We start from the raw sequence: 72,089 nt of genomic DNA on the forward strand, positions 1-72,089 counted from the left end.
GAAGCCACAACTCACTATAATGTAATACCAGGTACTAAAATTTTGAGTTTAGAATCACTGAGGAAGAAGAGGACAACCTAAAATACAGACAGAAGATAGAGACTCCAATAAGAATAGAATATTCTTAATAAACTGTGAACAAACCAAATAGGAAAAATAATGAAAGCTGCTGCCATGATGCCAGATATATCTTGCCCAAAAGAACTTCATTTTCCTAATCATTACTATCATAAAAATAAGATAGTTTAGTCTTATGTAACTCCTGATGTGGCACACTGACAGTATTCTTTCTGTATTACTTTTCTCAAAAAATATGCAATCTAATCCAGGTATTACTGAAATCTAAGGATGAGAGGATAAGATCTGAGATCAGAGTTCAAAGAAACTTGGGAAGGAAAGTCTATGAGACCCTGTCTCTGATTAACGAGCAAAAAAGGTTTAAGTGGATTTATCAATAGGTAGAGCAACAGCCTAGAGCAAAAGAGCTAAGGGAAGCACCTAGTCCTTGACTTCCAGTACTTCCATAAACTCACGAACAAACACACACAAACACACATACAGACAAATGCACACACACACATACACATACATAAACCCCAATCAAGCAATCTGAATTTAACCTATAGAAAAGGATAAGAAGACATTTTAAAATGTAATGTATAACTAAGTCTTCTTTTTAAAAATCCTGGTTTTGTAAGATGGAATATTAAAAAAATACCATTAGATGGTAGAGAAACCACACAATAAACAAAAATGATGTCTAGTAGTCATAAGGAAGCCATAGAATTAGTGTTCTATCATCAATGAAGAGGCTCTGAACTTCGGCATTTGACTATGATAAGGGACACTCGGGAGGAGCTGTCAGCAGCTGAATTGTGGGGAAAAGTCTTCTGTCTTTGGTATTTGGAGACTGGAAGCTGGGCCTGCCTCTATTTCCTGCTTTCTTTCTCAGCAAAGGCCATCTTTTAAGGATTGATTCCTGTTACCTAGAGATATATGTCCTTGGAAAAGAGGCCTTTAAGAAGTGTGTGAGGTCATGTGAAGTCAATGGAGCAGTAGCAAACCCCGTAGTACTAATACCATTAGGAGATGAGGCATTGGGTTGCTCTGCCTCCGTCTCTGTCTCTGTCAAAGGTATCAAGGCCTCAGGATGTTGCAAGAAGTTGAACAGTTAGAAAGACCAAATAAGATGATAGCTCCTGACTTTGCAACCTTCAGAATTTTGGTTCTGAAAATATGTTGATTTATCTGCCCAGACTAAGATATTTATGTTCTTCATGGCAATGCAGGCAGAGTAAGGCACCAAAACAGCTCTCTCTCTGAACAGGATCAGCCTCCCTCAGGAGTTGACTTCTGGACATGGAGTCACAGCCTTGCTTCTCTTCTTCTCTCTGCTCTGACCTTGGGGAGGAAGCAGGACTGAGGCTTCATCCTGAGGATGCTTGCATTCAACGAGAATATTTTCTTGGAAATAAAAGTGTGAGCCTGCTTCATTTTCTGATCAGAATGAGAAAAAATGACTATATGCAGTGTTTCATTGGTTTTGTTTGTAGATGCATATGCATTTTTTTCTCCTGCTCAGATGTCAGTGAACACCTTATAGGGACATGGTCTCAAGACTCCTTCCTGTGTCCTAGCAAGAATATAAAGAGCATCCCAGACAGGAATCAGCAGAAACGAAGCCTAAATCCTGAACTCCTGCACATTCCTTGCCTGGTCAAGTCTACCAGAGTTAAGGTGGAGTCTGGACATAGGTCACTCTAGACATTAGCAGCCCATAGCCTTTGAGGCACATGAACTTCCTCCTGTCACTACTAGAAGGGGAAATCTCACAGTAGCTGCTGCCATGCAGAGGGCAGCTGGGAGCCTGGGAACTTCTTTAAGAACAGGTGTTCGAGTGGAGGCTCTGAAATGACATCAAGACCCCCTCCCACATCCTTCTGTTTCTCATACAGGGACACCTCCAATGATTCTGCTCTGCATTTCTGAATGAGGACTTCTAAGTGTTCTCACTCCTCTTGTCTCTTGCACTATGCTCACAAGCCAATTCTTCCCTCATTCTCACATAGCTGTTCTTGAGTTGAGCTTCAGTTCTGCTTTCCCCAGATATTGGACTCTAGCTTACTAGTGTCTCCACAGTACTCTAACAATCTTCCTTGGTTAATTGTGGTTATTGACAAACTTCCAATGAAATGCTATATAGATAGAGGATTACATATGGAGAAGTTGTAGCCTTTCAGGAAGAGATTTCCAGCAGAGCAGAGAAACCCTCATTGCTGCCATTCATAGAGGAGGCTGACAGAGGTCTGTGCAGTTCTTTGTTCTGTGCCCACAAAGATCCTACCAAGGTATGTGCCCTGAGTGATGGGAAATTCAAGGGAAGTAAATTCATTGTAAATTCCTCACCCATAGTTTCTCTGCACATGGAGCCTTGATATCCTGAGGTTCCAGAGCATCTGGCTTTCTGTGTCTTAGATCCATTTAGATAACCTATCATTCTCAACAATGAAAAACAAATTTCTCCATTAGCAGGAATACAGGAGGAGTTTCTTGTTGGTTGGAGGTCTTGACTATGAAGAAGACCATGAGAATGCTCAGTTAAGCATTGGTTTTATGTCCCCAAGGCAAGTTACCAAAAAATAAAGTCATATATTATATTAGACCGGAAAATATTATCTCAGAGTATCCAAATATTGTAAATATTGAATCATGGTGTATATATAGGATTTCACATCCTGTGCAAGAGTCAGTCTCAATCAGCACACAGCATGGACTTGAGGGCCCCTGCTCAGCTCCTGGGGCTTCTGCTCCTCTGACTCCCAGGTAAGGAAGAAAAATGTTGGGCCAGTGTGGCCAGTACTGGTCACTATCAGGGAACTTAAATAAGAGTAATGATGTTAACTTTTTTTACTGTGAAAATGCTGTACAGAGGAGTTACAATCACATGGGTAAGATAATGAGTACATTTCTTGTCAAGCATTGTTGCCTCTGCCTTTGTTTCCCCTTCCCATCCCTTCCCGCCAAAGTTGTAAAGTTTGTTTTTCAACATAACGATTTGTACATCTCATTGTTGTAATGGGTCCACCCGTAATCCTATTTAAAGAATTTGTTTTTTCACTTCCCCTCCACAAATTTTACCAACATCAAATACAGTGAAAGCAGAGCTTATACCATGGAGGAGGGACATAAATAGCCACAAACAAATCCTCTTATTAATATGTTAGAAACAACTGCATGAAAGCAAAAATATTTGAACACTTTTTTGGGGGTTCATTTCACCTAACATCAACTTATCTGACCTTTTCTGTTTGACTCAGACATATACTTGTTATTGCAAATAAGGGAAAGAATGAGACCTATGTTTCTTTGGGTTTGGCTTACTTCAATTAATATAATTTTTTTCAAGTCTTCCCATTTCCTAACAAATGGGGAGATGTCATTCTTTCTGATGGAAGCATAGAATTCCATTGCGTATATATACCACATATTCTTGATCCATTGATCTACTGAGGGGCATCTGGGTTGGTTCCATATCTTAGCTATGGTAAATAATGCTGCAATAAACATGGTTGTGCTGGTAGCTTTAGTATGGTCTTGTTTGTGATCATTTGGGTAAATGCCCAAAAGTGGGATTGCTGGGTCATAGGGGAGCTCTATGTGGAATCTTTTGAGTTAACTCCATACTGCTTTCCAAAGTGGTGGAACAAGTTTACACTCCCACCAGCAATGAAGTAAGGTTCCCTTCTGTCCACATCCCCTCCAGCATCTGTTTTTATTAGAGTTCTTGATTATAGCCATTCTAACTGGGGTGAGGTGGTATCTCAATGTTGTTTTGATTTGCATTTCTTTTATGTCTAGAGAGGTTGAGAATTTCTTCATGTGTCTATTGACCATCCTTCTTTCCTCTTCAGAGAAGTTTCTCTTTAAGTCTTTAGCCCACTGATTTATTGGGATGATGTTAACTCTGTTTTCATGTTTCCAATGTCAGATACAAGATGTGACATCCAGATGCCCCTGTCTTCATCCTTCCTATCTGCATCTCCAGGAAATAGTCTCCATCACTTGTGGGGACAGTAGGAGCCGTGGTACAATTTAACCTGGTAACAGCAGAAACCAGGGAAAACTCCTATGTTCCTGATCTAATATGCAATGAGTTTACAATTTGGGGTTCCATTCAAGTTCTGTGGCAGTAGGTTTTGGACAGGGTTCATTTCTACCAGTAGCAGCCTGCACCCTGAAGATATCACAAGTTATTACTATCAACATGGTATTGGTTTTCCTCCCACCGTAATACATAACAAAACCCTACCAACCTGTATACTGGCAACAGCAAATTTTGTCCTTTTGTGAAAAACCCTAGGGTCTCATCTCCTTATTAGAGACCATATTCTTCACTCATCAGCCCACCTGGGATCATTGTCAGCAACATTTACAGGTGCTTTTTACCTGGGAGGAAAGGGAATGAATCCAGCATAGTGCCTTGAAGTCAGTCCATGTGCCAGATGGTTTCCCCACTTATGAATCAGTCCATTTGGAGCAAATCTTTCCTCAGACTTGCCCAAGCTGGTACTACAAAAGCGATTGAGGCAAGGAGGCACTTTTCAATTATCACCACTTTGTTAGCAGGGATACAGGCAGTGGCTAGGAAACCAACTAATTTATCTATGGTGAGTGAGACTGTACAGCCCAGTGTGTCCCCTAATGCTTTTCTGGAATGGCTCCTAGAGGCCCCTAGGAGCTATATGGCTATAGATCCTGAGGCCCTGGAGAATTGAAGAGCCCTAAATATGGCCTTTGTTACTGAATCAACCCCAGATATTTGAAGAAAGCTTCAAAAGTTAGAAGGTTTTGAAGGAAAGGAGTTATCTGCATTGGTAATGGTTGCTCAGTGGGTGTTTGATAACAGAGACACCCTGGAAGAAAAATAGCCTAAGAAGGGAGTTTGAGTTTTGGTAGCAGCACCAGGATAGGGATCAAGAAACACTTGGCAAAAACAGTAAAATTCATTTGCAAATGGCAGTAGGGAACCTCTAGGAGGAGATCAGTGTGCTTACTGCAAGCAAAAGGACAATGTGATGTCACTGTGGAGATGATGTCACAAAGGGATAATGATGGTACAATGGCATGACTGAACTCAATTGTCCTTAATTCAAAATGATGATATGGTTATCCAAAGAGATTGTGATGTCCCAAAGACCATGTGTTATTTCAAAGGTGCTAAGAGGTCATAACAGGTTTAGGATGTCAAATGTGATTGTGATGTTACAATGGCAATGTGACTCCCAAAGGGTTGGTGTTGTCACAGTGGTGATGAGGTCTCCATTGGATAGTGATGTCATGACAAAAATGTAATATCACCATCACATATCCAATTTCAATTGTTACTAGATCACAATGAAGATACCAGTTCAAGGAAAGAGCTAGAAGTCAGAAAGGCCATGAATTTTCTAAAATATTATAAGGACATAATAGGTTTGTGAAAACACAATGGGACAGTGATAATACATTGGCAATGTGATGTTACAATATCATGTCATAATAACATTTTGATGTCACAATTAGTTGGTGATTCAATACCGGTGATGAGGTCACAATAGGCTTGTGATGTTGTGATTGGTAATGATGTCATTTCATAATGCCATGATGTCATTGTAGTTTGGTGAAGTCACAATGAGCTGATGGTGTCATAATGACAATGCGATGTCACAGTGGTGATGATATCACAAAGGGTTTATGATGTTACAATGGCATGATTGATCTCAATTGTTATTAGTTTACAATATTAGCACACAAAGGGACTGTAATGTTACAAAAGGCCCATAATAGGTTTTTTCCCAAACCTGTTATGAACTCATAACCTTTTAGAAAATTCCTGGTCTCTGGCACTTCTCGCTCCTACCTTGAACTCATATCCTAATTGTGAACTAGTAACAATTGATATTGGAATGCCATTGTGGTATTACAAACTCATTAATACATCACAAATCCATTATGATCTCAAAAACAGTGTGAAATCACAAACCTATTAGGACCTCAGGAAATTTGAAAAATACCTGGTCTTTGTGACATCACAGTCCCTTTTTGAACCCATCCCCCATTGTGAACTAATGAAAATTGAGATCAGATATGTCATTGTAACATCACAAACCTTTTGTGGCATCATCAGGAGTGTGACATTACAGTGTCATTGTAACATTAACAGCTCATTGTAACATCACAAAATAAAAATGACATAATAGCGTTATGACATCATATTGTCACAGTGATGTCCTATACACATTTGAATGCCTATTCTGATTTCATTCTATTCAAATGTGGCATGTGTGTTGATATCAGAAACCTATTTTGACCTCATGAACATTGTGACATTGCAATCCCTTTTGACATCACATTGCCATTGTGCTATCACTAACCCACTGTGACTTCACCAACCTGTTCTAACCTCGTAACTGTTTGACATGCTAACATTGTGATATCTTAGGCCAATTGTGGGCTCACAGTCAGTTTTCGACCTATTTCAGGTAAGATATGTGATATCAGGAATCCACTGTGAAATCATGACCCTTGTGACATCTCACTGTCAGATATCATCAACATTGTGTTACATTGCAAAATCAAAACCTGTTAGAACTTCATCACATATGTGACACATACCTTTTGAGACATCATAGTCCCATTGTGAACTCATATATTCATTATAAACTTATGACAATTGAGACCTGGCATACAATTTTGACTTCACCCACCCATTGTGACATCACAAACCTATTGTGACCTCATCACTAGTAGGACATAAGCAACACATTGTGATATCAAAACATTATTATGACATGATAGTGTGACATCATATTGCCATTGTGATATACATCCCATTGTGTTTTCACAAACCTATTATGACCTCATAACATTTCAGAAAATTCATATCCTTTAGGAATTCAACTTCCTTCTGTGAACTTGTATGCTCATTGGTAACTAGTAGCAGTGGAAATGGGACATGTCACTGTGATAATAGAAACGTGTTGTGACATCCCAAACCCCTTCTCACCTCATCACAGCTGTGACATCAAATCCATTGTGACATCACATTCCCGTTGTGAAATCACAGTCACATTGTGACAGCCCAAATATATTATGACCTCTTAGCTTCTTTGAGAAAACATGGCTTTTGTGACATCACAGTCTCTTTGTGTACCCATATTTTCGTTGTGAACAAATGACAATTGAGATCAGACATGCCATTGTATCAACACATTGTGACATCACATTGCCATTGTGACATAACGATTATATTGTGACATTCCAAATATTTTATGACAGCACTTTTGAAAAAGTATATGGCCTTTGTGACATCAGAGTCCCTTTGTGTGCCAATTTTGTGTACTAATGACCATTGAGATCAGACATGCCATTGTATCATCACAAACCCTTTGTGACATCATCACCAGTGTGACATCACATTGTTATGATACAATCGGCTCATTGTAACATAATAAAACTACAATATCACACCATTAAGACATCACATTGTTATTGGGATGTCATAGACACAATATGAACACCTAGTCTGTGATTTCATGCTATTTCAAAGGTGGCATGTCGTTGATATCAGAAACCCATTGTGACCTCATAACCATTGTGACATCACTTTGCATGGTGATATCACTAACTTGCTGTGACATCACACCTGTCCTGTCCTCATAACTTTTGTGATATGCTGCCATTGTGATATCTTAGGCCCTTTGTGAGCTGATAATCTGTATTCGACCTCATAATATTTCAGGTATGACATATGATATCAGAAATCCACTGTGACATGATGAAAATTCTGACATCATATTGGCAGATATCATGACCATTGTGTTACACTGAAACATCAAAACTTGTTAGGACATCATCACATTAGTTAAAACATATACCTTTGGAGATATCACAGTCCCCTTGTGAACTCATATACTCATTGTGAATGAATGACAATTGTGATCCAGCAAGACATTGTAACCGTTCCAATCCATTGTGACATCACAAACCTATTGTGACGCCATCACAATATAGCATCACCTAATAATTATGACATCAAAAGATTATTATGTCATAATATTGTGACATCACATTGCCATTGTGGTATTACTGTTCCATTATGTTTTCACAAACCCAGTATGACCTCATAACATTCAAGAAAATTCCTGGCCTTTGGGACTTTAAGCACCTTCTGTGAACTTGCATCCCCATTGTGAAGTAGCAGCTATTAAAATTGGACATGTGGTTGTGATATTACAAACCTATTGTGAACTCATCACCACTTTGACCTCACAAAACCATTGTGAAATTACATTGCCATTGTGACTTCACAATCACATTGTGACATCCTAAATCTATTATGATCTCTTTCAACCTTTAAAAAGCATATGGCCTTTGTGACATTACAGTCACTTTGTGTACCAATATCCTCGTTGTAAACTAAGGACAATTGAGGTCAGACCTGCCATTGTAACATCACAGTGACATCATCATAAATGTGACATTATATAGTCGTTAAGATACCATCAGCTCATTTTGACAATACCAACCTACAATGACATCATAGAATTATTACGTCATACTATCATTGTGATGTCATAAACAATTTTGAATGCCTATTTATTATTTCAAATGTGGCACGTGGGTTAATATCAGAAATGCATTGTGAACACATAACCATTGTGATATCACAATCTCTTCGTGACATCACATTGCCACTATGATACCACTAATCAACTGTGACAACACAAACCTGTCCTTTTCTCATAACTTTTGTGACGTGCTGCCATTGTGATATATTAGGCTGTTTCTGAGCTCATATTCTATTTTGGACCTCATAATATTTCAGATATGAAATGTGATATCAGAATCCACTGGGACTTCATGACTCCTGTTACATCAAACTACCAGATGTCATGACCATTGTGTCATGGTTTGTGACATCACAAACCTTCACAGTTTCTGTGTGGCATGGAGTGAGATCCTTTCATGTTTTCAAGTAAATGTGAAGGACTCTATAGAAATCTATAAGCAAATATTTGATGCTTTGCTAGTGCTACGTGTTGGCAATTTGGGAGCAAACTACAGAACAGCCAGGGTTCACTGATTCCTGTCAATGATGAAACCATTCAATCACTGAGCTGTTCTCTGAACCCTCACTCCATGTGTGAATGACAGAGACCCAAAAGAGGCCAGGAGCAAAGGGACTTGATGTGACCTGGCTGAAGTTTGAATGCAGTCTCAAAACTGGGAGAAGTAGGATGAACTTTCAGTGTGTAATAAACCTGACCCATCGCTGGTACCTTCATGCTATGTAGATAGAGGTCAGCCATTAACAATTCAAACAATACATTGAAATAAAAAGTGAAAAAAATTCAATGACATCAGTATTCAAATACCAAATCGCAAGATGATGGCAAGTGAAATGAACTCCAACACATGGACACAGAAGGTTCCTTGTTGTAGTTTTTAATGTACTACGTGTTTCTTTTTCCTTTTCTGTCTTTAGTTCTCCATATAGTTTATCCCCTGTTGTCACTGTATTTGATTTAGGTACCCTGGGTAATGATTGTATGTTTGTCTGAATTAGGGAAGAGAAGGGGAACAAAAAATGGTGAGACAAAGGACAAAGGGGGAATGAATGCAACAGTGATACTCACATGACAATATGTTGGAAATGTTCTGTACAACTTGGGGTGGTTTGTTGTTGGAGGGAAAATGGGAGAAAAATGGGGGAGATGGTAACATGTTTGACAAGGATTGTACTCACTACATAACTTATGTAATTAACTGTAGCCCCTATATAGATCAACTTGACAAAAATTAAAATTTAAACAAAAAAGAGAAGTGGACTGTTGGTATCCTGGACCACACTGTCTCCTCATCTCTTAGTATTAGAAGGAGAGGAATGGGAAAAAGTTACAAGCAATATCACTGAAGCAATATCACTGATTAACCAAATCATCTTTTGATCAAAGATGTTAGTTATTCATTCCATCATGTCCCTCTAATTAGAAATCCCCTGAGAAACTTATGTAATCATACTTGGAGACACAAGTAGTACAGTATAATTGACCATTTTCAACATTCCTGTCAGTGAAGACAACCTTAATTTGTTTTAGGTGTTTTGAACACAGGCAAAGGAGAGAATGTAATTTTATCTATTATGTCCCTAGAATTCATAATGATACTTCCTTGGAACTCTGACTACCCTTTCCTTCTCTAATATTTAACTCACAGCCTTGTTCACAGATGGAAGAATGGACAATGTTTTTTTTTCTCTTCTAATGCATCTATTATACCTATTACAATACACCTATTACACATTGGGGTTCTTATTCCAAATAGCTATTGCTGTTTGTAGAGTGTTTGCTTTTAAGGATTATAAATCTAAACCCTTTGCAAAGACGATGTGCAGAAAAGAAGATTGGGCGTTCTGAGAAGCCATGTCTTCGGTTATTTAAGGCTTGGACTTACCTAGCTTGACTTCATATTGAGAAATTGAGATCCTAGTAGTATGTCAGGAAAGAAGCTTGTACATGCCAAGGATAATAGGAATGATTAGCAACAAGGGAAATTCTTCTCCTAATAAAGAAATAGCACACAGGAAGTCAGAGCACAGAGGTAGGGAAAAATCATATCTTAGTATACAAATGAGCTTCTGGGGAACCTTACTGCATTGTTGGTGGGAGTGTAAACTTGTTCAACCACTTTGGAAAGTAGTATGGAGGTTCCTCAAAAGACTCCATATAGAGATCCCCTATGACCCAGCAATCCTACTCTTGGGCATTTACCCAAATGTTTACAAACAAGACCACACTAAAGCTACCAGCACAACTATGTTTATTGCAGCATTATTTACCATAGCTAAGATATGGAACCAACCCAGATGCCCCTCAGTAGATGAATGGATCAAGAAAATGTGGTATATATACACAATGGAATTCTATGCCTCCATCAGAAAGAATGACATTGCCCCGTTTTGTAGGACATGGAAAAACTTGGAAAAAATTATATTAAGTGAAGTAAGCCAGGCCCAAAGAAACAGGTCCCATGGTTTCCCTTATTTGCAATAACTAGTATATGTTTGAGTCAAGCAGAAAAGGTCATTTAAGTTGATGATAAGGAAATGAACCCTAAGATATGTATTCAAATTTTTTTCTTTCATGCTATTCTTTCTAACACAATTATAAGATTATTTCTTTGTTGCTTTGTATGTCCCTCCCCCATGGTATAACACCTGCTTTCACTCTACTTGATGTTGTTATAATTTGTGGAGGGGATGGGGAAAAACCAATCGTTTAAATAGGGACACAGGTGGACCCATTGCAACAATGAGATGTACAAGTCCCTATGTCGAAAACGAACTTCACAACTTTGGTGGTGGGGGGAGGAGGGTTGTGTAGGAGGTGGGGGAGGATGGGAACGGGAAACAAAGGAGGAGTCTACAATGCTTGATAAGAAATGTACTCATTATCTTGCCCATGTAATTGTAACCCCTCTGTACAGTATTTTGACAATAAAAAAACAAACAAACAAAGAAAAATACAAATGAGTTTCTGGATCAAGTTTGTTTGAACTTCCTCTCTAGAATTTTCTTTTGTGTCTCTATTCTTCTATTCACTGCATTGTAAACAGAAATCTCTGCCAACTCTCCTTTAAATTTTGTCAAATGATCTATGAATTCTAATGGATATTTTTCAATAATGGAAGAATATTTCTATCTTACATCCTACTATGCAAGTATAAATATCTAACTATACTTCAATTTAAATTGATTTTAAATAAAATTAAGAAGGAAAGAAATATAATGGAAGTTTGTGAATCATTTCTTAAAAATTAACTTTGATGGCTCTAAAAGAAAGGCTAAGGAATGGGTCATTCTGATTAGAATATGATGTGAGAGCCAGGTGCTGGTAGTAAACCTAGCTACTTAGGAATCTGAAAGCTGAGGATAGTTGTTAAAAGCTATCCTCAGAAGGAATTTGTGTCTTTCTCCAATTAATCACAAAAAATAACTGGCAGAGCTGTGGCTCATGTAGTAGAGGGATAGCCTTGAACATAAAAATTTAGAGCTATAGACCAGGCCCAGAGTTTATGCCCAGGACCAGCAAAAAGAAAAGAAAAGAAAAGAAAGTGAACAAAAGAGAAGATAAAAGAAAAAGCAAGAAATATGCGACATGCACAGGTGAGATATCATGGTGAAAGCCCTTCATGTATTTAATATATACTAAATAAATGAATGAAAGGAAGATAAAATAAGCTCTATGGATTTCTGGGAAGAAATGACAGAGAAGGAAGGAGAGGAAATGAAGGTGAATATGATTTAAGTGCTTTAATGGCATATGTAAAATAGAACAGTGAATCCTGTTGAAATGTTTTAAGAAGGGAAAGGTGGGGATAATGAATAAGGATCAGCGGCATGAAGTTGATGATATACATTGTGGATCAGCGGCATGAAGTTGATGATATACATTGTATGCATGAGTGAAAAAGTCACAATGAAACACTTTTTCTACAACTTTTATATGCTAAAAAACAAACAAATTCATTCTTATTTTCTAGCAGTACAAAAGCAGTGGTCAAAAACTGTATATGTTGCTATTTTCTACAGAAAAATGTCACTTTCTCTTTATGCTGTCAAAAATATCTCAGCTCAAAGTCATGGAAATTCCATTACCCAGACAGGTAAATTCAATTTTTAATCTTAATCACAATATATACAATAGTCATGAACTTGTTAAGAAATGATTGTAGAAAGTGAATGATTTCAAAACACACAGAGAAATTGATGAATTAATGCCATATTGGGCATGATGGCTGATACCTGTAGTTCAGACTCCTAAGGAAACAGAGAATGTTAGGAATGTGCTTCTAGGACAGTCAGGGAAAATTAGTAAGGCCATACCTCATTCACTGGGCCACCAGAGAAGAGTTTCTTTTTTTAATAAGTATTTTATTGTGAAAATACTGTACAGAGAGGTTACAATGGATTCAATGGATTTTTCTTTCTTGCAATTGTTTCCAACATATTTCTAAGATGATTTCTTTGTTGTTTGTATGTACCTCAAGCCCTGCTTTCACTATATTTGATGCTGATATAATTTGTGGAGGGGAAGGGAAAAAACAAATTGTTTAAATAGGGTTACAGATGGACCCATTAATGAGATTTACAAGATGTTACGTCGAAAAAAGAGAGCAGTTTCTTTAGTCTGGCCTCCAATTTTGTGATCTTATCACTATCGGTGACCAAAAGTAACCATGTTGCTGAATGTCTCTCAGATTACATTTGTACTTGTTTTCTCACAGGTTTATATTCAGTGGTGCATATATGTGACTAAAGTCCAGAAGTGCTGCTGTGCTCTTTTTGTGGTGTCTGTTAGGAGGTTCATGTTTTGAATTACTATTACTAGCAGTCTTCCTTCCAGTTCTAGACTAAGGGGATAGCTGGTAGATTGCTCTGCTCAGTTATTCTTTCCCCTTGGTAATTTGTGAGCATGCATGGAGAACTTTTTGATATCTTACAAATAGCCTGTTCCTTATTGAAATATCATTATGAATTCAAGGATTTACAATTTCTTTAACGGATGTGATATCCAAATTCATCACTGAATAGCACTTGATAGCTCATTTCTTTTCTCTTATTAGTTTAGCTCAAGCTAACTTTGTATCCCACACAGTAGTGACTCCTTGGGTCTTGACACCTGCACAGGCCAATCCCAAACATCTGGATGTCCTCTTGTGTCACTCCATCTCAGCACACAAAAATTAGGGAGCCTGTGAAAGACAGTTTATTCTTTCCAGAGACTGCCTTAGAGAAAAACTTGTAAGAACCCAGAACCTGGAGACTTCTGAAGAAACATGTATATACTGTTCAATAATATTCTTTTTTCACTCACTATTCTCTTGAAAGCTTTAGGAAAATAGAAGTACTTTTGATGATGGTTTGTGATGGTTTATCTCCATTGTCAAATTAGTTGGACTGCTGCAAGATGAACAAACTATACTTGTTGACATATCTGTGAGAGTTCCTGTAGAGAGAATTGGCTAAGAGAGGAAAATCCACACCATTGTACACAGCCCTTTCCAAAATGCCAGGACCTCTTATGAAGTTAAAAGGAAGGGGGAGTAAGCAATTCAATGTATTACATGGCTGCCATTATATGAGCACTCTGCCCATATGGTACACTAAAGTTTCTAATCTATGAGCTGAAACAAAGAATTCTGCGATTTCAGGTGTTTTTACTGGGGACTTAGTCACAGAAATGACAAGTTAAGTAACACATCTTTATAACCTAGGTTCTAGCTTACTTTCTGACCAATGATGGAAGATGGATGCTACACTGAGAGCATTTGGTGTCCCCATCACTGGGTTGAGAAGGATGATATTTATTTTCAGTGGAAACTGGTAATTTGTTGCAGAAGATTTTTTCAAAGTGAGAGTTTAAATGTGGGAAAACATTTATCAGTGAAGGAAAGCTGTAATGCAGAGGGAGTAGAATAAGTCCCTGAACACATGGATTTATGCTTAGGAAGATGAGTTGTGGAAGTGAACATCACAGAAGAGCTGCAGGCCAGTCAGTGGGTTCTGAGCCCTGGTGATTGGGTGCTGTGCTACTTGGAGCAGGATGGTAGGGGCAGCACTTCTCTGCTGGAGGCAACTGGGCATAGAGCCTCAGACAATCAAGACTCCTCCAACTACAACCCCCCCGCCCCATCTCCAACTCCAGAAGCTTTGCCTTAAGACTTCTGAATAGTTTGTGAACACGTCCATATTTTAAGTCCTTTATAAGCACATTTGACATCTGTAACTAAGAGCAGTGACCAATCCTCACAGAGTGCAACAGCCTGTTTTCTTCTAATTATAACCCTTACCCAGCATACTGGCTCCAGGTAGCCAGCAACTAGCAACTTTGTAAGTCATCCGGACTCAAGGCAGAGAAGCAGAAGAGGAGCCACTGGTTCTTTCCACCTGCACTATGCCATGAACCAAATCCTGATGTATTTCCTTTACCAGTTCAGCCCTCCACATGCTTTCAGTGATTCATAATTGGTAAAATGCTGGGTATCAAATGGAGGGATTTAGGGATCTCTGTGCAGCTTTTTTCACTTGTTTCTGTGTCCTCCCCTGTGTGGACTTACTAGCTCCCCCCCCTCCTCCTCTTCCTCCTCTTCCTCCTTCTTCTTCTTCTTTTTCTTCTTCTTCTTCTGTCCTGGGGTTTGGGTGCTGTCCCTGCGCTCTTCAGCTCAAGACAAGCGCTCAACCACTTGAGCAACAGCACCACTTCCAGTTTTCTAGTGGTTTATTGGAGATAAGAGTCTCACGGAGTTTCCTGCCAGGGCTGGCTTTGAACCGCGATCCTCAGATCTCAGCCTCCTTAGTAGCTAGGATTACAAGCGTGAGCCGCTGGCGCCCGGCTTAGGTCTTCTTTTTCAACATAATACTGGACACCCTCCTCACCACCCTATAAAAAAGAGTAGAATTTTATCTCACAAATTACAATTTACTCCTCAGGTTGAACAAAGTGGTATTCAATCAATTTGAAACCACAGCTCTCTACAATGTAAGGCAGTGAATAACAGTTGAGTATAGAATCCCTAAGGAAAAAGAGGAAGACCTAAGTAAAGACAGGATACAATCAGGATAGAATATTCCTAATAAACTGTGCAAAATACCAAGTAGGAAGAAGTATGAAAGCAGCTATCATGGTGCTCTTCTAAAGAGTTAATTTTGCCAGAGGGGCTTCTTTTTCCATATGAATTTATTACTACCAGAAATAATAAGATAGGTTAAAGTTATATAACTCCTTTAGTAGTGCACTAAGAATGAGTATTCTTTCTATAATGACTTGCTGAAAATACTTATACTTGGAGTCAGTACTACTGAGATCTAGGTTCAGTGAATGAAATCTGAAGACCAGAGTTTCTAGCAAACTGAAAAGGAATGCCTCTGATACTTTCTCCAATTAACCAGCAAAACACCTGCATGTTGAATTGTCAAATGGTAGACCTCCAGCCTTGTACAGAAAAAGCTAATGGCAACATACAGGCCCTGATATCAGTATAATCACACACACACACACACACACACACACACACACACACACACACACGCGCACACACACACACACACACAGAAATTGCAATATTAAACCCCCCCCCACACCACCAACAATATATAATAAAAATTTAATCCATAGAAAATATCAAAAAGACATTTTGGAATATATTTTATTAATATTTCTAGGGGGAAAAGCTTATTTTATAAGATATAAAGCTAAAATATTACCACTAGAGGGCAGAAAATCTCAGTAGAAAACAAGCTATTCGTCTTAGTAATAAGGAAGTCATAGAGTTAATGTTTCACTATCAACCAAGTCTGCAGGATTGGACATTTGAGTATGACCAGCCACACTCAAGAGGAGCTCTCAGCAGGCTGGATTGTTGGGAAAATCTTCTGTCTTTGGTATTTGGAGACTGGAAACTTCGTCTTGTCTCTATTTCATGCCTGCTTTCTCAGCAAAGTAATCTTTTCAGGGAAGATTCATGCCCCCTTGAGTTACGTTTACTTGGAAGAGGCCTGTAAGAAGTGAGTGAGGTGATGTGAGATCACTGGGGCTGAAGCAAACCCTATAGTACTAGGGTCTTTAGTAGATGAGGCATGGGGATTGCTGCCTCTGTCATGGTGTCTATCTCTGTCTGTCCCTGTCTCTGATCCTCCTGGTCTGCACTTCATCAGGTATAACACCTGGTCAGCTGATACAGATGGATTGCCATAATAGTTTGCACCACTTGGATACTTATAATTTGTTGTATGTTTTTCAAACATTCTTTTCAGTAATAATCACTAATTTATTTTTCTTCACATTGTCATTTCTACCTTTTAGCACCTTGATATAGAAAACCTTCTATCAATTCTGGCTTTAGGAGAAGTTTTATGAAATATCTAATGCACTCATACATTCATAGTAGTCCCAAGGTCCTTATACCAACATGTTTCCTCTGCCTTATCAACTATTTGCAGAGGATAATTCTCACAAATCTTTTCTTCTCTGAATTGCAAGAGTTGTACAAGAGATTATAATGTAAAATGCTCATTGGGATGTCTAGAGCTTCTTGATCAGAGTCACCCTTGTGTCATGCTATTTGAAAATAAACAGCAGAAATTATAGCATGGAAAACATCAAGTTACTTCATACAACAGAAAATATGAAGAATTATATAGGATTTCTCTCACACAAATCCACATGATTATGAATGAAATCTGTTTTAGATAATAAATTGTTATTTTACCAAAACGAAGTGTTTCAATCACAAGAATAAATTAGTTTCCTATCACATTATTAAAAGCTGAGACATGTACATATATGCATAGCTTTTTATTTAAATGTTGATAAATATTTAAACACTTTCATGATTCTCTAATTCCTGATACTCCCCACATGCACCCTTCCCTTTCTCCCCTCACCACAAGTAACACAATTACTGAAAAAAATGAGCTGTGGACATCTAGGCCACATTTTGTCTCCTTACCACCTGACAGGATTAGAGTTAAGAGCAGGGTGATAAGTTATATTTGACCACTTGTATTTTCTTAAAATAAAGCAAAAAAAAAAAAAATCCCTCTGATGCAATTTCACTGAAGGCCATTTAACCAAACTATCTTTTGAACACACATAGAAGTTTTTCATTCCATCATTTATATGCAGTTGGAAATCACCAAACACACAGATCAGAGCCATGAATTACACCTCAATCTCTATTAAATAAATCTGGATCCATTTGTAGCAAAGCATATTTTTTTACTATTTTTTCTATTTCTGTTAGTGAAGAGCACCAGTCTCCCTTTGTTTTTGCTGAGTTGTTCACAAGCAAAGGGAGAGAAATTAATTGTTACCTATTATATAAAGTCAGTCAGATTCAAAATGATAGTTCTTTGGAACTGTGCATTACTTTCTACCTGTAATCTTTAAATTGGCCATGGCCATTTCTGTTTGCTTTATTAATTCATCTTTTGCAACAATTTGTTACAATACATCAATTACACATGGAAGCTCTCACTCCAAATAGCTATGACTGTGTGTAGACAGTTTGCTTTGGAAGATACTGAATCTAAACCAATTGCAGTGAACATATGCAGGAAAGCTGAATGGCCTGTCTGAGAAGCCATGCCCTTGGCTGTGATCACCTCAATATTTGTCCAAGATTTTGCCTTGTCGGTCTTAGATTCATGGAGAAAAAAAATGACATGATAGTGGTATATGAGAAAGAAGCCTGCACATGGCTAAGAATATACATATTCTTAGGATAGGGTAGCAACCAGCCCAAACCTTCTCCTAATACAGAAGTAGTACAGAAAGGGTAGAAGAGAGAAGTAGGCAAAAATCATATCTTAGTATACAAGTAAGCTTCTGTATTAACTTTAGTTTGTGATTCTTCTCTGGAATTTTCCTTTGTTTCTGTTTCTTCTGTTCACTTCATTGTAAACTGAAATCTCTGCCAACTATCAAAGAAATATTGCCAAATGATCATGGATTTCTAATCACCGTTAGTCAGTAATGGAAGACTAGTTTATCTTATATCCTATGATGTTAGCAAAAAATCCACAATGTAATTATGATTCAAATTTAATTTAATTTAATTTATTTATTTATTTTAAACTGTAAAGCATTCTATTTTTTTAATTGTGAGAATACCATACAGAAGAGTTACAATTACATGGGCAAGATAACGAGTACATTTCTTATCAAGCATTGTTGTCTCCTCTTTGTTTCCCCTTCCCATCCCTTCCAATACTAGCCGCCTCATCTGACTCTCCCCCCATCCCCTACCAACGTTGTAGAGTTTGTTTTTCGACATAATGACTTGTACATCTCATTGACTTATACATCTCATTGTTGCAGTGTGTCCTCCTGTATCCCTAGTTAAACGATTTTATTTTAAAGTAAAATTAAAAAGGAAAAGAACACAATGGAAAGAGGTCAATCCTTTAAAAAATACCATTGATGTCTCCAAAAGCAAGATTAATAGAAAGGGTTGTTCTGATTAAAAGGTGATATATAACCTGGCACCTGTGGCTCACTACTATAATCCTAACTACTCAAGATGCTGAGATATAAGGATAATTGTTCAAAATCAACATGCCAGGAAAGTCTGTGACACTCTTATCTCCAATTAACCACAAAAAAGGTGAAACTGGAGCTGTCGCGTAAGTGCTGGAGAGATACTTAGGGACATTGGTCATTCCCAGAGTTCAAGCCCTAGAACCAGCAAAAAAAACAGAAAGGAAATATGATTTATGCACAGGTGAGATACTATGGTGAAAGCCCTTGGTACAATTAATATATATATGAAACAAATGAATGACAAGAGAATGAAATAGGCTATGTTGGCATTTTATGGAGTGAGTACTATGAATGGAGGAAGTTATATGAACGTGAAGATTATTGAAGTGCTTCTCTGGAATATATGAAAAAGGACAGCAAAACCTATGCAACTGCTCTAAGAAGGGAAATATGGGGATAAGGATGAGAGATCAAGGGTGTGAGGTTAATGGAGTACATTGTATGCATGTGTGGAAATGTCACAATGAAACTCTTCTTGTACAGTTAATACATGCTGACAAAGACTAGTGTATGTCTAGGATAAGCAGAAATGCTCAAAAGCTATGTACATATGACCATATAAAATGATGCTAAGCAAAATGCTTCCCAAGATAGGGACACAAATGGATTTATCTTTCTTGCAGTTTTTTTAAGGTATTTATAATGTACTGTGTGATTGTTTTGTTTCTTTTGTATATTCTTCCCCCATGGTGTAACCCCTGTTTTCACTGTATTTGATTCTGGTGCCCTGCATCTTGTATATACATTTTTCTATTTTGGGCAGGGTAATATAAATAACAAAATGCTGAAATAAGGATACAGATTGCCCTTTATAACAATGAGATGTACAAGATGCTATATTGAAACCAAACTTTACAACTTCATTGGGGGAGTTGTGGGAAGGGAGTAGTTGGGGAATTGGGGAGGGAAGGGACAGTAGGGGAAAACCAAAGGAGGAGATACCAATGCTGGATGAGAAATGTACTCAATACCTTACTCATGTATCTGTAACCCCTCTGTACAGTATTTTTACAATACATATATATATATATATATAATTTAAAAAGAAATTAAATTTATTCTTATTCTGTAGCAGTATAAAAACAGTGGTCAAAAATTGTATGTGTTACTGTTTTGTTTGTTTTTTAACATATATAGCTCAATATGTCATTATATTTTCAAAAAGATTTCAGTTTGAAATCACTGAGGTTCTCTTAACCAGACATGTGAATTCAATCTTTAGTCTTAGTCACTGTACATACTATGTTTATGAACTTGTGAAGAGATGGCTGTAGATGAATGATCTCAAGACACAAAAAATCCAAACAAAAGAATACTTTAATGGTCATGATGGCCATAATGGTTCACACCTATAGTTCAACCTCTAGAGAATGGTAGGAATATGGTTCCAGTTAAATCAGAACAAAGTAGTCAGACCACATCCCAATAATCAAGCCACCAAGGAACAGGGTTTTAGTTCAGTCTTAAATTTTGTGTTCTTATTGCTCGTGGTGAACACATACTAATCATGTGGATGAATGTCTCTCAGATTAAATTTGTGCCTTTTTCCCCTCAGAGTTCTTTCAGTAATGGATATATGTGAGCAAAGTCCAGAAGTGTGGCTAAGTTCTATAAGGACATCATTACTGATGATCTTTATTTCAATTCTAGATAAAGGTGTTGGCTATTGGATTTCTCTGCTATATAGTTGTTCTTTTTCCTTTGAAATTGTGAGGATTTGTGGAGAAATATATGGTGGTTTATGGATATCACATCCCTAGTGAAAATATCACTACTAATCCAAGGACTTACAATTTATTTCATGGAATACTTTGGTATTTATTCAAGATTCAAAAACTCTCAAAATTGGAGAGTGGGCATTCTCGTTAGCTGATTTCTCTCCACTCTTTCCTGTACATCATCCAATATGAATTTGTAGTTTGTGACAAAAAATGATCCAAACTCATCTTCCTCTTTTTCTATTTTTGAGAAAGAAATAAACTGTTCTGCAAAGGTCACTGGTTTTATTTATGAGAGAATAAATGAGGTCAATTAATGAAGGTGCTATCTGTTATTAAAATGAAAGCAGGGGAGTTCCGGGAAGATGGCGGAGGAGAAGCTGGAATCTTAACAAGCTCTCGCATAGAAAGCAGTTTTAGAGTTCCATTGAACAGTCCTAAGCCAGAGAATCACACCAAGTGTGCTATCACAGGACAGAGAGTTAGACAAGAGAGGGGAAGCCAAGACAAGGAGACACATCTGAGCGCCTGCCAGCAGCCTCGGCGGCGGCGGCATACCTGAGCGCTCACACAGAGAGTCCGGGACGAAGGAGCCAGATGCAGCAGGCGAGTGGATTCTACTCAACACCAGCAAGAGCTGACAAGGAGCGGACATCTTCATCCTGCAGTTTGCAGACCAGAGACGACCCAGGATCCAAGACTCAGCGTGAGTAGAAGCCCGACGTCCTCACTCCTTCTCAGGGAGCAGAGGAGAGAAGGTCACCCCTCCCCCGCAGCACCAGTGATCTCCATCTTGGATACCGACAAAGCTCGGAGGAGCTGCTAGCTCCAGCTCAGGCCTTGGAATAAAACGAGTCATTTAACAGGTCACAAGAACTTAACGGCGAAGTGACCTGCCAAACTCAGCTCCATCCAGGGAAAAGTCACCCAGCTCAGGCACCAGCCATTGGAGTGGCATTCCTCACTGGGTAACCAGAGCCAGAGGCTGCCCCTCCCTCTAGCAGCCTCCACAATCAATTGAAAAACAGAAACCCTGAGAATGGCTCCAGGGTGGGCTCTGTGAATTTTTCACAAAATAGCCCCAGGGAAAAGCTACTGTTTGTTGAAAGGCCTCAACTCTACCAGAACCTAGCCTCATCACCCCTCTTTTGTGATTCTCAAAGCAGATCACCCTCCCATTAAACTAACCTGGGAGGGGAATCTCAAAATCTTGGGTAAAGCAGAGCATTTTTCTGCCTGTTCGAACAAACTGACTTAAGAAACCAAGCAAGCCACAGGACCTCAAGCTGACCAGAGACTCCAACAAGAGGCTGGTTACAAACAAAAGGGGGATACAGGATTCGTCCCACCCCTCCCAAAAAAATAAAAAAAAAAAATCAAAGGACTTTTTTTTCTTCTTTTCTTTTGTCTTTTTTTTTTTTTTGGAACCTTATATATATAAAATTTTTTTACCTTTTCTAAAACTTTTATTAAACTTTAATTTTTGCCTTTTTTGAAAAAATAATTGTTTTCCAGTAACTTTTTTTTCCCTCTTATAATTTTTATTTTAGGAATACGTGAATGTACATTTTCCTTTCTTTTCTTGTCTTCTCTCTCTTTTTCTTTCTTTCTTAATTATCTTTTTGTTTTTTGTCTAGCTCTACTGAACTTCTGATCTTTTTTTTTCTCCCTTTCTTATCCTTTTCACCTTTTCCTTTCTTTTGTTCTTCTGTATGTGACTTAACTCTTGTCCTGCACATCCTCAGATAAACCCATAGTTAACTAGTAGACCCTATCCCCCATAGTGTACACACTTAATCCACAAATTTATTACTCAATCCAAAACCTCTGAGACTTAAATTCCTTAATAGCAGTACTACCTCTTTATACCTATATAATATTTTAAGCATTTTTTAAGTTTTTCACATCTCCTCTATCTCCCTCCTGGTTTCTCATTATATTCACATTCCTCTCTAAATAGATGATCTTTCAATCTCCATAACTATATTAATTTTTACGTTTCTATTTTTTTTCTGGTCTCTTTTCATTTCCCTTTCCCTTTCTTCTTTTTCTCTCCCTCTCTACTTGCATCCTACCCAACCTATTTCCTGCATTGAGATTAGGACATAGTTAACTCTCCCTGTGCCTCACCACACCAATCTATTCCTAATTTTTACCCACATCTCTCTCTAACCCTAAAAATTTCTGGTTTTCCAAATTCTTCTCTGCGGTTCGAAGCCCATTAATATATAGTTGTTTGATGTTGAATAGATGTATCTGTTGAACTAGATTGTATCTGTAGACTATTGACTGTATAAATGCAAATGTTGGTTGATGGTTGCCTTAAGATAGTGTTCTAGCACAAAACTGGTGCTATTTTCATCTCAAATGGGCAGAGTAAGCCAGAAAAACACAAGAAAAATGGCAAATCCGGGTATCTCAATTCCCAATCTTGATAATCAGGGGTCAGATCGGATAATGAACAATCCAAAGGAGAGTTCCCAAATAGCTCTACAAACACTGGTGGCAAACATGATAAATGAGAAGTTTGACAACTTACAAAGGACTCTGTATGAGCGTGATAGGGAGAGAGAGGAGGTATCCCAAAAGTTTATACAGGAATATCATAAGCGTGAGGAAGCTACTCAAAAACTGATACAGGATTTGCGTGAACAACTTGAGAATACTCAAAGAGAAAGGGAGGAATGGCATGAGCAGGCTGAGAACACTCAAAGAGAACTGCAGGAATCCCACGAACAAGAGGAAAGAGAACTGCAGGAATCCCACAAACGGGAGGAAGCTAATCAAAGAGTAATTCAGGAATTGAGAGACCAGGAAGAGAACACACAAAGATCACTAAAGGCATTCATGGAATCCATTGACAAGGAGCTGAAGGAAGTCAGGGAGACCACAAAGGGAATGCTGAATGGAACCCAACAGAAGGAATGGGAGTCCAAAGAAACCATAACCAATCAACTAAGTGATTTGAGGACAAACACTGAACACCAAATTCAGGAAGTAAAGAAATTCATACAAGACCTAAAACAGAGCTTCAACAAAGAACTTGAAGCCATCAAAGCTGACCAATTAGAAGGAAAGAGATAAAAAACAAAGTAGAGAGTCTTGACAGCAGGTTAGACCATGCAGAAGATCGAATCTCAGGGATTGAAGACAGCCTAGATATTATAGAGAAAGAACATACAACCATCCAAGACAAGTCCAAGAAGTATGATAGATCTATCCAACACCTGGAAGACACCATCAGAAGGCCTAATCTAAGGATAATGGGTGTAGAGGAGCACCTAGAAATAGAAGTTAATGGTCTAGGAAATTTGTTTAACAGGATCCTAGCAGAGAACTTCCCAAACATACAAAAAGATAGGCCTATTCAGATACAAGAAGCTTTTAGAACCCCAAATAGACCAGACCAGAATAGGACATCCCACCGTCACATTATAATCCACACAGGATCAACTCAGAACAAGGAAAAGATCCTTAAAGCTGTCAAGGAGAAAAGGTTAATCACTTATAAAGGGAAACCAATTAGAATCACCTCAGATTTCTCAGCAGAGACAATCAAAGCAAGAAGAGCCTGGAATGATGTATGCCATGCCCTACAAACAAACAACTATCAACCAAGAATACTGTACCCAGCTAAACTCTCCTTCATAACTGAAGGCCAAATAAAAACCTTCCATAGCAAAGAAAAATTGAAACAATACATCTCCACCAAACCAGCCCTACAAAAGATTCTTAAAGATGTCCTACACATAGAAAACCAACAAGACCGCAATAAAGGCCAAGAAACTGCACCCAAACTGAGAATCCAAGAACCATAGGAAGAACCCAGTTTTCGCAGCCCCCAAGAAGGTGGATAACATGGCAGGAACTCCCAAATACCTCTCAGTCCTATCTCTTAACGTTAACGGACTGAACTCTCCAATTAAGCGACATAGACTGTCTAGTTGGATTAAAAAACAAGACCCTTTAATCACTTATGAAGGGAAACCAATTAGAATCACCTCAGATTTCTCAGCAGAGACAATCAAAGCAAGAAGAGCCTGGAATGATGTATGCCATGCCCTAAAAACAAACAACTATCAACCAAGAATACTGTACCCAGCTAAACTCTCCTTCATAACTGAAGGCCAAATAAAAACCTTCCATAGCAAAGAAAAATTGAAACAATACATCTCCACCAAACCAGCCCTACAAAAGATCCTTAAAGATGTCCTACACATAGAAAACCAACAAGACCGCAATAAAGGCCAAGAAACTGCACCCAAACTGAGAATCCAAGAACCATAGGAAGAACCCAGTTTTCGCAGCCCCCAAGAAGGTGGATAACATGGCAGGAACTCCCAAATACCTCTCAGTCCTATCTCTTAATGTTAACGGACTGAACTCTCCAATTAAGCGACATAGACTGTCTAGTTGGATTAAAAAACAAGACCCTTCTATCTGCTGCCTACAGGAGTCACATCTTGCCCGTAAAAACAAACACATTTTCAATGTTAAAGGCTGGAACAAAATCTACCAAGCAAACGGACCGCATAAACAGGCGGGAGTTGCAATCCTAATATCAGATAAAATAGACTTCAAATTAAAATTCGTGAAAAGAGATAAAGAAGGGTCGCTACATACTAATTAAAGGATCTCTCCTTCAGGAGGATATTACAATTCTAAATATCTATTCGCCAAACAATGGAGCACCCAAATTTATCAAAGAAACACTACTTTCCTTCAAATCCCATATAGATCCAAAGACATTAATTGTTGGGGATTTTAACACACCACTCTCCCCACTAGATAGATCAACTTGGCAAAAACTCAACAGAGAAACCGCAGATCTAAACAGCTGCATAGATCAACTAGACTTAACAGACATTTACCGAACATTTCACTCAGCAGCATCAGAATACACGTTTTTCTCAGCAGCACATGGAACGTTTTCTAAAATAGACCACATTTTAGGCCACAAAGCAAACTTGTCTAAATTCAGAAACATTGAAGTTATACCTTGCATTCTCTCTGACCACAAGGGAATAAAGTTAGAACTCAACACCAAAAGCCACCAAAGAAAGTCCGGTATCACATGGAGGCTGAACAACACACTGCTGAATCATGAGTGGGTCATCGAAGAGATTAGAAAGGAAATTCAAATGTTCATGCTATTCAACAAAAATGAACACACAAAATACCAGCTCCTCTGGGACACAGCAAAGGCAGTACTCAGAGGCAAGTTTATAGCTCTGAGCTCCTACATCAACAAATTGGAGAGATCTGAAACCAACAATTTAATGACACATCTAAACCTCCTTGAAAAAGAGCAGCAAGATAAACCCCAATCCAGTAGACGGAAAGAAATAATCAAAATTAAATCAGAATTAAATGAATTAGAATCCAAAAAAACTATAGAAAGAATCAACAAAACAAAGAGTTGGTTCTTCGAAAAACTTAACAAAATTGACAGACCCTTAGCAAATCTTATCAGAAAAAGAAGAGAACACACCCAAATCAATAAACTCAGAGATGAGAATGGAAACATCACCACGGAAACAAGCAAGATTCAGAACATTATAAGGGAATACTTCTCAAAACTTTATGCTAATAAGTTTGAGAACTTGACAGAAATGGACCTCTTCCTAGCAAATATTGACATGCCAAAACTAAACCAAGATGAGGCAAACTATCTTAACAGGCCCATATCAAGCATTGAAATAGAAACAGCAATAAGAGACCTCCCAGCTAAGAAAAGTCCAGGACCAGATGGTTTCACAGCGGAATTTTACAAGGCCTTCAAAGCAGAGCTCACACCAATTCTCCTCCAACTCTTCAATGAAATTGAAAGAGAAAGCTCACTACCGAACACATTCTATGAAGCCATCATAACCCTCATCCCAAAAACAGGCAGGGACTCATCAAAGAAAGAAAACTATAGACCCATTTCTTTGATGAACATTGATGCAAAACTTCTCAACAAAATTTTGGCCAACCGACTTCAACAATTCATCCAAAAAATCATACACCACGATCAAGCAGGATTCATTTCAGGGATGCAAAGCTGGTTCAATATACGCAAATCAATTAATATTATTCATCACATCAACAGGAGCAAGAATAAGAACCACATGGTTATCTCAATAGATGCAGAAAAAGCATTCGACAAGATCCAACACCCCTTTATGATGAAGGTTTTGGAAAAATTAGGAATCCATGGAACATTCCTCAATACAATAAAGGCTGTATATGACAAACCTACAGCCAGCATTATACTCAATGGTGAAAAACTAAAGCCATTTCCTCTTAACTCAGGAACAAGACAAGGATGCCCACTCTCTCCACTTCTCTTCAATCTAGTATTAGAATGCCTAGCTACAGCAATAAGACAAGATGCAGACATAAAGGGGATCCAAATAGGGAAAGAAGAAATAAAACTCTCCCTCTTTGCAGATGACATGATCTTGTATTTAAAGAATCCCATAGACTCCACTCCCAAATTACTCAAGCTGATTCAAAACTTTGGCAAAGTAGCAGGTTATAAAATTAACCCCCCAAAATCAATGGCTTTTCTGTATGCCAACAATGAGAAAAGTGTGGCTGAAGTTAGGAAAGCAACTCCATTTGTAATAGCCCCACAAAAAATAAAATACCTAGGAATTAACTTAACTAAAGAAGTGAAGGACCTCTATTATGAAAACTTTAAAATCTTGAAAAAGGAAATCAACACAGAACTTAAAAAATGGCAAAACCTCCCATGCTCCTGGATTGGAAAGATTAACATCGTGAAAATGGCAATACTTCCCAAGGCTATCTACAAATTCAACACAATACCTATCAAAATTCCACCCTCATTCTTCAAGGAAATAGAAGAGGCAATCCAAAAATTCATATGGAACAATAAAAGACCCCGAATAGCAAAAACGCTCCTCAATGGAAAGAACACGGCTGGATGAATATCAATACCAAATTTCAAACTCTACTATAAAGCCATAGTAATCAAAACAGCTTGGTATTGGCATAAGAACAGACCTCAGGACCAATGGAATAGAATTGAAAACCCAGAAATGAACCTACAGACCTATAGCCATCTAATCTTCGATAAGGGAGCTAAAACAATAGAATGGAAGACAGACAGCCTCTTCAGTAAATGGTGCTGGCAAAACTGGTTAACTACATGTAGAAAAATTAAGCTAGATCCTTATATATCACCCTGCACCAGAATCAACTCCAAATGGATCAAAGACCTTGAACTCAAAGCAGACACTCTGAAAACATTACAGGATGGAATAGGAGAAACCCTAGGTCTCCTTGGCTCAGGCCGAAATTTTCTGAATAGAGACCCGGAAACACAACAAATCAAAGAAAGGTTGGACAAATGGGATTGCATAAAGTTGCAGAGCTTCTGCAGGGCAAATGACATAGCTAGCAAGATCAATAGAAAGCCCACGGATTTGGAGAAGATCTTTACTAGCCATACAACGGACAAGGGTCTCATATTTAAATATACTTGGAACTCAAAAAATTAAACACCCCAACAACAAATCCTCAAAGAAACAACTGCCCAATAGTAAGTGGGCGAAAGACTTAAAGAGAAACTTCTCTGAAGAAGAAAGAAGGATGGCCAATAGACACATGAAGAAATGTTCAACATCCCTCGCCATAAAAGAAATGCAAATCAAAACAACATTGGGATATCACCTCACTCCAGTTAGAACGGCAAAAGTCAAGAACTCTAACAACAACAGATACTGGAGGGGCTGTGGACAGAAAGGAACCTTACTTCCTTGTTGGTGGGAATGTAAACTTGTTCAACCACTTTGGAAAGCAGTATGGAGGTTCCTCAAAAGACTTCGCATAGAGCTCCCCTATGACCCAGCAATCCCACTTTTGGGCATTTACCCTAATGTTTACAAACAAGACCACACTAAAGCTACCAGCACAACTATGTTTATTGCAGCATTATTTACCATAGCTAAGATATGGAACCAACCCAGATGCCCCTCAGTAGATGAATGGATCAAGAAAATGTGGTACATATACACAATGGAATTCTATGCCTCCATCAGAAAGAATGACATTGCCCCATTTGTTAGGAAATGGAAAAACTTGGAAAAAATTATATTAAGTGAAGTAAGCCAGGCCCAAAGAAACGTAGGTCCCATGGTTTCCCTTATTTGTAATATCTAGTATATGTATGAGTCAAGCGGAAAAGGTCAGGTAATGTGATGTCAGGAAAATGAACCCTTAGATATGTATTTTAATGTTTTTTTCTTTCATGCATGTGTTTCTAACACATTTATAAGATTATCTCTTTGTTGCTTTGTATGTCCCTCCCCCACAGTATAACCCCTGCTTTCACTATATTTGATGTCAGTATAACTTGTGGAGGAGATGGGGAAAAACCAGTTGTTTAAGGATACAGGTGGACCTGTTGCAACAATGAGAAGTACAAGTTGTCATGTCCAAAACGAGCTTTACAACGTTAGTGCGGGGGGGGGGGGGGGGGCGGAAGGGGGGGGGCGGAAGGGTGGTGGGGAGGAAGGAGAAGGATTGGGATTAGGGGGGGAGGGGGGAGGCTGGGAAGGGATGTGAAGGGTAAACAAAGGAGGAGGCTGCAATGCTTGGTAAGAAATGTACGCATTATCCTGCCCATGTAACTGTAACTCCTCTGTACAGTATGTTCACAAATAAAATTAAATTAAATTTAAAAAAAATGAAAGCATCATTACTTCTAGATTAGAAAAAAATTATCCATTTGTGCATCTATTCATGAATATGTATATATATTTACATGTACACATTCATATATGCATATGTATGCATCATACATATGTAAATTTATGGTAATTACTTCACTCACATCAAAAAATTAGGTTATTATTAAATGAATTCTTAGAAAAATTTTCTGATTTTCTTTTTTCCAGAAAATATTCAGTATAAAAATCTTTGAAATATGTCACTAATATTAGATGAAATTTTCATTTAATTAGCTTACTTTTTTTTTTTTACCTCAAGAGCATTGCCTCTAATTTTCCCTCATTAATTTAGTCATATCATCAACAACTCTTCTGGGTGATATGAAACTCTTGGTGTTACTGCCACTTACATGATCAGATCATACACACCCTGCCCCCACCCACAGATTTGTTCAGATATTCCTCAGAATGTGATAACATGGATAAGATGAGCCAACTTTGTATCCCATGCAATAGTGACTTCCTGAGCCCTGACAACTGCACAGGCAAATCCAACACATATGGATGTCCTCTTGGGTCACTCCATCTCAGCACCTAAAATGGAGTAAAATTGATGTTTCTCCCTTGCACAGAAAATCAGTTCTCCCATGTTGCCTTATCCTAATATGGATGACATTTCCATGTTCTATTGATTTCAAGATTCTGTTCAGAGCTTCCAACATACTCACTCTGCATGGGCCCAATATCTTTTACCCAGGTGTGCAGCACAGTGTTCTCTTAGGATCTAGAAGAGTCCACTGAACAGGAGACATATGTAGGTTTAGGCCACAAAATAGGCTTCAAGATAACCTTAGTTTATCCTTCTTTTATTTTTTTTTTTGGGTCCGGTCATGGGGCCTGAACTCTTGGCCTGGGCGCTGTCCCTCAGCTCTTCAGCTCAAGGCTAGCGCTCTACTACTTGAGCCACAGTGCCACTTCTGGCTTTTTTCTTTTTGCTTATGTGGTGCTGAGGAATAGAACCCAGGGCTTCAGGCATGCAAGGCAAGCGCTCTACCACTCAGCCACCTTCCCAGTCCGAGTTTATCCTCCCTTTTAAGGAGAATTTATCTCTGCTTCTGAACATAGTACTTGTGGTGAAGCTGATTAAAAGCCAGAAGGAATAATATGAGAACCTTCAGAATGGATATATAAAATGATACACAATTCTAGGTCAGTAAAAATTATAAAGGCTGCTCAGACATGAAGGGAGAAAGGCTCTGAAAGGACATGCTTGTAGGATCACCTGGGACAAAAACTCAGAGATGAAGGAGATAATAAGGCTGAACAGCACAGTACAGAAGTCCAGGCATTTTCTTATCAACACAACAGCTACACTTATTCCACCTCCATGGATTGGATTCATTACAGGACAGCAGTGTTGATAAGTTGACACATACAGATTATCAGTGAATCAGAGCTACTGTAAAACTTTCTGTCCTGCATAATAATAAAGAAATGCCAAATTTGTGTTGTGGAATATTTGTTTGTAAATTTCTGGCACTAACACTCCAGTGAACAAGTCTTGACTCAGTTAAAGAAATAAGACGAAAAAAAGCTTTGATCCTCAAAGTTACCATTGTTGTGCGCACATCACAGGAAAGCAACTTGGGGATTCTCTTCTGTGTTTAAAACTTATTCTGTTGCCCGACCTAGTTCCCTTGAGACTCAGAATGCAGAGTTGCTGAGATGAGGCAGCTGGACAGCTGTGTATAACTCTACTGCTCATTTGCATGCACCAACAGCACAGCCCAGTATGCTCAGGACTTCTTCATAGGCTGCTCACATTAGGCAGTAGTCAGTCCAAGCCAGCACACAGCATGGACATGAGGACCCCTGCTCAGCTCCTGGGGATCCTGCTGCTCTGGCTCCCAGGTAAAAAAGGACAATGCTAGGGATTAACACAGCTCAGTGTGATCCAGGATGTTTACTCTTCAGGGATGCCTTCTTATAACTTGATAATTAGTGCGGATATTTGTTTTCATGTTTCTGCTTCCAGGTGCCAAGTGTGATATCCAGATGACCCAGTCTCCATCTTCACTGTCTGTGTCTCTAGGAGACACTGCCACCATCACTTGCAGGGCCAGTGAGGACATTGGGTATGCTTTAGCCTGGTACCAGCAGCAACCAGGGAAAGCTCCTAAACTCTTGATCTACGGTACAGATATTTTGGAGTCTGGAGTTCCATCAAGGTTCAGTGGGAGTCAATCTGGGACAGAGTTCACTCTCAGGATCAGTGGCCTGGAGCCCGAAGATGTTGCCACTTATTACTGTCAACAGCATAGCAGTTTCCCTCCCACAGAGATACAAGCCATAACAAAAACCTCCCAGGGAAGCTGAAGTGTGAGTCTGGGCTGCCCTAGCTGCTCCTCCTGCTGCCTCCACCTGCTCAGAATGTTGTCAGAAAAGGCCAGTTAATACTTGGAGAGTCTGAATTGTATCAGTTGATATTTATGCAATAATAAAATAAATAACGGTATTTAATCAGGAATTGCCTCTAATACAAAGAATGGATTCATTGCTTCAGATTTTATTCCCTTATTTTCTGATAGCCTATTTTTTTTATTAATGTACATATCTGTAATCATTAATGGGATTCTGGGTTTCTCAGTATATGTGTATTATGTGCATTGATCATAGTCTTCCATCTTTCTTCTGTGTTCAACCTCCTGCGCTCTGATCCTGTGCCCTTGTCAGCCCCATAGTATAACTATTGCATTTTATTTTTTTAAATTTTGCTTGAGTGAGAAGGAGTATAGACAATGCTCTTTGTCTTTACTATTTTTGTTAACAAGGTGTTCTCTACTTCTATCCATCATGCTGCAGACTATATGATTCTTTATGCATGTTGTATGTATATATATGTATAAATACATATATATGTATTTCATACATATATACATATATATGTATGCTTATACATATATATGTATTTCATGGGGCTTGAACTCTGGACACTAGACACTCTCCCTGAGATTTTCATGTCATGGCTAGCGTTCACCACTTGAGCCACAGTGCTACTTCTGGTTTTCTGGTGGTTAATTGGAGATAAGATTCTCATGGACTTTTCTGCCCCAGCTGGCTTTGAACTGTGATCCTCAGATTTAAGCCTCCTGAGTAGCTAGGATTACAAGCCTGAGTCAGTGGTGTCCAGCTGTTTCATTTTAAAAGACAATGTTATGTAAATGTTTTTTCTACTTATGTGTCTTGTGTTTTAGTTCATCCAGACACGAATGTAAATAAAAAATATTCAGACTTTTTAGGCACAAATTTAATTGTGTGGGAGCTCAGTTTTGAAGTTAGGCTCCTTCAATTCTTCTGCTTGATTTAGCAATAGTAAGTCCTGATCTTCTACCAATAGTCAGCAGATCACTTCCACCCTTCATCTCACATTGCTCCACACAAATCACAAAACAACTCTTGTGTGGACTGTCTGTTCACATATTCAGAATCCATCCACCTTCCTCAAAGCAGCAGGGCTGGACCCCTGTGGATCTGGGGAATGGATGACCTGTCGTGGAATGATGGTCAAGAGGGAAGATTTGAGGAAGAGAGCCACAGAGCCTATAAAATTTAAACTTTGAATTTTTAGTTTAAAACGTTTGTGGTCATGAGGGTAATAAAGATTGAAAAAGATGATTCTGTTTTAATTATATCTTTATTATCTTTAAGTAATAAGATAAGAAATTACCATTCAACAAGTCAGGTTTTGAGTAAAATAATGTCATTCTCTCCTGTCCCTTCAAGAAAAGTTGATATTTTTAAATTCTGTTTTATTGTCAAGATAATGTACAATGGGGATACAGTTACATGTGTAAATTAGTAAGTGCATTTCTTGCTGAACATTGTTACTCTCTTTCCCATTTTCCTCCCACTTTCCCTCCCTCATTATGTCCCACCAAGATGTAAGGTTCATTTCCAACATATTGTTTTGTGAGTATTGCTCTTGCATTACCTCTTTTTTCTTTTTTTTTCGGTTTTCCCCTATGGTTTATCCCCTGTTGTCACTGTATTTTATTTTGGTACCCTGTGTACTATATATACATTTATCTGAATTAGGGAAGGGAAAGGGAACAACAAAATGATGAAACAAAGTTGATTCTTGAATTGTCCTTTCTTTCAGAATGTCTGAAGGAGACCTATGCCAGAGACCTAATTTCTGGTGAACAAAGGAAAATATCAAAGTGGCAATTTATACTTACTGGGTTATCAACATGGGACTGTTAGGTATGAAACTCTGATTATTGTTTTTACACTCTGAGGGCCTAATTGAAATAGAAGATGGGAACTTGAACCAAGACACTGTCTTTTACATAGAGTCCTTTTTGATCCATCAGTTCTCTGTTGACTTTCTGGTGTTCTTAGATTCCTGGCAGCACTTTTCATCTCTGCCCTCACTCTCTTCCTCTATGTGTCTCTGAACTCAGGGTAATAACCCAGGTGATGTGATGCTGACTTTTGTCCTACATTTGTGTCATTGTTCTGAAATAGATTTGAATTAGTCTGGGGTTTTAGGGTTATCCTAAGTCTAGTTCCAATCACATGGCCACATTACTTGGTTGGAGGAAGTAGAAGGTACATCAGTAAGAGATAACCATAGAACTACAGTAGGCACAACATAATAAAGTTATATTTAGGTATTAAATTATATGTGTATATTCTTTGTCTACAAGTTGTTTAATTAGAAGAATCACAGGAAGTAGGTGTAATCTAGGTCCATGATATAACTAACTACATGGAAGAATCCATCAGGGAAAGTCTCTCGCTGGATGTGTGTACCAAACATACATACTTCGTCTCATTCAATTTTATTTAAGTCTACACAGCAAGATTTGCTGTGCATCTCATCCTGACAGGAGTATGGGAAAGTGCTTCTGGGTCACACTGAGCTCTGTCACATAACTAGTTTCTATCTAATTGTGACTACAAAAACACCCCTCTGTGCAGTATTTTCACAATAAAAAAGCACCATGCCTCACTCTTCCCTGAATGTTGTGTTTCATTAGACTCAGGTCTCTTCATGGAGGGATCAAAACTGTAAAAATATGAAGTTAAGAGATCATTTGAAATTGTAAAATATGTTGTTCACTTCTCATTAAGGTGATATTTTGATAGTATGCAATTATGAATTGAAAAGAAATTTTCCTCAAAATATATTGTTTCTCCAATTTCCAGATTTCAAGTGGAAAAGTCACATTTGAGTTAAATGTTTTCATCTATGATTTTCAAACTTCTGCTATGTACACTGCATCATTGCTTAATGGAAAATTTTTCCTAAATTTTATAATGATATGCTAGTTCAGAGGGAAGGGATGGTGGGACAACAACAAGGGAATGGGTAACAATGATGGACAAGTAATGTACTCATCGCCTTACTCATATAACTGCAACCCCTCTGTACAGCATCTTTAAAATAAAATGAAAAAAAAAAAATAAAACAGAATTGCTTAGCAAGCTCAAGGCTTTGGACTACAATTCCTTTACAAATGTGTTTCTGTGTTGGGCATTTTGTGACCTGAATTTGTCTATGTACCTTGATCTCTAGGTGTCACTTATGAACTCTAGAAGTGACTCTTTGGCCACTGAGGAAGATCAAACAAAATCCATGTCAGAGGCAAGCTGAGTGACCTGCAACACAAGAGCTCCAGTTGGATCAACAGTCATTAAGAGTGTGAATAGTCTTGAGCGGGTGGCTCATGCCTGTAAATCCTAACTACTCAGAAGGCTGACATCTGAGGATGTCAGCAGGAAAGTTCATGAGACTCTTATCTCCAATCATGTGCCTCAAAGTGGAGAGTGCTAGCCCTGAGTTCAAGCTCTATGAGTGACCAAAAAAAGTATGAATTGCTGATGAATATAAGTACTTGTGTTGTATGCCAAAAAGTTTTTGAGTGGTTCATTGCACACTATTTTCGTTAAAAACCAATTGCTTCACTATAGATATTTAAAAAATAATCGGAAACACCAGAAATAGAAAAATCTACAAAATATATGAATGAATAGAATACATTTTATTTCATTTATGGAAACATCCAAGGAATAGTTAGTACTATTACCAGTATTACAGAATTATATAATATAATATACAGTAATGTGTGGTAATATATAAATGGAACAATAAAATGTGACTTTATATGTACAATAAAGACTTTTCAAATATCATTAAGTTCATAATTAAAAAATGAGTGGCATATATCCCTATGGGCTATAGGTTTTAAAACATGCATATAGATTTATTTATTGCTGCATACATACATGTATATGTGTGTATATTTATAAATATCAAGAGAAAGATGCATCATGTGCAGATACACACACAAACACACATACACAAACACAAATTATGAGGCATCTGATGAAAGGTAGCTTAGTTTGTCCAGAGCCTGTCCTAAAGACAGAAGTGTAGAATGTAGAGCATGGAAACCTCTGAGGAAACATATATATTGCTAACCTATATATTGCTAAATAATCTTATTTCTACACTTACCATTCTCATGAAAGTTTCAAGAAAACAGAAATACTTTGGGAACCTTTTATAGTACTTCTGCATTGTCAAATGGGTAGGATTGCTTGCAGATTAAGAAAGTGTATTTCTGAACCTGTCTTTGAGAAACTCTTTAGAGAGAATTGACTGTGAGAGGAAGATCCACCTCATAGTCCACAGCTCCTTTCAATAGGATGAGGTCTCTCATGCAATAAAAGAGCCAGGAGGAAGAAGGAGAACATTCACTGTGCTTCTTGGGTGACATGATGTAAGCTCCCCTGTTCTCTGCCCACATGGCAGTGTAAAATTTCTGATCTAAGATTGAAATAAAGAATTCTTCCCTTCAAGTTGCTTTTATTAAGGTCTTGTCAGCAATTAAACGCTAAGTACACATCTTTATAACATGTTCTAACTAACTTTGACCAATGATATAAGATGGATGGTGTACTGAAGAGCATTTGGCATCACCGTCTCTGGGTTGAGAGGGATGGCTATTATTTATAGTGGAAACTTTGCCAATTTGTTAGATAACAATATGGTGAGGTAGATTTCTTTAAAGAGGGTTTATAAGTGTGTGAAACTATGTTTCTAAGCAGATGGTGTAGAACAACATCCTGAACTTATCTATTTAGCTTCAGGATGATGAAATGTAGGTGTGATTAAGGCGGGAGAGCTGCAGGCTAGGAGGTGGATTCAGAACACTGGTATCTGGGTGCCATATTCTTGGAGCACGAAGGCAGTGACAGCTCTTCTCTGCAGGAGGCAAGGTGTCCCCCTACAGGCTCCATGTACAACTTTAATCTTTTTTTTTTTTTAATTTAATTTAATTTTATTTGAGAACATACTGTACAGAGGGGTTACAATTACATGGGCAGGATAATGCATACATTTCTTACCAAGCATTGCAGCCTCCTCCTTTGTTTACCCTTCACCTCCCTTCCCAGCCTCCCCCCTCCCTCCCACCCAATCATACCCCCCCCCCACCGACATTGTAATGCTGGTTTTGACATGACATTTTGTACTTCTCATTGTTGCAACAGGTCCACCTGAATCCTTAAACGACTTGTTTGTCCCCATCTCCTTACAACTTTAATCTTAAAACAGTTTTGACCCTTTGCAGGGATGGGAAGGGGAAAAAAAGAAGGAGGCAACAATGCTTGATAAGAAATGTACTCATTACCTTGTTCATGTAATTGTAACCCCTATGAATGGTATTTTCACAATAAAAAAGGGAAAAAAAAGACTTCTCAAAAGTTTGTGAACAAATCCACATCCCATGAAAAGTCCATTGGCAATGAGTGCACTTGACATCTGTAACTAACAGTGATGAATTCACACTGAGAGTATCAGCCTGCTTTTCTTCTAATTATAATACTTTCCCAGCACATTGGTTTCAAGAAGTCAATACTAGCAACCTTGTAAATTGTCAGGACTCAATGGCCAATAGACATAAAAGAAATGCAAATCAAAACAACATTGAGGTTCCACCTCACCACAGTTAGAATGGCTATAACCAAAAACTCTAATAACAACAGATGTTGGAGGGGATGTGGACAGAAGGGAACCCTACTGCATTGGTGGTGGGAGTGTAAACTTGTTCAACCACTTTGGAAAGTAGTATGGAGGTTCCTCAAAAGACTCCACATAGAGCTCCCTTATGACCCAGCAATCCCACTTTTGGGCATTTACCCAAATGATCAGAAGCAAGACCATACTAAAGCTACCAGCACAACTATGTTGATTGCAGCATTATTTACCATAGCTAAGATATGGAACCAACCCAGATGCCCCTCAGTAGATGAATGGATCAAGAAAATGCGACATATATACACAATGGAATTCTATGCCTCCATGAGAAAGAATGGCATCGCCCCTTTTTTAGGAAATGGAAATATTTGGAAAAAAATATATTAAGTGAAGTAAGCCATGCCCAAAGAAACATAGGTCCCATGCTTTCTCTTATTTGCAATAATTAGTATATGTCTGAAACAAGCAGAAATGGTCAGATAAGTTTATGTTAGGTGAAATGAACCCCACAATAAGGACTCAAATGTTTTTTTTTTTTCTTGCTTGCTATTGTTTCTAACATATTTATAAGATTATTTCTTTGGGGCTGAGACGGTGGCTTAGTGGTACAGTGCTTGCTTTGCATGCATGAGGCGCTGGGTTTGATTCCTCAGCACCACATAAGTAGAAAAAAAAGCTGGAAGTGGCACTGTTGCTCAAGTGGTAGAGTGCTAGCCTTGAGCTGAAGAGCTGAGGGACAGTGCCCAGGCCCAGAGTTCAGGCCCCTTGATTGGACCAAGAAAAAAAAAAGATTATTTCTTTGTTGGTTTGTATGTCCCTCCGCCATGGTATAACCCCTGTTTTCACTGTATTTGATGGTATTATAACTTGTGGAGGGGAAAGAATAAAACAAATTGTTTAAATATGGATACAGATAAACCCATTGCAACAATGAGATTACAAGACGTTATGTTGAAAAACGAACTTTACAACTCGGACGTAGGGTGGGGTTGGGGGGTGGTGACTGGGGTGGTGGAGGAGATGGGAAGGGATGGTAGGCGAAACAAAGCAGGAGGTAACAATGCTTGATAAGAAATGTACTCATTACCTTGACCATGTAATTGTAACCCCTCTGTATGATATTTTTACAATTAAAAAAGAAAAAAAAAACTAGCTCACAGGGAAACACTGGTTCTCCCCATCTGCACCATGGCATGCATGAATAGTGATAGATTTTCCTTTACCACTTAAGCCCTCTACATGCCATGGGACCTATGTTTCTTTAGGCCTGGCTTACTTCACTTAATATAATTTTTTCCAAGCCTTTCAATTTCCTAGGAAATGGGGCAATGTCATTCTTTCTGATGGAGGCATAGAATTTCATTGTATATATGTACCACATTTTCTTGATTCATTCATCTACTGAGGGGCATCAGGATTGGTTCCATATCCTAACTATGGTAAATAATGCTGTGATAAACATGGTTGTTGTGGTAGCTTTGGTATGATCTTGTTTGTGTAAATGCTCAAAAGTGGGATTGCTGTGTCATAGGGGAGCTCTGTGTGAAGTCTTTTGAGGAACCTCCATACTGCTTTCCAAAGTGGTTGAACAAGTTTACACTCCTACCAACAGTAGGGTTCCCTTCTGTTCACATCCCCTCCAGCATTTGTTGTTACTGGATTTCTAGATTATAGCTATTCTAACTGGGGTGGGGTGGAATCTCAACGTTCTCTTCAATGATATTGAAAGCAAAAATTCACTTTCACACTCTTTTATATGAAGCCATCATAACCCTCATACAAACCAGGCAGGGACTCATCAAAGAAAGAGAACTATGAACCCATTTCTTTGATGAATATTGACGCAAAACTTCTCAACAATATCTTGGCCTAAGGATTTCAACAACTCATCAAAAAAAATTATACACCATAATCAAACAGGAATCATTTCAGGGATGCAAAGATGGTTCAATATATGCAAATCAAGTTATAAAATTCAACACGAGTAAGGATAAGAACCACACAATTATCTCAATAGATGCAGAGAAAGCATTTGACAAGATCCAACACCCCTTTATGATGAAAGCTCTGGAAAAACTAGGAATCTACAGAATATTCCACAATACAATAAAGGCTGTATATGACAAATGTACAGCCAGCATTTTACTAAATGGTGAAAAATTAAAGCCATTTCCTCTAAATTCAGGAATGAGAAGAGGATGCCCAATCTCTCCACTCCTCCTCATCCTAGTATTAGAATGCCTAGATCATGGGCCTCAAGCCAGAAATCTCAGGGATCATGCCCAAGTCCTGCAGTCTTGCCTAGCTCCTGAAGATTTGCATGTGTCCATGCACAGCCAAGTGCCTGAACCCTTCTTCATGGTCTGCTCACACCCTGTGTAGCAGTCAGTCCCAGTCAGCACACAGTATGAGTGAGAGCCCCAGTTCAGCTCAGAGGATCCTGCTGCTTTGACCCAAAGATACAGAAGGACAGTACTAGGAATTTATTGAGCCCAAGGTTAACAGTGATGCCTTACTCCTCATGGAAACTCCCAGAACATAATTAATTCTGTGGATATTTGGTGTCTGTTTTCAATATCAGGTGCTAGAGTGACATCCCCATTTCCCAGTGTCCATCCTCTCTGTGTGCATCTGTAGGAGACAGTCTCCATCACTTCCAGATCCAATTAGGGATTAGTCGTGATTCACAGTGGCATCACCAGAAACGAGGTGATGCTCCTAAACTCTTGATTTATTGGGCATCACATTTACAGTCTGGGGTGACATCCAGATTTAATGGCAATGGACAGGAGTATTGACAACCCTCTCAATGTTGTCTGTCTGTCTTCCATCAGCCTCAGGAGCACCAACCAGATAATGCTTCTCGTGTCTTATAAAAAACACAGATCTGTCATTCTGAGCCTCTGAAATATAGCATCCAGGTGGATATAATTTGCAGCTTGTCACACAAGAGGCCTTTGCCCGCCTTGTGCTCCCTTTACACTGCTGCACCCACCTGCTAATTTGCATAGTGCTCCCTAAGGAGGACTTTCCCTTTTGAGTCTGAGATGAAGGCTCAGCTTGCTCTTGTCTTGTCCTTTCAGGACTCTTAAAAGATTATTCTTTTAGTAAGCTCCTCGGGTGCTAATGCTCTGGCTCACTGGTAAGGACAGAGGGAGATGAACAATGAAATCATGTAAATCGCAAGAAAATGAAAGGAACTAGATCATCATATTGCGTGACATAGGTCAGGATGCAAAAGCAAAATAGTGTTTGGTCCTGCTCACTTGTGGAACCCAGACTTAAATGATGGTAGTGATGATGGTGGTGATGGTGATGATGGCATTGATGATGATGATGATAATAATAATAATATAATATAATTTAACATGAATGCCAAAATGGAAAATATCTGAAGGGAGACAGGTGAAGGTGAAAGAAAGGGACAAAAAGCACACTAAGTGTAGAAGATGAATTGGTATATAAATAAATATATACATTCATATACTCACATGTGCATTCGAGTTATGACGTTCCTTTACACAGTATGAAAAATGGTGGGAGTGGGAGAGGAAGAGTATAGCAATAGAAAGGAGGTGGTGGATTTTTCAAAATAAGCTGCATTCAGGTAGGGTTCTCATCACAAACTAACCTCCTGTTGTTAATATATGACAATTACAATTTATCCAACAATAAAATAAATAAAATGCCATGATTATGCATATAAAACTACTGGGAATCTGCACAACTATTAACCAAGAATGGTAACACTCCAAATGAAAACTTGTCAGCTGCTATGTCATAAAAAGGCCACTAGATGGAAAACAAATCTCACAAAGAAAAACTTGAAACCTAAACTTGTCAATAGGAGCTTGAAGCCAGGGAGTTCCATCTCAATCTTTCATGGCACACATGGCATGTAGGACCATGTTTACAGAGGGTATTGTGCCTCCCCACGTCCACTTTGTAAACTTTAATCAAACCTGACAAGGATGACGCACAAGTTTCTTTTTTTGGGGGGCGGGGGTCCGGTCGTGGGACCTGAATTCTGGGCCTGGGCCCAACACACAAGTTTCTTGTAGTGAAGTTATTAAGGGCAGGTCAGAAAGGTGAGGGGAGGAGGGTGGACCCTGCAGGTATGCAGCACTGAAGGGAACATGTGCACACACCCTGTCCAGTTGTGGAAGGTGAGAAGGGGCTGCAGTGTCAGTGCTGTCCCCAGCAGTTCCCAAGAGTCCTCTGCAGTGATCAGGCCACTGATTGTCCTTAAAGGCACAGATGGTGTCCTGAGCTTCATGATGTCAGGCTAGAAATATAACTGTTCATTGTTCCTAGCATTCTTTTACAGTGCTTGAATTTAAAATGCTGAGTTAGACAATTAGAATTATATTAATTAATGTTTTAGTTTACTAGGTAATTTACTATGTATAAACAATAGATATATAAATTCTACATTCATTTGTGAAGTGCTCCTCTCTATTTGAGAGGAATAGACTTTTTCCTTGGACCCAGTCATCACTCAGGTCCATGACCCAGATCATTAACACCTTTCTTTCCTGTATGCTCTTTCTTCTTCCAGGAAGATCTCCAGAAATGTTTTTTTTTCTTTTAATTTAATTTAATTTTATTTGTGAACATACTAGACAGAGGGGTTACAATTACATAGGCAGGATAATGCGTACATTTCTTACCAAGCATTGCAGCCTCCTCCTTTGGTTTACCCTTCACATCCCTTCCCAGCCTCCCCCCTCCCCCCCAATCCCAATCCTCCTCTTCCTCCCCCTTCCCCCCCACACCGACGTTGTAAAGCTTGTTTTGGACATGACAACTTGTACTTCTCATTGTTGGAACAGGTCCACCTGTATCCTTAAACAACTGGTTTTTCCCCATCTCCTCCACAAGTTATACTGACATCAAATATAGTGAAAGCAGGGGTTATACTGTGGGAGAGGGACATACAAAGCAACAAAGAGATAATCTTATAAATGCGTTAGAAACACATGCATGAAAGAAAAAAAAACATTAAAATACATATCTAAGGGTTCATTTTCCTGACATCACATTATCTGACCTTTTCCGCTTGACTCATACATATACAAGATATTACAAATAAGGGAAACGATAGGACCTGTGTTTCTTTGGGCCTGGCTTACTTCACTTCATATAATTTTTTCCAAGTTTTTTCATTTCCTAACAAATGGGGCAATGTCATTCTTTCTGATGGAGGCATCGAATTCCATTGTGTATATATACCACATTTAGAAACAACTGCCCAATAAATAAGTGGGCGAAAGACTTAAAGAGAAACTTCTCTGAAGAAGAAAGAAGGATGGCCAATAGACACATGAAGAAATGTTCAACATCCCTAGCCATAAAAGAAATGCAAATCAAAACAACATTGAGATATCACCTCACCCCAGTTAGAATGGCAAAAATCAAGAACTCTAACAACAACAGATGCTGGAGGGGATGTGGACAAAAAGGAACCTTACTTCATTGTTGGTGGGAATGTAAACTTGTTCAACCACTTTGGAAAGCAGTATGGAGGTTCCTCAAAAGACTTCGCATAGAACTCCCCTATGACCCAGCAATCCCACTTTTGGGCATTTACCCAAATGTTTACAAACAAGACCACACTAAAGCTACCAGCACAACCATGTTTATTGCAGCATTATTTACCATAGCTAAGATATGGAACCAACCCAGATCCCTCAGTAGATGAATGGATCAGAAATGTTTTCTTATGACCTGCTTGGTGTTCATCTCTTTCCTTGGTTTTCAGCCTCATCTCTCAGCCAGCTGGCTACATTCCTCACACCTCAGGGCAGTGTAAGCCTATCTGCAGCTCTGATATGAGACTAGTATTCCAAGTCTTCCATGTATTTCAGTACCTGAAGTCTGTCCAGATTTCAAATTCACAAGTCCCATGCCAGATGTCCACACATACTGAAGGCAGCCCTGGAGTGTGGATCTGGAGAATGTAATGTGTTATTCCCAGAGCCTGGCTGATTTTAACCACACTCAAATAGATACTCTTGGGGTCTCTCTTATTCATCCTATTATAATGGACCCTTGAATTTATCAGATGGCCTTCACAACTATAGCAGCCAGCTGCCTTCTCCTTGTTTTATTTAATACCAGCTTTCTCCTGCAGTGCATGTAAGAGATACCAGATCCCTCCCAGCAAGGGCAGTAGGAGCTATTCAGGGGACCATGTGATAAGATTAGAAGTGATATTTCAGAACAGTGAAGGGGGTGGGCATATCTTTTAGGGAAATATATAAATCATCATCAAAATAGGAAAAAAGAGCATTGTAGAAGAATTATGTGAGCATGTAGTGCAGAGAACATTAATTTTTTAAAGGATGGAGGTCATCAAATCAAGACTCAGATGGAGTTCTGGTAGTAAATGGTACTGAAGAATACACTGATTGGGTAATGAGTTACTCATGGTCTATTGGCTTTGAAAGAGCAGTGTTATCTTTACACATCATCTTCTTGGACTTACAGTGGTAAGTTCCATGTGATCATCCTGTTCATTTAACTCTGGTATGACAATCTACACAATGGGATGAAGCATGTCCACATGCTAATCTCTATGTGGGGACCTTTTTCATTTCACTTTGGCTTCACTGTCTGTGATTTCCCAGGTGGAAGATGTTCTTTGCAAACTGGGTGGCTCCAGTTTCTCAACCCCACCCTTGACCACATTGTAATTTGTCATTTCTGTACCTATATGAATAACATCTCCCACATACAACTTGTGAAAACTGCTTTGTTGGGGTAATGCATATAATACTAGCCACAGGAGGTTGGGATTTTACGATTAGGGTTGGAATTCATATTGGACACAAAAGACTATGAGTCTGTGTCACCACTTAAACACCAAAAGGTTGGAAGTGAAGCTGTGACTCATTTGGCACACTTTCACCCTTGAGCACAAAAGCTCAGGGACTAAGTCAAGCCCCAGGCCTAGTACACAAAAAACTGCTTGACTTAGGACCTAAAAGACATGTAACTTGAAGGACTATGCAGGCTTAAGGAGCATAATGAAGTTCAAGTAGAGTTGAGTCCTGGGACTAGAGAATAACTCAGCTTCTGAGAAAGAAAAATTTCCATTAATAGAAGAAACAAATGTCCTCTAAAAGTTCAGAAATATCTGGCACATACATGCATAATACCCACAAAGCTAGATATGATTCCAGGTATTTTCCTAAAACTAAAGAAGAAATACCTGAGGGTGAACTGTTCTAGAGGAAGGCGTTAGGGAAGAATATTCAGAAGGGAAGCAATCCAGTCAAATATATGAGTTCACAGGACACCAATGAATGCACCAATGGATTGTCCATATACCTCTGATCATGACACTTTGTTGCACATATATTTTGCAGTGCGACCTTCCAATAAAGACTTTGAAAACTGTCCACTTCTCTCTTTCTATCAATACATCTATCTGTCTTTCTACCTACACATATATTATCACTTTTATAGCACACATGTCTGGGTATTAATGGTCATTATTAAACCATATAACAAGGTTCAGGCAAACAACCTGAATACTCTTTAAGAATTCTGTGTCACAAACTCCACTGATACCAGAGTTAGGGGCATTCTAAAATTACTTTCCCTTGGAAATGTTTGTCTTTGGGTGACTGATGTTAGTGAAGGAAATCATACCAAGTCATGGATAAGGTGAAAATGTTAAAAATTCTGTTTGGGGTTGGGAATCGAGCTCAGTGGAAGAGTGCTTACCTGGAAAGTGCAAGGCCCTCAGTTCAGTCCTCAGACCTGGAAAAAATCTATTCTTATCACAGGCCAACAGAATCATAATGTTTTCTTGTCTCTAGAAACACATCATCTACAAGCACATTGGACATCTGGGTTCCTCAGGACTGTGCTTTGTCACTGAGATCTGCTAGCCTGCGGCTCTGATTCCCACTGCCCAAGCCATGTTGATTTGCATGTGCCCGGTGCTCAGCGCACTAAACTGGGAACTTCTTCATAGGCTGCTCACACTCTGTGCAGGAGAAGTTCCAGTCAGCACACAGCATGGACATGAGGGCCCCTGCTCAGCTCCTGGGGCTCCTGCTGCTCTGGATTGCAGGTAAGGAAAGATGATACTGGGGATTATTCATCCAGTGTTCAACTGAGCTACTTTGCTGTTCATGGAAGTACTTGGACAGCAGAATTAATTAAACTGCTAATGGCTTTTATGTTTCCAATGTCAGGTGCCAGATGTGACACTCAGTTGACCCTGCCACCTGTCATCATCTCAGGGAGACAGAGTCACCATCACTTGCCGAGCCAGTCAGGGCATTACCAATTATTTACATCGGTACCAGCAGAGAGCAGGAAAAGCTCCAAAGCTCCTGATCAGTTATGCAACTGCTTTGCAATCTGGGTTCCCAACAAGGTTCAGTGGCAGTGGATCTGGGACAGAGTTCACTCTTGCCATCAGCAGCCTGCAGCCTGAAGATGCCGCAACTTATTTCTGTCAACAGAGTCATTATTATCCTCCCACAGTGATACAAGTCATAACAAAAACCTCCCGGCAAAGCAGAAGTGAGAGGCTGGGCTGCCCCAGCTGCTCCTCCTGGGGCCTCTACCTACACAACTTCCTCTACTCTACACAACTTCAGAGATGCAGCCAAACTTTAAGGTCACTAGAATGTATTGGGAGAGCTCATGGAGGCATTTGCACACCCTAACATTCTGTCCTCCTGCTCATCCAAAGCAGCACACACCTTCTGACTTTAAAAATCACTGATCTATACTCATGTTTCACTTACATTGTGCTAACAATTTGCAGCCACCCAAAAGAAAGAGCCATTTTAGGTTTATCAAACCAGGTTTTAAGCAAGGCAATAAAGCTTTAGAAAAGATTTGGAAAAAATTATATTAAGTGAAGTAAGACTGACCAAAAGAAAAATAGGTCCCATGGTTTCCCTTATTTGCAATAACTAGTATATGTCAGCGTCAAGCAGTAAAGGTCAGATAAGTTGATGTTAGGGAAATGAACCCTAAGATATGTATTCAAATGTTTTTTCTTACATGGGATTGTTTCTAACACATTTATAAGATCATTTCTTTGTTGCTTTGTATGTCCCTTCCCCACGGTATAACCCCTGCGTTCACTGTATTTGATGTAGGTATAATTTGTGGAGGGAAAGGAAAAAAACAAATTGTTTAAATAGGGATACAGGTGAACCCATTGCAAAAATGAGATGTACAAGTCATTATGTCGAAAATGAACTTTACAACTTTGGTGGGGGGAGAGGGGTAGGAGGAGTGGGTGGAGGGGCAGGGGGAGGATGGGAAGGGATTTTAGGGGGAAACAAAGGAGGAGGCTACAATACTTGATGAGAAATGTACTCATTACTTTGCCCATCTAATTGTAAACCCTCTGTATGGTATTTTCACAATTAAAATTTATAATAATAAAAAACAGGTTTTGTTTTCAGATTATAAAGAATTCTTCATCAAGTCTTGAAATATAATTTCTTGATTAAAATGGAAAATTTCCAGTTCACTGAGAGATACATCCATGAGTTATCATATATATATATATATATATATATATATATATATATATATATATATATATATGCCAGTAGCAATACATAAGATAGCAAATTTACACAATTCCTGTTACAACCATGGTCTGATTCATAACGTACTTCATCCATCTGCCAAGGGCTCTGAGGATACCGAGCAGAGCATATCTTCTGAGACCCCACTCCGCTGGGCCTAAAGCCCACAAAGCTCTCCCCTTGCAGGTCTGTATTGGTGGCTCTACTCAAGAAGCAGTTTTCCCTGTATTTGGTGTTGGTTTAATTTGGGGAGCGGAAGCGAAAAAACATATTGTTTAAATAGGGATACAGGTTGATCCATTGCAACAATGTACAAGACACTATATTGAAAAATGAACTTTACAATTTAGACTGGGGGGTTGTGGAGGGAAGAGAGAAGGGAGTGTAGTTGTAGAGATGGGAGGGAAAGGATGGTAGGGGAAAACAAAGGAGGAGGCAACAATGATTGATAAGGAATGTACTCATTACCTTGGTTATATTGTAACCCCTCTGTATTAGTATTTTCATAATAAAATCCTTATTTTAAAAAAAGGAGTTGTTTGAAGATATTGAAAGGTAAAGAAAAACAGAAATAGGAAAGGAACAAGATAAAAGCCTTGCTCCTGTCATTGCTTAAGGAGGTAAAGAAAAGAAATAAGTTAATAGAGGAATAGAAACATCTTAATATTCCTTAAAATAACATGAAGCTCAGACCTAAGTGAGACATAAGTCAGGCAAAGCAACACACTTTCAAACAGTGTGTTGAGCATCCTTTGAATATCAAAGTGTGAAATAAGAAAGAAAAAAAAGCATGCTTTGAGAAAGAGGTTAGAAAGGACAGTTGTATAAAGCTTAAGGTTGAAAATGGTTCTCCAGTATCATTTCTTTGGCTTGCTGGTTAGTAGCCTCCAGAACAGCAAGATGTGAGGCTCTGGTTTATGGATGCTATAATGACCCCATACCGACTCTGCTGCACACCAAGATTCCTCCTTGCAGATTCAGACAACAAATTGCTTTTAGGGACAAGCTCCATTATGTCATTGGGCAACATGTCATGCTGGCATGTCCTATTTATCTGAACAGTAAATTTGTTTATACAACATGAATGCTCCATCAGTGAAATTCTAAATGCAAGCTTCTAACCATCAAGCAACTCATAGCAGCACATTTGAAAACATTTTCGAAAAGTAATTTTATAAAGAAAAAATAGTCATTGAAAAACAATTTTGATTGCCGTGATACAATTTTATTTGAAGTACACTATTGTGCCATGATCTAAACATTTGAACTAACAAGCTAGTTCATCACATTAAACATCAATTTCTTATAGGCATGGGATATTTTCAGCTAATTATGTCTTTAAGAACTTATTTCTGGGGCTGGGAAGGTGGCTCAGGAGTAGAGCGCCAGAGTTGGCCTGAAGAGCTGAGGGACAGTGCCCAAGCCCAGAGTTCAGTCCCCATGACTGACAAAAACAAAACAAAACAAAAATAAAATCTCCCTTATTTCTACTCATGTTAACAAAACATCCGATCTAATTATCAGAAAATTAATTTCTTTCTGATGGTGATTATCAAATTGGTTATTAATTGTCAATGCCATGGTCTCATCCCTTGAAAGTAGAATAGAACAATGACATTACAATAACTTAAGGAAATACAAAGACAAAACTAAGAAAAATGTGTTACCCAATTTTGGAAAGTTTGGACATAGATATATCTTTTTCAGTTACTAGACCTCAAGGTATTATTCAGAGTTCAGAAGGTCAAGGCAGCCTTGGATTATGGCTAGGTTCAAATAAATACACACAAAGAAAAATAAAATATGAGAATTTGGGAATAGATAAATTATATTTAAGACAATATTTAATAGGTTCAGATACATACTGACCCATTATATCAATATTTACTATAGAGTAATGAGAAAGGGATCTTACATATACTATACAGTTTTACAGGGTCATAAATTCACATTTATTAACTGAAAATATTTTATATATGGAAATATGTATAGAAAAAAAGGATTGGATAGAGAGGACTTGGGTAGAAAGATGAAATGGTAATATGGATCAAGATGCATTATATTTATAAACTGCCATGTTTAATGTACCATTTATGTAATACTCATATATAACAAATATATAATTCAAAACCAGAAATATGCCTGAAGTTCTCAGTTGTCCACATTCTCATCTCTGTCCACATGATTCTTTGCAGGTTGTAGATGGACTGAATTGAGACTCTTAAGGCTTCTAAACTCATATGCAATTAGAAGAGGTTTCATCTCATTCAGAATAACCACAGTAAAGAAGAGAAGGAATAGAGTGCTGGAAAATGCACTTCCTGAAAAGGTTGTGATCACAGGAGCTCACAATTGAAGACCCGGTGAGGTCAGGGCCACTCTCAGAATATATCCAGGAAGGCATTGCACAAGACCATGTTCACACGTGCTTCTTCTTATCAGCAACTTTTAACCATAGCAAGAATTTCAGTAAGACTCAGTCCACAGAAAATGAGAAATTTGCATGAAATATGTTAGGGACACTTAAGCAAAACTACTTCTTGACACAAAGGAATCAAACACAACTAAACATGGATGAAATATTATTTTCTTTCCTATTCAGAATATGTCCAGAATTCCGAATCATCATCAGTATTCCTGAGAGCATCTTACAAATAACACCTTAGATCTACTGAAAGTGAATCCTCACTGATTCTTAGGAATCTGAATATGCTTCCTTAAGGTTTAGGATGTTGTTTATGAGAGGAGAGGAGTATCATGGGTAGAGAGATGCTTTTTATTCCTCAATCAGCCCATTAAAGAGCATTTCTATGTAAACCACATCCAACACACACACACACACATACACACACACACACACACTCACACACACACACACACACACCCCTTTATCAGTCAACTGACTTAAGCTCTGAATAATGTTTAACTCAGTTTTAGATACAGAAAATTCTAGATGGAGTAGTCTCATCTGCCTCTACTCAGGTGAGGCCTGTCCTGTCTGTTGAACAATTTGCTGTATTAATGTAAAGAGAACAAGTAGTAGCCAAGCGCTGGTGGCTCACGCCTATAATCCTAGCTACACAGGAACCTGAGAGCTGAGGATCAAGGTTCAAAGCCAGCCCAGGCAGGAAAGACCTTAAGAGTCTTATCTCCAATAAACCACCAGAAAACTGGAAGTGACACTGTAGCTCAAGTGGTAGAGCAGTCTCCTTGAGCTGAAGAGCTGAGGGACAGTGCACAGGCCAAGAGTTTAAGCCCCACAACTAAGCAAACAAAAAAAAAAAAAAATAAATAAAACAAGCTGCAATTAGAGTAGTCCAAACATATGGATTGTAAGAAGCAACTGTTGTGAGAACTGACTGACTCCATGAGAGAAGATATAGCCCTTCTGAGAATAGGACCTCCAATGAATTAATCACTTCCCACAAGGATGCTCTTCAGATGACCATGTGGGGTCTTCTGGAGCATCAGCACCAACTTCCTTCTCCACGTGTTCCTTCTTACCATGTGATATTCTGCCCCATGATAGAGCAGAATCCATGGAGACAAGAAGTAGGGATTTAAATCTCTGTGACAAATAAGCAGAGACTGTTTAATATAGATTGGGAAGGTAGACATTATAAGATTTTATGTTAATTAAAGATATCCAGAATTACATACCTATATTTGCCTTTACATAGTTTAAAAAAGAGGTTAAAAACCTGTCAGTATAGCAGTAGAATACATCTTGATCACTTTCTTCCTTTACTCTCTAGAGGGAAGATTTAAGAAATTCTGGAGCAATTTGTTGTGTAAATACAGTGTGGAAGATTAACAGGATAGATAAGCTATTTTAAAACTCATTACACTGAAGTAAAAATTTATAACATTTTTCTTTTATCCTTTTTAATTTAATTTAATTTTGTTGTAAAGGTACTGTACGAAAGGGTTACAGTTACGTAAGCAGGGTAATGAGAACATTTCTTGTCAAATATTGTTACCCATTCCTTCATCTCCTACTATCCCTTCACCCAACCCACCCACCCCGAAGTTATAAAGTTCATTTCCAACATAGTGTCCTGTGAGTATCACTGTTGCATTGTTCACCCTTTGTCCTTGTTTCACCATTTTGTTATTCTCCTTCTCCTCTCAGGTCATAGAAATGTGTATAAAAGATACATGGTTCCAGAATATAAACAGTGACTACAGGGAATAAGCCAAAGGGAAGTTAAAAAAGATATAATAGGGCTGGGAAGATGGCTCAGTGAGTGCTTGCCTTGCATGCCTGAGGCCCTGGGTTCGATTTCTCAGCAACACATAAGCAAAAAGAAAAAAGCTGGAGGTGGTGCAGTGGCTCAAGTGGTAGAGCGCTAGCCTTGAGCTGAAGAGCTGAGGGACAGCGCCCAGGCCCAATGTTCAGGCCCCAGGACTGGACCCCCCCCCCCCAAAAAAAAAAAGATAAAATAAAAAGAAGGAACTTGATACAGTATAGAGACCACAACAAAGTCAACAAAATGACCTCTTGTTTCTATATCTTGGAGTTCATTTGTATTAGCATCATTTTATATGGTGATATGTACATAGCTATTGATCTATTGTGATCCTCTGCAAGGACTATACTAGACATATACTAATTATTACAAATGAAGGAAACTATGGAGCCTATGTTTCTTTTGATCTGCTTACTTAACTTAATATGGTTTATTCTAAATCTTTCCATTTTCTTGCAAAGGGATTTGTAGGGCTCCTTTACCCAGGAGAAAACTTTCTAAATAAAGATCGAGAACACAATGAATCAAAGAATGGATGGATAAATGGTATCATATTAAGCTGCAGAGCTACTGGATGGCAAATGCCATAGCCAGCAAAATAAATAGAAAGCTCGCAGACTGGGATGAGAAATTCACAAGCTATACAACAGACAAGGCCTCATATCAAAAATATACCTAAAGCTCAATAAACACTCCTCAAAAATCCTCAAAGAAAAAACCAGCCCATTAATCATCAGGCTAAAGAATTAAGAGTCTATTCTGGAGAGCAAATAAGAATGGCCAATAGACACCTGAAGAAATGTTCAACATCTCTGACCATAAGAGAGATGCAATTCACAACCACATTGAGATTCCACCTCACCCCAGTTACAGGGGCCATTATTAAGAAAACAAATAATAATAGATGTTGGCAGGGATGAGGCCAGATACTACTCTGATGGTGGGAACATAACGTGATTCAACCACTATGGAACGCAGTATGGAGGTTCCTCAAAAGATTAAACATAGAACTCCCTACAATCCAGCAATCCCACTTCTGGGAATTTACTCAAGTGACCACAAACAAGGCCACATTAATGTTACCAGCACAATTGTATTCCTTGCAACACTATTCACCATAGCTAAGATATGGATCCAACACTGATGCACCTCAACAGATGAATGGATCAAGAAAATGTGATATATATATATATATATATATATATATATATATATATATATATGCAGAGAATGATAATCAGTTTTTTCTTAGTTGACCTAAATGAAAAAAATGCCACAAACCTTACAAACTATACTAAAAAAGAATAATATCTTTATGAAAACATAAAATATTTACTCCAATGTGACACCTTCATCATCATTTGTTGTCCTTTACAGAGATCATCCCATTGAATTCAACATTCAAAGCCAATGTAACTTTTACTCTTATCTCTTGTAATGGCATTAAGGCATCATATATAGCTAAATTTTCCAGAAGACATTTCAAACTTAGCTTTCTTACAGAACCAAATCTAGAAATGATTTGTTTTCTGGATGTTTTAATAAATAAAGTACTGGGTTTAATTTGGGCTTATTACCCAAGATTACATTTTATTACTTGGTTTTGGGTTAAATTATATAAAAGTATATTTTCTTGATATTTATTTATTTATAACTGCTGAGTTGAACATGGAGCCTTATATAACCTTGGATAGTCCTCTCTCCTTGGAAAATTCCTCCAGCATTCTTTGATGGTAGTTATTTAGGAGATAGGACTTGTGACCCTTTGTGACCATGTACTGATCTTCAACCCAGATTCTCCAGATCTCACCCTCCCAAGTAGCTTGGCATACTAGCTTGATCTTTGCTTCCAGCAACAATCTGTAAAACCCTTTCCTCTAGCATTTGTTTGCTGTCTGGAGCATGTTTCAGAAGTGAAGGGATGTAGGCAAAAATGGCTCCAAAAGCTGGTTAATCTGGACTCAAATGTACTATCTTTCTTCAGAAACTACTTGCACCTGAAGAAGCTAATTGTAAACAGAACTCTAAGTAGCCAGGTTTGGTTCCAAGGATACCATGTAAGTGATCAGATGGTGTGAAAGAAATAAGCAAATGTGGAATCTTTTAGAAAGGAATTAAAAAATGGAACCATTGCAGCAATTGTCATTGTGAACTTACTATATGTTAAGATAATTTAAATGCACAGTTTTCAAGAATTTCCAGTAGTTAATTATTTTAATATCAACTGTACTATTTCAGTAGAAACACAATATGAAAGGTGAATTGAGAGATACCAGAATAGGAAATTACAAAGATAACTGAAGTATTAGTTCTTGTGTTACCTCATGCAATACATTATTTTTAATACTTTTTATTGTAAAAATACTGTACAGAGGGTTTACTGTTACATGAGCAAGGTAATGAGTACATTTCCTAACGAGCATTATTGCCTACTTCTTTGTTTTTCCCCTACAATCCCTTCCTTCCCACCTCCACAACTACCCCGCATAATTGTTTTCACTATTTATTAGTTTGGCTCTGGACCTGGGGTTGAACTCAGGGCCTGGTTACCCTTCCTGAGGTTTCCTTCTTCAAGGATAGTGTTCTACCACTTGACCACTTGAGCCAACACTCCACTTCCAGCAATGATTTTGAAGCGGGGGAGGGTGGGGATGACTTTGTGGAAGAGTAGTTCAGTGGGTAGGACAGTTTCCTGCACGGTCTTTTTGCAACCATGGCCTTCAGATCCCAATCTTCTGAGTAGCTAGTATGGCAAACTTGAATCAGAGGTCCTCCAGCTTTTCCCGTTTGGAAAAAAATCTGATTAATTTTCGCTGTCCAGAGGCCCACTGAGTAGTCTGTGCTTGATCTGAGTCTGAGACACACACACACACACACACACACACACACACACACACACACACACACACACACACACACTCACAGATATTATGTATATGTTTGCTTGTATATCTGTGTGTGTTTGCTTGTATATATGTGTGTGTGTTTGGTTGTATGTGTGTGTGTGTTTGTGTGTGTGTGTGTAGTGTTTGCATTATACAGGTATTCCGTGTGATTTGAAATCCTCCGATAGTGTTGCACATATTCATTCATATATTGGTATAAAATTAATTTTATTGATTTTGACCACGTTTGACTGCTTTCCCCTATCCACAGCCTGTCTGCACAATGTGTGCACTTTGTGGGTCTATGTGTGGGTATATGGTGCATCTCCACACAGCTATTCCCTGTGAATGGGAGGAAAACCCATTTCCTTCCGGAGAGTAATAAGACTTATTAATGTATGTGTCTTATAAGATCAATCCACATGGAATACCTGTTCCTTAGGACATCTTCCTTCATGTTGTATAAGGACAGGAGTTAAGGAGGGAGGAGTAACTATGAGGTGCTAGGATCCCAGGGGTAAGGTTAGAGTGGACATATTGTGAGACTGTGGCCTGGTAGAGGCATGGGAAAGCCAGTGGGCAGTGTCCTTTGGACATCCCACCAGTGTTCCAGGCCTCTGAAGCTCATCACCAGGGGAATTTGCCATTACCTTAGTTGTCCTCACAGATGGTCTTGACCATGAGCCAGGCAGTTTTCATACCAGCGGCCTTTCTGGTGTTGCCCATAAGCCTGTGGACAGCCATGGTGGTGCTGGAAGGGGCACAGGCTGTTGTCTGGGCTTTAGATGAAACTTCCTTCCCCTGAGACTGAAAGATTGAAATTGGGGCTATGTTCATTTTACAATATGCTAACTGCTAATTCTGCTTCTGTAAACCTGCTTGCGCTAACACTGACTCTTCCCCTCCCAGAAATAAGTTAAAAAGTTACAAAGTCCAGATGCAGGCCCAGGGACAAGGTCTGCAAACATAGGTAAAGAACTAAAGAGTATGTTCTTCTAAATTCCTGTTTAGAAACTCTCAGCAAGGGGCTCAAGACAAGGACCATCTGGCAAGCCCAGCAAACTAAGTCAAATGTCAACCAATCACGAGCCTGTAACTATGTGGACTTCCCCCCCCCCCCCCCCCCCCCCCCCCCCGCCCTCCCCCCATGGAAGCCTCCCCCTAGAGAGCCAACCAGTTTACCACTAGTGTTACAAGACTTCCCACACAACAAAATGATTGCTGGAGTATATGATAATTTTTAACCTGAGCCAATCCTGGGGAGCCTGGGGTCTTATGCTAATCCTGTGGTTTTTGTCTTTAAAAGTGCCTGTAACCACTGCTGGGGCTTCCAGTCTGCCTTGGAAGGGGAGCCCGTTTGCGCAAACGCCTAATAAAATCCTCTTGCTTGTTGCATCTGCTGGTTTGGAGTCTTGGTTCTTGGGGTGCCCTCCCGTTGAAGAAAGCATCCCAGTGAGTCTGGGGTTTTTCAAGACCACCCCTGTTCTCACCCCGCCAGCACTAGCAACACTACCTGCACCCCTTCCTCCTCCTATACCTCCAGCTCCTGGCTGACCAGCACTGCCCATGACACTTGGTAGGTGGGCAGAGATGTGGCCACTCCCAGTGTAGGCCAGGTCGGGCTGGAGTTGACCTCCTCGGGACACTGTGCCCCTGTGGTCATGGCCCAGAAGCTTGTGCAAGAGCCAGGAGGCTTTTCTGGTTGTTTGTGTAGGAGCATCTGGGCCTGTCGGCCTTGGCTCATCTTGCTTTGGGCAGCCCAGATCCTGGCACTCACAGCTTTCAGATGCCATTCTTGGTGTTGGCAAAGTCACAGGTATAGCTCTCGCCAAGACTCGCCCTCTGCTGGTTTTTAGTCTTTGAATGATTTTCTACACCAGACTTGCCCCAGTTTGTCTGTCCTGCTTTGGGCCAATGTCCTGGGCAGTTGTGGGGACGGGACTTGTGGAATGTCATGCAAAGTGCATCTTGAGAGACTCCCTATTAGGATGTGAGGGCTTAACAGGCATGAGTCAGGGAAGGGCTTAGAGGAGGAACTGTGGGAGGAGGTGGGGCAGCCAGAGGACTATATAAGGCAGGCAGCTGGCAGACAGAATCACTCTAGATGCTGCCGGGCAGTGTCATGTGCCTCGCAGTGATGAACCAGAGACAAGTGTTCTGAGCACGGTGAGTGACCCACGACATCCAGGAACCCAGGTGAGTGGCCCAGGCACCTATGTAAATGTGGACATGGTTGGCAAATGATGGAGGTGGCCAGGTGGGCGTGTGGAGCTGTGAGGCAGATTCAGGAGTGCCTGGCCTCCAGCACAGATGGCGAGGAGCTCTGCAAATCCTTGAGTCTTCTCTCAATCATTCCCATCACGGCAGAAATCCTTGCCACCACAGGTGTCAGAAGGGTAGTGAAGAGTTTTAGGAAGCACCCACAGGTGTCCAGTTTGGCCAAAGAACTGGACAAACATGGGAAGACCTTGGCTGTGCTGAGCCACAAATCAGAGGCTCTGAGCCAGGTCCCTGACCAGGATGGAGGTCTAGAGCCCAGGAAGTATGATCTTGGGCAGGGGGAGGTCAGAGAGAGGTGGAGGATGGTGAGAGGGAGCAGGAGGACATGTTGAAGGCATCAAATGTGGATCTGTCCTCTCAGAGCAGGGCGAGTGAAGCCCTGGATGGAGGAGTCCAGGTGTGTGGTTCCCGCGTCTCTGTAGACGTGGCCAGGGGTGGCATGGGGACGCAGACCGCGGAGTGGGTGTGGGGAGCTGTGCGGCTGCTACAAGAGCACCTGGCCTCCAGCACACATTCGGAGGAGCTCTGCAAATCCTTGAGTCTGCTCTCAGTCTTGCTCATCACGGCAGAAATCCTAGGCGCCACGGGTGTCAGAGAGATAATGAAGGGTTTTAGGAAGCACTCGCTGGTGGGCAGTATGGCAAAGGAGCTGGACACACACTGGGAGACCCAGCGCTTCTGCCGATGCTTCTACACCAGGTCTCTGAACAGGATGGTGTTCAAGAGCCCAGGAAAGAGGCCCTTGTGCTGTCAGAGTCAGGGTGGGAGAAAAACGACAAGTTGAAAGAGTCACGTGTAGTTTGTGGCTCCGGGGGAAAAGCCATGGTGCCCAGGAAGGGAGGCCCCAGCTCTGGGCCAGAGCCCCCATGGCCTGGGAAGCTGTGTGAGCTCCAGGGGCCTGGCAAGCAGATTGCCAGCCCTTGACCCAGTAGCAGGTGGGAGAAGCATCCCGGAGTGACCCCAGCATCCTCTGGGGGCAGCATCAGTCCTCATCTTTGGTCCATGAACAGCTCCAGAGGCCCTCAGGACCCTGGGCCCACTGGTACGAGGGGGGGGGGAGGTGCATAGCTGGCATCGGGTGCCCTCCCAAACCGTAGGTCCAGGACTCACCAAGGTGCTTACAAAAGGGGTTCTCTTGAGGACCCCAGGGACAGGGCAGTACCAGACCAAAAGAAGGGTGCTGATCCTCTGTGGAAGAGAAAGGAGGATTAGGCCCTCTAAGGTCAGACCTCTGGCAACCCAGAGAAGCTGTGTGGGGGCAATCACCAGAGCAAATCCCAGCCACAGCATGAATTCCGCGCACCTCCACAATCTTTTGAGGATGCCGTCAACCAGACCCAGCTGGTGCCATGGAGACAGAGGACCAGGGGCAGGATTCGTGCTTCTGCCTCAGCTCCAGAAGGTCTGAAAGGGAATGGCTCCCATGGCCCCAGTAGACCCTCAGACTCAGTGCATAGCTCAGTCTCGAGAGTGAGCACGGGACAACTGGCCCCAGCCCCAGCCAACTATACAGCCAGTGTAACCAATTCCACACAAGAAGCCAGGGTGTCAATGGTGCCGCTTAGCACTGAATCCCCTAATTTCCCTGGGTTGCAGGCCACTCGGGTGGGCTGCCCGACCTGCAGTGGATGTCCCCATTCCCTCCACCTGGGCTTGGAGCCTTTGCCCTGGAAAGTGGAAGAAGGAGAAGGAAAGGGGGAGGGGAAGGGACAGCCATGCCTTTTGTCAGAATGTCCTGTAGATGCCTCTGTACTGTGGACAAAAGCGCGGCTCCCTCTCTCCCTGGCACACCCAGGAATTCCAGGGCCTCCTGCAACACAGCGCTCCAGCCAGTCCCAGGCCGCCCTGCATTCTCCTCGCACCGGTTTCCAGGACTTATACCCCTTTTCCGCACCAACATCAAGGTAACACTCACCCCAGGGTTTGCAAGCAATGAGTGTCAGGGTCTAGCTTGCCCAATCTAAGAAGAGCAGAGGGAAATAGGTCCAGAAGCTTCTACACCCACCTCCAGAAAAGCCTCCTGGCCCTGGTGCAAGCTTCTTGGCCAGACTGTAAAGCCAGCCATGTCCCGAGGAGGCAAGGTCATACCCAAACTGGCTCACACTGTGAGTGTGCACATTGCCAACCCCCTGGCACGTGGGTGGGCAGTACTGGTCAGCCAGGAGCTGGAGGTGTAGGAGGAGGAAGGGGTGCTGGTAGTATTGCTAGTGCTTGTGGGGTTGGAGGAGCGAGTGGTCTGGAAGGCAGGATGTTTCATCCACAAGCTCAGACAACAGCCTGTGCCCCTTCTGCTATCACCATGGCTGCTCCAGGCCCATGGGGAACTCCAGAAAGGCCGTTGATATAAGAACTGTCCGGCTATGGTCAAGACTATTCACGAGGACAACCAAGGCAATGGCAAGTTCCCCTGACAATGAGCTCTGGAAGCCTGGAATAACGGGGAGATATCCAAAGGACACTGCCCACTGGCTTTCTCATGCCTCTGCAAGAGTCACAGTCTCACAATATGTCCACTCTTACCTTACTCCTGGGACCCGAGTACCTCATGGCTGCTCCTCCCTCCTTAACTCCCACCCTTATACAATTGAAGGAAGATGTCCTAAGGAAAAGTTATCTCTCAGTGGATTGGGTTTAGAAGATATATACATTACTATTCCTTAATACTCTTGGGGAGGGAGGGGTTTTTCTCCCATTCATAGGGAACAGCTGTGTGAAGATGCAGCATGAGCCCCCACACAGACCCACATAGTGAACACATTGTGCAAATCAGCTGTGGATAGGGAAAGCACTCAAACATGGTCAATATCAGTGAAATTAATTTTATACCAATATATAAATACATAAGTGCAATACTGTGGGGGGATTTCAAGTCACAAGGAACATCTGTATAGAGCAAAGAATAGACACACATATGTACACAACAAACACACACAATCAGTGTGTTTATGTGTTTCAGGCTCAAATAAAGCAGAGACTACTCAGTGGGTCTCTGGATAGGGAAAAGTAATCACATGTTTTCCAAAGAGAGGAAGAGCTGGAGGACCTCTGACTCAAGATTTCTATCCTAGGTACTCAGGAGCTTGGGATCAGAAGACCACGATTCCAAAAAGACCAGATAGGAAAGTACAGGAGCCTGTCATCTCCACTGAACTACTCTTCCCCAAAGGCATCCCACCATTAAAATCATTGCTGGAAGTGGAGCCTTGGCTCAAGTGGTAGAATACTATCCTTCAGGAAGGAAACTTCAACAAGGGCAACCAGGCCCTGAGTTCTAGCCCCAGGACCAGAGCCAAACAAATAAATAGTGACAATTAAAAATTTTATGAACAATCTTGTACATTAAAAAGGGTTTTAATATTTTTAAGAATAGCCAGGTGAAAAATGATTCCTGGAAATGCTGAGAGACACAGGTGGTGTCCCTCTACCTGCACTCCGTCTGGTGAGGCAGCTGGAGAGGCACACTGGAGCCAATGGGTTCATAGCCAGGTTGCCTGAGAAACCAACACTTCATGTACCAGGAAGCATTGGGGGGGCAGAGGGAAGAGGAGGAGGAAGCAGTTGAACACCATCTTTATCAGCACAGGTGTGGATGGACATTACTTCCAGGTGCTTGATAAACCTGAAGCAACCACCACTGTCCACACCACATTATATACATCAAGAGGGAGAGGCTCCAACAGCACTGGTCTTGCAAAGCCCCCCTTTCATTTTCCCTAGAATGCCAGAGATTGGCATGTAGGATATGCAGAGGTGTTAGCTACCATTGACTTCATGCCTTCAGTCAGTGGGCTATGGTGGGAATGTGATGGCTGTCAATGACATGAGTGCAAAAAGAGGTCTAGGCTATTTCTTGTGAGCAATGAATGATGAAGAGGCAGTAGCCTAGCTCTCATATAGTGTCTGAACATCTGCAAGATTCACAGGAGTGTAATGCATTGTCTGTAGCTAACAATGTCCTGTGCTGATCCCCTGCAAAGAAATCTGATGCTCTGTCAATCCCCTCATTGCAGGTAAAAAGAGCTTCCAAACTGCTTTCTGCTCCAAGGGGTAGACTAGCACAGCTGGGTTTAGGAACATGTTGCATGCTGTGACATGATAACCAAAGATCCATCAGGGTTCTCCCAACATGGAGCAGAGGCAGTAGGAATCCATGTTCATCAGTCAGATCTGCATTAGGAATTTTCTGTGTAGCCATAAGAAGCAAAGACACCTGAGCCTGTGCAAGATTCTATCTTTCTCCATAACCACCAGCAGCCTTCTTGCACACTCAGTCATTAGCTAATATCCAAAAGCAGACACTGACTCTGTAACAGAGCATGTACTGGATTACCCTGTGGCTCATTTCTTTTACCTTTTCCACCTAGAAGTTTCCACACCAAATGTAAAATTTGGTCAAATACAAATTTATCAACTAATGGGGGAAAATAAAACTTAGTGACCATCAGTCTAAATAGAACGAATGGTGTTTACTGTGATATCTTATACTCACTGGTCCTTATTCTTCTGATTTATTGTGATGACAGTAATATACATCTTTATTTTATTCTTTAAATAGTTTGTATAGGCAGAGTACTTATTTGCTACTTCCATGATGACAGCATTGTAAGGGGGTTAGAAATCTCTTTCAATAAGGTTTTAAAGTGATAGCATTTTTTATGATCATCACAAAAATAAAAATGTAATCAAACAATATATCAATACATTATTCTGACAATATTACTGTCTGAATTTGAAAATAAATATGACTAGTTTATTTGGTAGGAGCTGATGCAAATACATGCTTTCCATTTGATTTCTTTGAAAATAGTGCTATATGACGAGCTCTCAATAATGCTTTTCATTTCAAACATTTACATGGTATAATGAAAGTAAAAGAACACTTCCATCACCAGGTAAGATAAAGAGGACTTTGGTCAAGAGAGTGAATTAGTTTAGAGAAATATTTCAAGATAATGGAAATTCCTTCTGACTGTAATTGAGAAGAAGTGGAATTTGACAGTAGAGCTTCCTGAATTTAATGGTATTTACAATCATCTGATCCTTATACCAGCAAAACAGTAGGTGTCACTCAAGTGTTAGATCTATAGACATTTTTCTCATTAAAACTTCTGGACTAAATTTTTCAGACTTCATTCAAAGGATAGGAGGAGAAAAACAAAGGAGAGGCTAATAATGCTCGACAGAAACGTACTCATTACATTACTCATGTAACTATAACCCCATCTACACAGTATCTTTGCAATAAAATAAAATTTTAAAAGGCCTCAATGGCTCCAACTTTAATTCTACTTAATTGAGGGTTGAGAATATGTGATTTGAGGGCCATCCTGGACAAAAAGTTCACAAGACCCCTTCTAAGCTGATAGTGCTGTACACAGTGCTGTGTAGCTTTTATCCTAAGCTATGGAAGGGGGGCTGGTAAGGTTTGGAGGATTGCATTTCCAATTGTGTTATTTTAAACTCATATTCACCTTTTGCTGCCATCTTACTGGGACTCCAAGATGTGGTCTTTAGCTGCCTCTTTCCTTGAAAGTAGAGTCAGGTCTTCAACCACTGAATAGGATGCATAGCCCTTCTAGCCGGCGATTCATGGAGCACAGGAGAGAGCTACAGAGCAAAATGTTACCTTTAAACTGGATTCAGATGTAGAGAAGAATGTTAAGAAATGTCTACTTAGGGGATAAGAGACTTCAAACTCAGAAGCTAGTTAGAAATAAACAAGCAGGTTCAATTCTACATGCCCTGAGATTCAAGGATCTATTCCATCAACCCAGAGCTTGGAGTAATGCTTTGTGCTTTGTGACTAGACATCACTTTTATATTACGCAAACACTCCCCATTTGATCACAGAAAACATCCATTTCAGCCTTGGAAGGGAACTGTTTCTGTGAGAATTAATCTGTCCTCAAACATTGGTCTCCAGGGATGGCAAAGAATTACCTCAACAAGTAGTTTTCCAAGGCCCAGGAGGCGCAGCAGCCAGACAGTGTCCTGGCCCCAAACAATTGCACTTGCAACACAATGGACATTACAAGGCAGTGCACCTGCCTCAGTCTTTTCCTTAATGATGGCCAGATCCTAGGCACTTGGGGACAACTACTTCCACAAAAAAACAACAGGATTAAGAATTTGAGGCACGTCAGAGGCGACATTGTGAAAATGGTACTTTATATTTTTTATTTTTAAATTTAATTTTATTGTAAAGATGCTGTTCAGAGCGGTTACAGTTACATGAGTAAATCAATGAGTACATTTCTTGTCGAGCATTGTTACCTTTTCTCTTATTGTTCTCCCGCTATCCCTTCCTATTTTATATTATTTATATTTTTATCATCATGCTTGTTCACCTGGTCCTCTATAACATGAGCCACACCTCCAGTCCACCTTCTTGAATGTTACTTGGGATTTGATCATGATCCTTGAGATATCCATGCTCCTGTATGGTTAGGAATATAGTCATGAGACACTGATATATGACAAATGTTTTCATGATTATATTTTGATTCTATGAGCTCATGACAGAATTTGTACTGCTTCTTCATTTTGCCTAAGTCAAAGTTTCCATATTGGATAATTACAGTATTAATAGTTGCGGCAACCATAACAAAATTTCATAATTTTAGTTTTCAGAGTAGCAGATAGGAATTGTTTTGTCATATATTTGATTGCTGGAAGGGGAAATAATGTGTCTGTGCAGCTCTGACAAAGCATCCTGTTCTTCAGCAGGTTTTGATGAAGGTCCAGTGAAATTTCAGCCATTGCATTGAGACAAATGAACAGTGGATCTACTCTTGTGTTTTAATCTGGGAAATCTACATTTCAACTATGGACTCCTTGTTGTGGGTGCTCTACATACAGCCTGGGATGAGATGAAGTAAGGTTCTCACTAAGAGCTATACACCTTGACAGGATCACATTTTGCTCATCAGAAAATTAGTCATTCTGTCCCATTGTATACAGAGAAATAGAAATATGATTAAGTGCCCAATTATCATGAAGAAATAATTTAGGTTTCCTACTTAGATTGTAAAAATACCTCCATGGAGTTTTATATTCCCATTTTTAGGTATAAACATCTCTGCTGTTATTCAATTTATTTTTTTTTAATGTTATGAGCTCACTAACTATAAGAAATGGGCTTTTTCCTCTGTGTCAATTTTTTCAGCCATTACCACTCTGATTAGTTTATTAGATCCAATAAAACATTTCTATTATTTTTGGTAAAATTTATTTTATTGTAAAAATGCTGTACAGAGGGGTTAGTTTTACATGAGGAAGGCGGTGAGTACATTTCCTGTCGAGCATTGTTACCCTTTCCCTAGTTGTTCTCCCTCTATCCCTTTTCCCCCACCACCCTCATCCCTTCAGCCTCCCCTTCCCTCTCCTCCTCCTTCCCCAAAGTTATAAAGTTCATTCCCAATATAATCTCTTGTGGATATGTTGCAATGTGTCATCCTATGTCTTTGTTTCACAATTTTGTGATTGCTCTTCCCCTCCCCAAATTAGACAAATGTATATACAAGATGCAGTGTATCAAAATCAAGTACAGTAACAACAGGGGATATACCGTAGGGGGAAGAACATACAAAGGAAACAAAATAATCACACAGTACTTTAAAAATAACAACAATAAAGAAAGACCTCTTGTGTCCATATCTTGGGGTTCATTTCACTTAGCATCATGTTATATGGTCATATGTACATAGCTTTTGAGCTTTTTCTGCTCATCTGATAAAATTGTTCTATATATACACTAATTATTGTAAATAAGGGAAACCATGGGACCAATATTTCCTTTGGTCTGGCTTACTCCACCTTAGGTCTCTGGGACTGATTGTCTTTTTTTGCCAGTCCTGTACTTGAACTCAGGTCCTGGATGCTATCCCTGAGCCACTTTGTGCTGAAGGTTAGTGCTCTACCACTTGAGTTACAGCACCACTTCTGGCTTTTTCTGTGTATGTGGTACTGAGGAATTGGACCGAGGGCTTCATGCATACTAGGCAAGCACTCTACCGTAGAGCCACATTCCCAGCCCAGGACTGACTGTCTTATTTCACAATTAGTGGGGTGATTTTTTCTCCATCCTCATATACACTCTTCTTCCACCTGCAACTGAGAGCTATTCCTCTAATTGTTCTTCTCTCAAACCCACGTCAGAGAATGATAATCTAGAGACGTTGTCTCCACCAGGACTGCATGTTTACCATAAGCCAGGTCCAGCATCTAAGCTCTACTCATTATGTGGAGGGGGGAGAGGAAAACATGAATTTATTTCTATACTCTGCTTTGCTCCAATAGTGTGTGAAATAGTTCAGTGAGCAGGGTTGCTATAGGAACCTGTCATGTAGGGCCTGGTACAGATGGACTCTGACTTGGGCAATGCCTGGTCTCTGAGCTACTGGCCTTTGGGGAGCAATGTTATCTTTGTGCACCTGAAGCAACTGCTTGGACTCACAATAAGAGGGTGGATTCATTGTCAAGCAAATGTCCTGTCCGTGTCTTTCCAGTTATGACATCCAGCACTAGGGTGAACAGCTTCCTCACATGCTGGATTCCAGGTGGGAGCCTCCCTCATCGTACTCTGGATTTATCACCTGTGGCATTTTCCCTTGTCTTCTCTGGGCTTTGCAGCTCCGGTGTCCCACTTCACACTTCACTATGCTACATGTCATCCTTTCAGAGCTTGTTTATATCATAAACTATGAGTTCAATCACTGAAAACTTCTTTAATTACAAATTCCATTAAATGGGAGGTACTATAGGAATTTACAGTTTTAAGAGGCAGAGTAAATTGTAGTTCAGCCTTGGTTTAGAGAATAGCTCAGGTTCTGAGGAGGAATAACTTGGATTAAGAACAATAAGGCATGAATGTCATCAAGACTTTAGGAGACTTGCAGCTCAGAAATGTACAATGATAATAAGGTTATGCCTGTAGCCAGGTCCTTTCAGTATACCGAGAGCCAATGTCTGATATTAAGTCTACTGCATGATGGTGGTGGGAAAGTACATTCAGAAACATAGGACAGCAACCTGGAGTAGATTGCAAAACTCAATGGCTAGCCTGTACATTGTACACCATAGCACAATACTGCACATACTTGAATTTCATACTTTTCATTGTCTTTCATTAAGTATTAATTGATACTTGTTTATCATCTATTTATTTAACTACCACTCTCTCTATCAACTACATACCCATGTAGGCTGAGTAATTGATTGATTGTGTCTATGATTAACAAATGGGTTCAAGGAAACCAAAGACTTAGAAAATCTGATCTAAATCATTAATTCTACATTTTGGGACCATTTTTGTTTGAAAAAATGACTTAGATAAAATGCTATCATGAAAAGCATGTCATGACCCATGTATAAATTAAAGTTCATTGTATTTAACCAGAGAAGCATTGTGTCCCCTGAAACACAGAGAGAAACACATGCTCTTCAGGTACAACAGTGCTACCCTGGTTTGTTTTTTTGTATCTGGGGCATCATGTCTGGGCTGAGATACTGAAATCTGGCATGTTGGTGCAGCTGTGCTGGCCCCTTCCAACCCCTACTGATTTGCATGTGCCCAGAGCGCAGCCCACTGCACTGAGCAGTTCTTGAAAGCTGCTCACACCCTGGGCAGAAGTCAGTCCTAGTCAGCACACAACATGGACATGAAGGCCCCTGCTCAGTTCCTGGGGCTCCTGCTGCTCTGGATTACAGGTAAGGAAAGACTACGCTGAGGGTCTCATCAGTCTGCTGTAGTCAGTGATGCTTGGCTGTTTATGAAGCTTTCTTATAACATGCTTGATTCTATGTATACTTGTTACTTTTCCAATGGCAGGTACCAGATGTGACATCCAGATGACCCAGTCTCCATCCACTTTGTCTGCATCTCCTGGAGACAGAGTCTCCATCACTTGCCGGGCCAGTCAGAGCATTCACTATGGGTTAAATTGGTACCAGCAGAAACCAGGGGGAGCTCCAAAGCTCCTGATCTATAATGCAAACAATTTGCAATCCGGGATCCCCTCCAGATTTAGTGGCAGTGGATCTGGGACAGAGTTCACTCTCACCATCAGTAGCCTGCAGCCTGAAGACATTGCCACTTATTACTGTCAACAGTATTATGATAACACACCCACAGTGATACAAGCCATAACATAAACCTCCAAGAAGCAGAAGTGTGAGCCTGGGCTGTCCCAGATGCTTTCCTCATGCTTCCTCTTGCAAGAGCTGTCCTAGAATTATGGGACATGAGTCCTGCCCAGGATATCCTGGACCAGCGAGCTTCTATGTCTCAATCTTTGGAGTAAGTGTAATTATAGATGTGCTATAATGGCCCTGGGCTGAATGTTGAAATATTAAAATGACATTCCAGACTATAAGCATGTAAATACTCTGACTTTATTCAGGTTTTTTAAATCTTGAATAGATATTCACAATGTGCACAGAGACACTTCGAAGTTATTTCAAAACTTTTATTTTGAGATTTTTCAATACTTCATGCATGAATTTCATCAGCAAGTAAAGACAGTTTGCCACTTCCTTTTTCTGCTTCAGGTCTTTTGTGCTTTTTTCAATTAGTTGTAGCTTTTCTTTTGGAGAACCTCAGTACAATATTAGGTACAGAAGATAATAGTGAACATTTCATACTTTAATACAACTTAAGTGTTAAAATGCTAAATAACTATATCAATGAGTACAAAGTTTGTTTCAGAGTTTTCCTATTTATTAAAACAGGTATTTTCCATTATTCTGGGCCTGCTGTTATGTCATGGATAGCTGTTGACTCTATTAGAAATATTTTTCACATAAATGGATATAGCCTATACCTTTCCTCTCTAACTCAATTAGAATGATGAACTGCAGAGATAAGTTATCTAATTTAAAAGAGTTTATACTTGTGCAATATATTCGACTTGATCAACATACATTGCTGAGAAAAATAAGAAAAATGAGAGAGAGAGAGTGAAAAAGAGAGAGAAAGAGAGAGAGAGAGAAGCGAAGTAGGAGATGGTGTGAATGGAAGGAGAGAAAGGGAGGAGTGAAAGGAGGATAAAGTTAGTTTATTTCTATTTTCTAAATCCCAGTCCCACTTATCAATCAAGCTGAAATTATCAAGAGAAACACTGAATACAAACAACATTGTTGGCACTGGTATCCAGCCATCCTGTGCTCTCCCCTGCAAGGTACACTGAAGGTGAGATGTTTCTTGAGCTTAGTCCCTCTGTCCTCCAGACCAGTTCCCACCAAGAATCACAGCAGTGTTCCTAGCTCACTGAATCTTCTCTGTTTTAATCTCAAGAATCAAGGAATCTTTGACAGTCAGAGGAACAACACTGACATCTTTTATTTATAAAAATAAAAATGGAGAAACCTCAAGATAAAGCAGATCTTCCTTAAGTCAGAATCCCTCTGACTCTCAGATTGACAAGTGAACATATGCATGCAATTTATGTATCATATTTATGTATATATACCTAATATATGAGATACAGTACGTAATAATTAAATATAAATTATATACAATATATTATGTGTTATTTTGTATATATGATGTATTATTAGATATTAGTCTATGATTTTTCTGATTTTCCCTATTTTATTGTTTTCACATTTTTTGTAAAGTTGATATGTAGAGGGGTTACAATTAAAAATGTAAGGTAATGAGTAGATTTCTTTTTGAATAGTGCCACCCTCTCCCTCATTATCTCCAATGTCTACCCTGCCAACTACTCTCTCAGCCCAAGCTGTGAAGTTCATTTCCAGTATACTGTCTAATAAGTATTATTGTCACATTCTTTTGTTATTATATGCTATGTCATTTATGTATCGTCTTAAGACTTACCATATTTTTTAACCAATGTATAGGTAAACTCTTCCATTTTATGAAATATTGTCCTACAGATTATAACTTTACATGGAAATATATCCAATTAATCATAAGGAATTACTTGGGGGAAAACTCACTCTGAAGGAGTTTCTACTGTGAGTGTTGAACTTGCCACTACTAAATATTATGAGTTAAATATTAAGGAAAAGGTATACAAAAAGGTGAATTAAGAGCAAGTAAATCACTTAATATAATTTTTTCCAAGTCTTTCCATTTCCTCACAAATGGGGCAATGTAATTCTTTCTGATGGAGGCATACAATCCCATTGAGTATCTATACCACATTTTCTTGATCCATTCATCTATTGAGGGGCATCTGGGTTGGTTCCATATCTTAACTATGGCAAACAATGCTGCAATAAACATAGTGGTGCTGGTAGCTTTAGTATGGTGTTGTTTGTGATCATTTAGGTATGGACTTGTAGATTTTAATTGATTAACTTCCTTTGTCTTTCCCTTCTTCTTCTTCTGTCTTTTAAAATTTAGGACAATTTTACTTTTATTATAGCTCATAAACAATGACTAAACAGAAAGTATAACACAAGAAAGACTAACAGAATCTCTAGGGCTTTAAGTCCAGTGACACTGAAGTCTCTCCAGTGAGACCTAGGGAGGATTGGCACCGAGGATTTTGAGGCCTTTGAATGCTAGACATGGTGGTAGAATTCAAATTCAGAGGCTACTACCACCTAATGGAAAACTATATCTCACTATCTCATTTACATAGATTATTCCTGAAAAACACCCCAGGATGCTATGTCATGGTAAAGAATAACAGCCATGGAAGGTGATTCTAAATTTATATCCTTCTAGTTTATAGTGTATCCTTCTAATGCTGAAGCTACAGAGAAAATAAATCTCCAGGATGCCTCTACCCATTTGGTCATAGGATGGACCTATACTAGCTTATGTCAAGGACAAGCAGAAAAGGTCAAAAGCTATGTACATATGACCAGATAAGATGATGGTAAGTGAAATGAACCCCAAGATAGGGACCCAAGTGATTTTTTTTTTCTTTCTTACTATTGTTTCTATCGTTGTTATAATGTACCATGTGATGTTTTTTGTTTCTTTGTATGTGCCTCCCCCATGGTATAACCCCTGTTTTCTCTGTATTTGATGTTGGTGCCCTGCACCTTTTATAGTTTGGGGAGGGGAAGGGAAAAAATCAAAATACTTAAATAGGGATACAAGTTGGCCTATTGTAACAATGAGATGTGCAAGACACTAAGTTGAAAACGAACTTAACAATTTCTGAAGGGATGGTGAGGAGGTGTAGTTGTGGAGATGGGAGGGAAGGGATGGTAGGGGAAAAACAAAGGAAGCAACAATGCTTAATTGAAAATGTACTCATTACCTTGCTCATGTAACTGGAACCCCTCTCTACAGTATCTTTACAATAATAAAACGTACAAAAAAGAATGGACCCATATAGGTTAATGTGTTAGTTATCATTGGAAGATTATGTGTAAAACTTACAAAGGAAAAGGCAGAACTAAGCAAAAATATTTGAAAAAATAACTCTTAAATAAAATATACATTTGTACATAGAAGAGTTCTACTGAAACAGAATCAGAAAACAGATAAAAAGATGGTATGCCTTTTTACACATGGAAACTTCAATATAGCCATGGAGTAAATTTTTAATAAGTTTTTTATTGTAAAAATACTGTACAAAGGCTTTGCAATTACATGAGCAAGGTAATGAGTACATTTCTTATCAAGCATCGTTGCTTCCTCCTTTGATTTTCCCCTACCATACCTTCCCCCCCACCTCCTCAATTAACCCTTCCCCACCCCTCACCCTAACCCCAGCTAAATTGTTAAGTTCCTTTTTCAACATAGTGTCTTGTACATCTCATTGTTGCAATGGGTCAACCTGTATGCCTATTTAAACATTTTGTTTTTTCTTTTCCGCTCTCCAAAATATACCAACATTTTATACAGTGAAAACAGGGGTTATACAGTGGGGGAGGGACACACAAAGCAACAAAAAATCACATGGTAACTTGTAAATCCATTAGAAACAAGAGCAAGAAAGAAATGTTGTGCCCCCATCCCAGGACCTCCACCAAAAAGAAAAGTCAGAAGTTCCGAAATGCAAAAGCAAGGCTTTATTCAGATGGGCTGCAGCTCAGGCTTTGTCCTTCACACTTACACAGCAGAGATTAGGAGGAAGCCCTGAGCTGAAATTTTACAAGGCTTATGAAGGCAAAAATCACAAGGTTACAGCAACCAGATGCAGGACATTCCAGGGTGATAAGGGCCATCTGGACATTTCAGAGCAGTTAAAGTTTAGCAGGGAGTTTTCTGGCTAGTTGGATTCGGATAAGCTGTTCTGCTAGCTGGGATAATTGCTGGTCTGGGTTTTCTCACAGGGTCTGTTTATCTTGGGCCAGCTTAGTCATCTCCAGGAGTTTGTGGGGGTCTAAGGTTAGCTATAGTACAAAGTGGGGCCTGACTTCAGAGCAGTTTCAGCACAAACAAGTCAGCTCGTGGAACTCAGGTGGGCCCTGAGTTAATATGAACAGCAGAATGGCCACTGCTTCGAAACGAAGCCACTTTTAACTCTTCAGAAAAAACCAATTGTGTCCTTATCTTGGGCTTCATTGTGCTTAACTGCATCTTATCTAGTTATATGTATATAGCTTTTGACCTTTCCTTGATCACAGTTAATGTCATTTGCTCACAGGAGAGGGCTCACCCTCTGTTTCTGTCTCATCTGACAGTTTCTCACCACTGCACCCACCAGGATATTTGCATATTGTTCCCTAGGGAGGAGCTTCCCTGCAAGTACAATATAAAAGCTCAGCTCTAAGTTGCCTGGACTGACCAGGACTCCTTACTCTCAAATTGAGGTGCCCTCCTCAGCTCCTGGGGCTACTCATGCTCTGGCTCCCAGGTAAGAACTCACTAGAGCTGAGGAAAAGGATAGGGAGGGGCCGAACTCTGTTGCCATTGCTCTCCATGTTTGTTGTATCCACATGTGAGATGTGCAGATTTGTCCTCCTGGATGGAAATGTGACATATGTATCTGTGAGATTGAGCAGATTCCTGAAGGAACAAGGACCTGTGCTCTGGTTACAACTAGATAGTGGGATGGTGCTGGCAAATTATAGATGTCCCTTACCGGCATGGTTTAGAAGCATCAAATTCTCTCTGTGTGTGTGTGTGTGTGTGTGTGTGTGTGTGTGTGTGTGTGTGTGTTCATTGTATATTTTATGAACATTTTGAGGCATAAAACAAAAATTTTAAATTATAGTATGAAATAAAAAAGATGCTTATGAAAATATCCTATGATGCTTGTAATTAACTATGTTCACTTCTCTCATTATTTTAGGGTCAAGTGGGGATGCTGTATTGACTCAGAATCCAGGTTCTCTGACCCTCACCTTGGGAGAGCCAGCCTCTATCTCCTGCAGCTCTAGTCAGAGTCTTCTGCATAGCAATGGAAACACCTATCTGGCTTGGTTCTTGTAAAAGCCAGGCCAGTCTCTACAACTCTTGATCAATAGGATCTCCAACCAATATCCTGGGGTCTCAGACAGGTTCAGTGGCAGTGGATCAGGCACAGATTCCACACTGGCAATCATCAGGGTGGGGCTGAGGATGTTGGAGTTTATTACTGCTTTCAACATA

General features: G+C 39.7%; 1 pseudogene and 2 gene segments (V, D, J or C); 2 read left to right on the top strand and 1 right to left on the bottom strand.

Moving 5' to 3' along the window:
- Positions 1–31,370: 31,370 nt before the first annotated feature.
- On the top strand, positions 31,371–32,028 carry LOC122114113. The segment is given in 2 exon segments: positions 31,371–31,449; positions 31,574–32,028. Coding segments are annotated over 2 exon segments (396 nt in total).
- Positions 32,029–48,011: 15,983 nt separating this feature from the next.
- On the bottom strand, positions 48,012–48,236 carry LOC122114155 (annotated as a pseudogene).
- A 17,957-nt stretch (positions 48,237–66,193) lies between these two features.
- LOC122114135 lies at positions 66,194–66,721 on the top strand. The segment is given in 2 exon segments: positions 66,194–66,277; positions 66,399–66,721. Coding segments are annotated over 2 exon segments (378 nt in total).
- The last annotated feature ends 5,368 nt before the right edge of the window (positions 66,722–72,089 follow it).

Source organism: Dipodomys spectabilis, unplaced genomic scaffold, assembly GCF_019054845.1.
Source record: "Dipodomys spectabilis isolate Male_0828 unplaced genomic scaffold, ASM1905484v1 ptg000106l, whole genome shotgun sequence".
Taxonomy (NCBI): Eukaryota; Metazoa; Chordata; class Mammalia; order Rodentia; family Heteromyidae; genus Dipodomys; species Dipodomys spectabilis.